The sequence below is a fragment of the Balearica regulorum genome, chromosome 2 (assembly GCF_011004875.1).
Source record: "Balearica regulorum gibbericeps isolate bBalReg1 chromosome 2, bBalReg1.pri, whole genome shotgun sequence".
Lineage (NCBI taxonomy): Eukaryota > Metazoa > Chordata > Aves > Gruiformes > Gruidae > Balearica > Balearica regulorum.
In genome coordinates, this window is record NC_046185.1 from 14,055,752 (window position 1) to 14,127,840 (window position 72,089).

The 72,089-nt window shown below is 41.8% G+C and overlaps 2 long non-coding RNA genes across 10 annotated transcripts; one reads left to right on the forward strand and one right to left on the reverse strand.

Annotated features, from left to right (window-relative positions):
• Positions 1–944: 944 nt before the first annotated feature.
• Positions 945–25,571, reverse strand: LOC142600312 (uncharacterized). 5 transcript variants are annotated; one of them, XR_012833727.1, is made up of 4 exons: positions 25,111–25,571; positions 19,443–21,424; positions 18,754–18,933; positions 945–1,148 (listed from the first exon to the last, which is right to left on the reverse strand). It is a non-coding gene; the product is annotated as an uncharacterized LOC142600312 (long non-coding RNA). The 5 variants fall into 5 exon arrangements; XR_012833726.1 differs by lacking the exon at positions 945–1,148 and adding an exon at positions 16,326–16,975; XR_012833725.1 differs by lacking the exon at positions 945–1,148 and having other exon boundaries at positions 17,655–18,933; positions 19,443–20,080; positions 21,350–21,424.
• LOC142600311 (uncharacterized) lies at positions 25,036–38,477 on the forward strand. Of its 5 annotated transcripts, none has more exons than XR_012833720.1 (6): positions 25,036–25,070; positions 25,616–25,760; positions 29,474–29,555; positions 31,266–31,501; positions 31,824–32,280; positions 34,420–38,477. It is a non-coding gene; the product is annotated as an uncharacterized LOC142600311 (long non-coding RNA). The 5 variants fall into 5 exon arrangements; XR_012833723.1 differs by lacking the exon at positions 25,036–25,070 and adding an exon at positions 29,847–30,184 and having other exon boundaries at positions 25,202–25,760; XR_012833722.1 differs by lacking the exon at positions 25,036–25,070 and having other exon boundaries at positions 25,212–25,760; positions 34,375–38,477.
• The last annotated feature ends 33,612 nt before the right edge of the window (positions 38,478–72,089 follow it).

The following is a 72,089-nucleotide window of genomic DNA, read 5'->3' on the forward strand; positions in this document are numbered from 1 at the left end:
CTAAAGCAGCATGAATCCTGCTCCCAAAATGTAGACATTTGCTCACTTTTATACTATTTGTGCAACTTAATAGTAATGAAAATGAAATATGGCTGGTCACTGAGGTCACACCTGAGTACTGTGAGAGTCAAACAATCTGTAAGAAATAATACTATGAAATACATTTGCATTAAGTGTTCATAGAATTAACCTGAATTCCAAATAAATTAGTAAAACTGTTATATCTCTGCCTATTTGCAAATTGATGAAAAGCAAAATTCACCAGCGTGCTTCTCAACAAAATGCAGGAGTGCATACTCAGTTCTGAGTTTTAATACAGGCATACACTACACAGCCATACATAAATTTACAGATAGTGTAAAATTGACATTAATATCAATGAAACTGGAAATAGGCCAAGATTGAAAAATCTAGTTTTGTGGGTTTTTTTGGTCTGAATACTTCATAAATTGCCTATTAACAGTAGCTCACTTCCTTCTCCTAAGTGGTTTTATAACATCAGACCATTTCTTTCTGGGTTTTTTTGCCTTAGTATTCTCAGTTATTCAAGACTGGTACAGCATAGATCCATGGGAGTCTATCATAGCAAAGTCTAAATGAAGTGTAAGTTGAAGGTGTCCTAATTTAGCTCTGTAGGAGACAAATCACATTCCTCCTTTTAAAACCACTGGAGACAGATCTCACATGTTGGCAATGCACTTTCCCAGTGAAGTCTGGCGTATCAACACCATTCTTTTGCTGTTTACAAGGAAATTGAGCAAAGGAAAATGATTTTCAACTTCAGCGCCAGCCAGCTGTACTGTCAGACAATGAAGCATGATGCTAAGTGCAGAGCAGCAGCTTGTCTGATAGACAGTAAGTAATTAAGTAGCTTTGGTCCAGAAAAGGTTTTATGTTGTCCTTGGGCTTTGGACAATAAGACTTCTTTTCCTACGCTGTCTTCCTGGGAGGAAAAGAAACCCCTCAACCCACAACATTCACCCTGGTTGTATTTATTGTGAAAAGATGAGGGTCTCCCAGCTCTATAGAGCAATGAGCCTCCAGGTGTAGATCAGATAATGGATGTTTCATTTCATTTCCTTCTCTTGTGCCTTCATGAAAGGAAACCCAGACATTGCCTTCAGCAATGCTGCTGCAGGATGTTGACCCTGAAAGCATATCCCAGATTAGACAAGTGTATTATTCCCATGTAATGCTTGAATACAAACAGGAAAGACAGACTTTAGTTTCCATTCCTTATAAATAAGATAGAAATATCACACCTCTACAGATTCACAGCAAAAAAACATTAAAGATATAAAGATATAACTGAAATAAATTCTTGAAGAGGTAAGATTTCCTTTTATTCTCTCTGGTTTATGTAATAATCAGAATAAAGCAAAGAATATATTTAGAAGTGAGCACAGCCTTTGCTGAAGACTAGACATAAAAGATCTTTCATCTACATGAAGCAAAGGACTAATAAAAACTCTTTGGGAAAGGGAACTTCCTCATACTAAAAGCTGAATAAATTGAATTGAAATTTCTTTGTGACCTTCTAATGCACAGTGATTTGAGATACTTACACAGCCCTATTCCCAGAGAATCTTTGTGTCTCACTGTTTTTATGCTCTGGATTTACTACCCCCTTCTAAATGGGACACTGCTCATTTCCTCATTATGCAGATCCAGAAATGAAGGTCCGATGTGACCTTTGCGGGTCACTGAAAATCTGCGACAGGGTAGAAAACAGAAGTCACATTTTGACTCAAGTAAAAAAAAATCAGTCTGTGTTAAGTCTTCCTTGCTGAAAAAAAATTATGAAGGAAAGGTTTATAAGTTATCACTTGTGAGATTGTACCAACATGGAAGCAAAGGAAAGCCTCGAGGCTAGAATACTGGTTGAGGGAATATGGAAAGTATTAGTGATGGAAAAAAAATTGATGGAATGCTAAATTACTGTGCTTTCATGTGGTATGGTTGTGCCTCTACACATTTGTGGATGAAAACAAAATTCAAGTTATGGTTACAGAAAAAAATTTCAAATGTTTATTCTATTGCAATTTGAGCAAGAGGTGTAATTAAAACAGCTGAATCATTGGATTCACTGCAACACAAATGTTGGAAAAACTCAGATTATAAATTGTCTTGGTTTATGTCTTCCATTGCTTTCATATAATGAACATCCTGTTTTCTGCCTAATCCTACAAATGATGTACAATAAACCCTCCCTTACCAGAAATGCCATTATTTGAATCAGGGTCGTGTTCAACTTTAAATGAGGTTTGTATAACAGAACCATCTGGCTTCCCCAAGGCCACACAACTCAGCAGGACTAAGGTGATTGAGACACACTGCTTCACTAGGAGTAATTTGTTCTTATTTTGTCCAGCTGAACTCTGTGGCCTTGCACAATCTCCAGGAATTTTAGTCCTGTTCAACTCAGTGGCTGTATCATATTTTCAGTATTTAATGGTTCAGAACCAATGTGCATTACACGTAGCTATTATTCTTTATATATGCTGACAAATATTTGTTTGCATGGCACCTTACATTCAAAATTATACCTTAAGTGTACATAGCATTTTGTGTAGACTACATTCTAATCTGAGTGATCCTACGATTCCCTGCTTTGGTCATATTGTCTTGAGCAACATCAAATCCCAAATAGTTTGTTAGTAGGTTGGGTAAAGGCAGAAGGAGCATAAAGATGCCATGTCAGACTTCTTTCCTTTTTTTTATTTCTAAGGAGGAAACTGACAAAGAAAGCAGAAGACCACTAGGAAACAGATACAGAAAACTTTTATCCGTAAATGGGGTAGACTGGATGGAAAAGCATAACTGAGGCCTCAGGAAAGAAGCAGCAGAACAGATTTACAAGTCTGCCAGCAGGGCGGTATGAAAAGATGTGGGTAACTAATGCTGGTAAAGAGAGAAGGTAGAACCGAAGACTCAGTGAAGAATAATCTACAGGATGAAGATCAGACAGTATGTGAACATTTTCATCTTCACAGTGATGATATTCTTAACCAGTTTTTTATTCAGACGTCACATATACTTAGCCGTGGGAGAGAGCTAAGATATCTTGGAGAAATCAAGGGGGGAGCTGAAGGAAACAAAATGTTGAAGGTGGATAATAAATTCATTAGAGGCAACAGTAATGAAGAAGTCAAGCTGGATAGAAACAACTGGTGGGGTACCTGCACAGTGAGAGGTGAGAAATGAAGAGAAAGCTCCATGAGAAACAGAAAAGAAAAAGCTGAGATAGAGCAAAATGGGCTCATTGCTGCCAAGGCCCACATTTAACATGGAGAAAAGGAAGTTAAAGAATGAGGAAATGATGAAGACAGTGAGTGGAGATGAATTACATTTTCCTTTCATCAGCACTCACTTACTCACTAGGGGAGTAAACCAGCTGAAGGAGAAAATGCACAATACTTAGTGCAAGTGCCTGATGTTCTTACTGTCCAAGCATTTAAATCCAGAGGACAGATACCATGAAAAAATAGAGATGAATCAAAAAATAAATGCAAGTGCTGTCAGAGAGATAGCCAAGATTAGAGAAGTAGTCACAGCTATGTGTGGGGTCAATAGATGAATCAGAGAAGAGCAAAGGGACCATGGTGTGGATCAGCAGGGGAGGAGCCAGAGGAAAACCCAGAGGGCTGGGTGGGAAGGGAAGGAGTGAGTGTGGACAGGGAAGGGAGAGGAGCACCGCTGAGGGCAGCGGGCAGCAGCCAAAGAGATGGGTCTTGGCTTCAGATCCATAAAGGAATACTGTTCTGGGAAGACAAGGTCAAGGGCAAGAGTGGGGATGTCATTGTACAGCGGATCGAAAAGGAGATTAATGGAAGTACGTGTGTAGGGAATTGGATTAATCAGTGATGTGGAATGAGTGTAGGAGGTGAGATGAGGAGAATAAAGCAGCCAGAAATAACCAACTTGCCACAATTGGTGCAGTGGAAAGGAAGAAGTGAAGCCAGAAGGGTGGTAGAAAGGAGACAAAAGGCAGATGGACACCTCTTCATGGTAAATGAAGGAAAAAAGATGATTCAGACCGGAGATCTGGGGAGCCAAATGGTTTACTGCTGAGTTTGACCTTGGACACATTTATGAGGACAGCAACACATACTAGTTGGATTTTGAAGACTGGAAGCTGTTACATACATGAATGAGCAGAAGCAAGTGAGAAGTTCATAATCAGAGTAAACTAAATTCTTCAGAGAATGATTAAAAAAGTGGTGGAGAGCCGCAGTTAAGAAAAAAAAGAATACATGAGCCAAAGCAAACCACAAGTCAGGAATAAAACCCATCCATCTGAGGACTGTAAGCGTAGTCAGAAGAAACACCACAGACTTTCATGTCTGCAAAACCATTCTTCCATTCTTTTGGTTATATCTGAATTGCCAATTATTAGATTTTTAGTCTCTGAGTGTCTGGAATGATCAAGATTGTTCTTTACTTATTGTTGCAGTGAATCTTGTGGAATGAAACTTGAATGTATAAAATGTTGAAACATTGCTTGCTTAGAATGACTCATTAATATCACAGAACAAATAAGCGGATAACATTGCTAATTTGATTCAAAGCCCTTGAATATACTTCATCCATAAACTCTGACTTCAGTGAATATAAACAACTCTCAGTGAGTGTCCTCACAGGACTGATATTAATTCACAACCAAAAACTATTATAACTCTTACACTTGGGATCTATGCATTTTTTTCTTCTTCATCCTGACTGTTCATGGGCTAAAATTCAAATGTAAATCCATGAATCATCCACACCTAAAATGAAAAATATTCTAAAGTATTCATTAAAATCTTCAGTGGCATTAACACTAACTTAAAATTTCTTTCTATTTGCCTCATAATGGCACCCTAGCTAACGGATTTACTGATAAGAAGCATCAGGAAATACAGTGAGTATTAGGTGAATAGCAAAAGTATTCACAAAAAGCAAATCCTGCAACTGGAATTTCAAACGTCAACCAGCATCATCCCATGTAGCCTCTAAATCCATCCCAAAAGACTTGGTACTTTGAAAGACATCCATAGTAGTAGACAGTAGTTTTAAAAACTTTGTTGAATCAGGGTCTTAAATCCTTCCTGAAGGTAAACTGCACTGGAACATCTCCAAGAAACTAGGTGACCAAAGCATGCCTTTAGAGTCCTGTTTTCTTTATCCTGTCAGTCACTTTTGTATTTGGGTGGAGAGTGCAGGCTGTGTACTGGGAGGGGAGGTGTGAAAGCAATAACATGATAGCAGGGAATTGCTTGGGAGGCATGGGAGTGAATAAAAGGTAAGGACTGAGAAGGGGATTTACATTTTTTTCACAACAAAGTGACAGCTGTTATGTCATGAGTCTATACTTGTCCTCATCACTTTGTGTGCTGTCTTTTTCCCCCACCCCACATCTGTCTTTGTCTGTGTATGCTGTGTGCTTTCTGGGCAAATCACTACCTTTCCCTGTGTCTGGAAAGAAACACAACATCTTTTTGGCACTGGAGCAAGCTCCATAATGAAGAATGTGATTATAAATGACGAAGGATATGGATTCATCTTTCAACTTTGCAAATTATTTACTATGATTCAGAATCATGAATTCCTTTGGGCCAAGGCTTTCTCTCTGAAGCTGCTGCAAGAGTTACCATATATTGTTGATATGACTAAAATTCAGGGTTGGGAGGAAACTGGGGCCAAGATTTTGAAGCGCTAAGCAACTGCCCTAAAGACAAGTCCTTTTTAAATGTCACATGTTGGACATTTAAACTGGGTATTTGTCAGTTTTTAACATTATTTAAGTTTTTGTAATGGTATCTAATATTTATATACTGTTTATCAACCTAAAGTTTTTTCCCAAATGGGTAATCAGAGTTACAGAGATTTATGAAGTTGTCAGATAAGGAGCTTTTTGAAAGCAGTTACAGTTTTTGTAACACTTCAGATCTTGGTTCTTATTTGTTTGAATGTTCAAGCAGCTACAGTTGTCTCTGCTGATGTTTGTTAGCCACAAATGCAGAAGGAACGTTGCTTCAATATTAAATTTAAAAAGCTACCCTAGGATTATGATGATAATAATCATACAGCTGGCAAGTACCTTGTCCTCAGCTTCCTTGAGTCCACCAAGTCCAAGAGCAAAGACAACAGTCATGTCTCAGTAACGTGCAGTATAAAGATGGCCATGAAGCAGTGGTATGTCTACTACCTGTCTCTTAATACTGTATGCTGCACTGCAAGTTTCCTGAATATATTACTGATCCCATGCACTTGATGTCTTTAACGTTTTTCATACACTTGAGAGAAGACAGGGGTTAATAATTCAGTGTAGTCTATTCAATTCCCCAGGGAAGTTTGTTCCACACCCAAAACAGTTCTTCAATCAGGAGTTCATTCTGTGTGTTCAAATCAGCATAGAAGTATTTGTAGGATGAGGTCTACTATGTAGGGTGAAAGAAAAATACCTGTATAACCTATATAACACACCTTATCTCAAGGTGTGCAGAACTGAAAATAACTTATGTCATTAAGTAAAAGAAGTAGACTATCAATGGACTGTATAGCAGAGAAAGTACTTATTTTCAGGATCTTTCTTGTAGTCTTTAAAGAAATATTGAAAGGTGACATTTACAATGTGTCTGACAACTGTCATCAGGAAATTTGTTTTCTCCCCATATCCTTAAGTTAGTGAAAAGACTTGACCCCCAATTTAAATTGGAAGATATTTTCCTTTATGCTGTAACATTTCCAGATGGCTGGAATCTGGAGTGATTTCTTTCTGCCTGAGTGTAACAGCCAAGGATTTACACAACACCAAGTAAACTGTTGTTCTGACTCCAAACTTGCCTATACAGTTTTGCAAGATCCAAAATAATGGGAGCAATGGATTTCTACTGGGATAACTTTTCCAGCATACAGAAAAGCCTTTCCTATGGTCTATATTCTGAGTCTCATTCACTGTTTTGCTGCCTCGTTCCAGCAGGCTCCCAATCAGTGCCTTTTTTACAGCTTTTCTATCAGGAGCCCTGAGAGCTATGATGACTTATACCCAAAGGGGTATCCAATGTTACCTGATTTTCTGTTCTGGATGGAAATTGAAGTTGTCAATATAAACTGTATACATCTATGCCAACTATGCTGGGGATTTTCACACAAACAGGACATGCATGCTAAGGTTTAGAGTAACTACCAGGTCCCTGAAGAATCAAAAGAAAAATATCAGAACATAAATTATTCACTGCTGTGTATCAACCAAAAGGGCTGATGAGTTACAGAGGAGCGGGGAGACAAAGTGTTGATTGATTTATCTGCTCTTCACCTTGCAAGCTGGATGATGTTAACACCAATGGAATGTATCATGTGCTACAGTGATGTCTGTGTATCATTTGCTTGTGTTATGACCATTTATTTCTCCTGGTGACTTAAACGGAATTTCAAACATTACATATTAATTTAATATTCCAGAATTTATCAGGTACAAGATTAAAACATTGACTTATTCCATACTAGTGAAATATTAGGAGCTTTAAAGAATAATAATAAGCCATTTGTTGGAAAACAAATTGGGACGTTGTCAATTTTATGGCAAGGGCAGACATCGATCCAAGGGAACAAAACCTCTTTGCAGTGGAGAGATAAGGGGTACAGAAACAGAGTTGTTCTTCCTTCTCTGACACCTTGTCATTGCCTATGTCCTAATTCCTGACTGTGTCCTAATTCCTGAGCATGTTTTGAAAGAAGATGGTCTCCACTGCCCAAACGTGGCAATGGGTGCTACCTGAAGGGCTGCAGAAAGGGTGCGACAGCCAGGACGGTTCTGCCTGGGGCCAGTGGCTGGGCAGGCCCTGGGAACCCAGATAACTGAGAGGTGCCTCGATGCCCACATCACTCTCTTCCCTGCTTTCTGCCACCCACTCCTGCCTGCTCAGGCCATTTGCATTCGCCCGTTGCTGCCTGGGACTTTCCTGCTGAGTTACTTTGCTCTGCAGATGGAGGTACTGGAGCTGGGATAGGGAGAGCTGGGAGAGGACATGCTGACCACGGCCAGGACAAAATCAGTGAACGGACCTGGCCATTTCCTTCACCCTAGGGTCTGAAGTGGTTCTCAGTCATCCAAATTGCTAATGATCATATGTCATGGAGCATCTTGGGGAACATAGAGCAGAAATTACCACTTTATAATTTCTAAGGAGGCTCAGACATTACAGAGTTATGGAGAGCTTTGTTGTCTCAAGAACGTTGTCTCATGCCTTCCATCATGTGTGTGGGTAATTTCTCCATAGACAGGCAGACCTTTATATACCTTTATATACCTGGACATCTGTGCTTCAGCTCCTCACTCTGATCTTGTGCACCAAGTCTAGCGAGAGGCCAGGCACAAGGTGCCAGGAGGGCTGTGTCAGCCTTGCAGAGGGAAGCACCAAACCAAGGATGAGGAAGATCCTTCCCACAGCACTTCCGTGGCCTGAATGGGACAGAGGGGGACACTGTCCAGGAAGGGGGGCCCATTTCTTCATTTGCACCATTCTGCAGATGACTGTCAGCACCAACAGCATTTGTGAAGCTACCCAAATAGTCAGGTAAATAAAGTACCAGAAACAGAACAAGGGACACTAGTAATTTCTTTTCTATGTAATGGCAGCAAGGTTGTTTTCTTCGAAGCCATGAGCCAGAGTGATTAAAAGTTCATTGGTGACTAAGTGTACCATGCAGTACAATGTGGAGGCTTTTCCATGGAGCCCCATAAATCTCGGAGCTGGAGTGGGCGCGCAGGGGTGGGGAGTGAGCTAACCTCGGTGGCGCACGTCAGCCCTGCAGGAGCTGGAGCGAGCTCCCACCCCCGGGCTCCACAGAGCTTTTATTGCTCACCAAGGCCAAACCTCACTTTTGTTACAGTCAGTGGGAGTTTTGCCATCGCCTTTCTTGAAGCAAGGCTTGACACGAGCGGAGCAAACAATGGGAAAACAGGAGCCAAGCCCCGGACTGCAGAACCCATGGCAAGTTTCCATGGCTTTAACTGGCACCCAGTGTTGGTCTCCTAAAAGAATAACTTCCACTGTACCTGTTCTTCATATGCAGAGCACAGCTTTTATACTTGCAAACATATATATAAAAAATGTAATATATACATACATATACATATTCTTTTTTGCTCTTTGTAGTGAAGATAAAAATCTGTGAACTAGCTCTACTAACAGTGCCTTCAGATTTTCTGAAATCTATTGCCTACCCCAAATGTCAAATCTTTATTATCATTGTCTGAGTGGAACACATAATTTCCCCACTGTTCTGCCTATTTCAAAGAGCCTGTGCTTGAAAATACAAAAGGAAAAAAAAAAAAGCAAGAAGAAACAGAAGAGAGAAAATAAGATAAAAGAGTGAAAAAGAATACAGAAATACTGGTTGTTGCCAAGTGTCCCCCAAATCTCAGAAGTCAGAAATTTTTAAGGTATAGAATAGCTATAACCCTCAAGACTTATGTAAAATGAACTGGACATATTCTGTAAAATAGGAAGAGCAGGAAAACTACTAGAAGTCATGTTACAACTGGTAATCTATTTTCTAAAATGTTTAATGTACTCAGTCCGCACATTGTGTATAGTATACATGTATATGTATTATTAAAAAGTAAAGCTAAATTGTAGTGTAATTAAGACTTCACATTTCAATTTTAGATCAACATGAGTAATGCAGTTACTGAGCACATCACATTTTTAATAAAGTGGAAGGTGATAATATGACTTCGTGGAGATGACAAAATTGCTGGAGAGTTTTTCTTTTATAATATTTTTCTTCTATTTTATTGGAAACTAATAGAGAAATCTACAGGAAAATAATTTACACTTGGGTTAGGAATTCAAATGGAGATTAGGGGAAAATGCACCTACATCTAACAGTTTGTACCCGACCCTGGCCTCCCAATACACAAGCAATATCAAGTCTTCAAGTGTAGCTCCAGTACAAGCCAATGTTACCCTTTGGAGTCCAAACAGCTCCATGTGCCTGGGCATGTGTGGAATCTCAACTCACTGTCAGGTGCCCCTGGGTGAGGGCCATCCAAGGAGCAGCACTGTGGACACACAACGGGATGCCCGAGCTTCCATCTGCCCGCTGCCGAGGTTGGGGTAATCCAGGCCACTCACAGAGGAGGGCAAGATTACTCACTGGCTTAGGCAAACCTGCCTCATAAACTCTTTGCACCTCAGCTGTTTCTGAAGGCATGGCTTTGCAGTTATGAATGTTATGGTGGCCTCTGTCCTACTCTTTATATTGTTCTGACAACATGTTGGCAGTACTTCATAGATTACCTTTTTTGCTTACAATTTTTTAGAAAGCTATAGCACCTCATTGTTTGCTAGAGCATTTATTATAGTCTGAAGTCAGGTCACAGAGCCTGCCAGACCTCTTTGCAGAAGGGCTGTACGCTTTGGACCCAGGGTCACGGAGCTATTTGCACTTCCAACAATTGGTTGCATCAAGCTGTGTTGCAACACTGTGAAACATGCCACATCAGGGTTTTTTGGGGTTTGTGGTTTGGTTGTTTTTTTTTTATTCTGCCCTCAATTTCTCTCTTCAGTCATTCCCTACCTCTCCCAGAGAGCAGCTAGTCATTTGGCAAGGTTTGAAATTAGTTTTCAATCTTTGGCTTTTGCAGTTTATGAAGAAATCCTTCTTCTGCCTAGAGTCATTCACAGGAAGGTTATATTTATGATGATCTTGGGATTTATTTTAGGACTCATCCGTTGACACTCAACCTTCATAGCTCTCCTGACCTTGCAAGTGCAACCTTACCTCAGGTAACAAAACACTTGACCCACTTTTCTTAGCAGCACAGTGGCAGATGTAACTTGTGTGCCTTTGGGTACCTTATTCCATCTCTAATTTAGCTCTAGTTATTGCCCCCTAGTCATTCAGTTATTCTAGCAATACAGGCTAATTAAAGGAAGAGACGATGATAGTGAAATCCCCCATGCCCAGAATACTAGCAGGAACAGTGAGTGCCTCTTTCCTCTTCTTCAGGGTTTCCAGCAGTAGTGTTTAAGACGACTACTTATGGGGCATGACATTTCAAACTATGGGAAAGAGAAAGCAAATTTCCTAGGGCTGAATCATCGTATCTGGAAACACAGCTAATGTCCAATTTACACGAACTGCATTCATAAATCTGAATTACACACTGTATAAAGAGACACTCATCCAGTATATGCTGGTAGAAACAGATAAATGAAGCAAGGAGGGGTTCCAAATGGAAAGCTGCAACCTAGAGGGAAAGAAATGGCACATTTGTTGCTTCTGACTAGTTTCATTTTTTTAACAGAAATGAACACAAGACCTTTATCTGAGATGACTTAGAGAGTACATTGCCAGAGGGGTCGGCTGATCACACAGACTTTGCCCACGCAAGGGTTCCCACTGAAGGGAAGTGTTGGATCAGACAAAAATCATGCCTCAGTTGCACAAGGCACTGTACCTGCCAGGTGATTTTAAATTCATATGTAACCATATGTTTTACTCTGTGTAGCACTGAATACAAACCGGGAGACATCAGCTGCTAGGAAAGGTAGATATCCTCTGCTGCTCCTTTCCTCTTACAGGAAAATGTAGTCACTAATCCTGCTCTCTTATAAGAAAATGTAATACTGAATCCAGCTTCTTTTTTCCTTCTCTTTTGCATAAAACCATAAATCCCACGTAGCCCATTTTTCTATATTGCAGAGTACGATATTGGATATCACTAAACTTCCATGGGATCCATTCTTCTGGTAACACCTCCCTTTCCAGGAAGCTGACAATTTACTACACAAAGAGCAAAGCCATCCTGAATGATCATCCATGCGTATCATCCAGGAAAAAAAAGGGTTTCCCACAGTCCCTGATAGTCTCAGTTTACCAAGGGCCTCTTCTTTATAACACCTCTAAAAAAATCTTCAATACTTTAATTATGCTCAGAGATTATGCCTTGCCTGCAAGCTCAAACCCCATCAGCACACACTGAACGTTTAATTCTGTTGAGGTTCATATCGTAACCACATATAACTAAGTATTCAGCTTTCTATTAAATCAATGAGATGTTAGAAGCCCAAACAGGAGTTGGAAACCTGAATGCCATTCTGGATCTGAGCCTTCCAGTGTTGCATGAAGTAACAGGACTAACATCTGTCCTCAGCAGAAGGCAACGGTGCATAGCACTTTTCTGAATGATGGCCTAAAACAGCAGTACCTGTCAGAGTTTTCTCTCCATCACACTTCCATTATACATTATACATAACCAGTATATTTTTAAGGCAAAAAGATATTATTTCTAGGAAAATGTATAGAAGAACTAGAATTATATAGAGAGCAGCAAAAATGGTTGGACTCGGTGATCTTGAAGGTCTTTTCCAATCTAAATGATTCTATGATTCTAAAAAGAAATATCAAAGATACCAAACAGTTTCGATATAGTATAAAGATTCCTTAATATTGGGGGAAAAAAATGACTAAATGATTGAAAAGGGACATGACAGAAGACTGTAAAACCTGTAGAATGGAAAAAGTGTATAGGAAATAGGGAATGACTCATCACTGTTACTCCCAAAAGAGGATTGAGAAGGAGGACATTAACTGATGATAATAGGTCATAAATTCAAAACAAACATGAGCAGGTACTATTTTTTTTGCACAGCTTGCTGTTAAACTGTGGAACCTCCTGCCACACATATACATAACATCAAAACACAGCTGGAGATATGCCTAGAAGAAACACCAAGACATGCTGGTGGCCCAGGCAGTCTTGCAATTGCCAGCCACTGGAAATGGGAGTACGTGCCAGGGGGGTATCACTGCGTCCCTGCTCTATTTGGACACTCTTCCAAAAATGACCACTATTGACAGTGTCAAAAACAGAATATTGAGATATACGGATATTTTTGATTTTTGATGTGGAAAGCTGTTCTTCTGTTCTCATATTACATATGTAAGAAAATCACCAGAAATGTCAGTGCAAACTTCCTAATCTCATCATAAGGTTAAATTTGGTGTATTTGTAGCCCTCTTTTCTCTTTCCCAACAAGTCTGCTCAAAGCTATCACCACCATTTATTTCTCCAACAGACTTTAGCAGTTTTTCAATGTTTTAATATCTCTTTGTGTAAAACTTTTGCCCTTTTCTTTATGAATAGGTCATTAATGTTTACAAAAAGTTGGAAAAGGCTTCTTTTCAAGGGCCAAATCTGCCTACTTTTTCATTTCTGAGGTGCAAAGCTATGAGTGGTGTATTGTGGAAAACTGCTTACAAAGGCTTTGCAAATGCAAATGAAATAAAGTAATTTTGTCCCTTATTTGTAGATAGGGATAGAGGAACAACATAAATTTACAATTTTAAAAATTAAAAGGGGTGTGTAAAATTTTTTATGGCCAGGGCAGCTTCCAGAGGGAAATTGGAGCCAAAGAGAAATTTTAAAACATAATATAACTAAATCAAGGAAACAAAAAAGTTCCTTTTCACTTACACAGAAGCCTTGTTGAAAGAGAAATACTTGTGGGACATGAGGAATGAAAAATGTCAGCATGCAACTGCCCAGGCTTGCCCGATTTGTAGCTCCCACCTCATGGCAATTGCTAAGAGTGTTGTAAAAGAGCTTCTTTGTCTCTGGAGAAAGTATTGCTTTCAAAGACAAGAAAAATCCACAAGCAACCTCTCACTTTGACACACAGGTCATGACATTAAAAGAATAATGTGAAGAATCACAAACCACTGGTTTCAGTTAGGAAAGCAAATGGCCTAGTAGGAGGGAGGGACTGCTGTTTAAGTTATGATCTGCTAACTCTCTGTTTACATATATCTAGTTCCTTCCTAAAAAAACCCAGGCACCTAGTAAAGTACTTCAGAATGACCCAAAAGAGACAAAATCCTTGAGCTGAGTCAACAATGTCAATAGTTTGCAAAGGGGGAGGCTAGAACAATATTACTTTTAAAAAGAGGTGGGGTTATTCTGCCATCTCCACGAAGATTAGTACAAGCAGCATTTCGTTGCAGAAGGGAGATGCCAGCATCACAAGTCAGTGCCGAAGCAATCCAGACACTGGAATGAGCACATTTCCTGGCGGGTGCTTTAGTGAGTTGGAGATCATGGAGCAAAGCTGCCAAAGGGGAGGGGGGAGAAGCAAGAGAGCACCGCGCCAGCAGAGCTGGCACAGAGTCCCACCTCTGACGTGGGAAGAGTTGACAGGTTTATGAATTTCATCATTTTTGCCAGAATCAACCTCAGCAACCGGTTTTGCTTGAAATGCTTAGAAAATTGTGGTTCTGGCAAGACAAAACAGTACGGTATTTCCTTGCCCAGAGCTAAGAGGTGGCAAACCTGTCTTGATGGGCACACGCTAACAAAGCGTTTTGAGCTGCAATCCCGTCCCTCTGCTGACGCTGGAGATGGCAGCAATAACACCAGGGTTGTTTCCTCTGTGCCCTGTTTGCTGCTCTGCAATTAGAAAAAAACTGCTGAGAAGTGATGGCGGCAGCTTCACTCTAAAAGAAACTGGAAGGAGAAGAAGAGGGGCCCTTAATTCAGCAAAGCCCTCTATGCAAACCAGAAATTAATTTTTAAGGAAAGGGGGAACTTGCTTTTTTAACAGTCCTTGAAAGTCTGAATTTTTCAGCTTAGCTTTTGAACTGGATCTGAGACTCGCACTCATGAGCAAATGCACAGGTGTGGGTCTACAGGTAGGGCTAAAGTACACCCCCAATTGCACTTCTTACTGGAACTCCCTTATCAGGTTTGCAGTGGGTTTGGAAACTCTGGCTGCTCCTCTGAGTGACTGTAACATAAAAAGGGCGTGAAGATACCTTTGGAGTGCTGAGAAACTCGGTAGTTCCAGAGCAGAAACCCCAGATACAACCACGCTACAAAGTTTTAGTAAACTCTCAAGTTCTGACAAGAAAAGCGGAAAGGATAACATTGTTTGAAGAGTTGCCAGAGGCAACAGTTGTAAAGCAGTCCTTCTGAGATATTTTTGGAAGAGCAGTAGCATATGACACTGACAAAACTCAAAAGTTTCATTTTTGTTATTGTTGTTGTTGTTACTATCATGATTTGTAAGAATGAAATTCACCTCCTGGCAGGTAGCCTGTAAAAGGCCATGAAACCACTTAGTCCTGAGCCCTTTGAGAGGCACAATCAGAGGACTCCATCCTGCAGACCAGACTCACTATATGCAGCCAGAGCTTCAGCCTATGGATCAGAACCACGTGAACAAGGGGAGGTGCCAATTTTCTTTGTATCAAATGTAAAATTAATTAAAAATGCTGTCAAGTGTGGTCACCTTTTCCAGGCAATAAGCACAAGATCTCTGGACACTTCAGATTTCATGTCAGAGGAGATTATTTGATTAATCACTGATTCACCAGCTACCTGATTTGTATGGTTGTTTTGACTGGAAATTAGACTATCTGTTTCAGAAAAGGATACAGTAAAAGGTTTGGTAAGTAGATATATTTGAGGGTTTGAGCTCATGGAATCCAGATTTGATGCCAAAATAGGTATCTGTGTGTTCCTGGAAGTACTGTAAGCAAGGAACTGAGGAGGAGTCAGGAAGCCATAGATTAGTTAATCTCATCTCTGTGGTAAGCAAGATCTTTCTGAAGTTAATAAGGAATGAGATCACAAAACATCTGGAGAATGTTTTTTTTTCTTTGTTTTTTTAAAAGAAGAAAAAGAAGAAGGAGGAAAGAAAAAGGAACTTTGTCACCATGGCTTCAGAAAGGGGAATGGCTGAAAAAATTGGTGTGAATTTTTGAGGAAGTGAGATGAAAGACCTCAAAATTGAAAACCCAAAAATTTCTACTTGGCATCCTAAAAATAATACAAACCTCACTGTACAGAAATCCGGGAATTTCAGTAGAAAGGGCAGAAGTATGTAGTAACCACAACACTATCCAAGTATGTAATAAAAAGCACCAACTTCCTGAGAGCAGAGGGGGTTTCCAGCTTTCAGTCAAGGAGACCAAACTTTGCTTCTCTGTGAAGTATCTTCTCAGCCAGCAGACAGGATCTCTCATGCACAGCTTAGATGTTGTGACAAGCAGGCAAAAGTAAAATATAAAATATTGCTATAAATTTCCATTAAATAAAAGAAGAAGCAGTCACAGCTTTCTTGCTAACCTTATAGTAAAGCCAATCTCCCTTTTATAGTGCCATATTTCTAAGGAAAGCCATATGGTAGCATGCAGCAGATTCTCACTCCTGATTCATAGTAAATTCTTAAATAGAAAGACAAAGATGATTTTAAAGAATTAAAGAGAGTTCCAGTTGGAAACAGACAACTGTCTTTAAATGCATCCAGCTAAAAGCTGATTTTTATTTATTTATTTATTTATTTATTTATTTATTTATTTTTATGAGTACAGCAGTATGGTCTGGCCAAAGCATCAAGACCTGACTTCTTTTCTCTGGAATGGCCCGTGGTCATCTTTATGTATTGCTAATTGCTGCCATCTCTCAGGATTTCTGGTTTTCCACATGTATTTCAGTGTTGGTTGCTTACTCCCTAAAGCAGTTCAAAAACTACAGGTGACAAGCAGCGTTCAACAGAGAGGGTAGTACAACTCTACTAGCATTTCTGACTGACTTTATTAGGCATCCTGAGTGAGGGGTGCATTTTTTAATCTCTGGCTTTTGTACCCTCCCTTTTCTTTGTAAACCCCTTGGTTTAAAACAGGCCATTAGACAAAGCAGGGTACTACATCTGGGCATGTGACCTGGCAGAAGAAGTGGCAGAAAGGCAGAAATTATTAATTTAAACACATAATATCAGACTGGTGGCTGTAAAAGCTTGATTTACTTCAGTCTCTGTTGAGAAGTTCCTAAGAGGTGCCCTACAAGAGCTCAGGTCTGCCAGAACAACATGCTCTTGCTCTGCAAAGAGCCCCAGTGTTTCAGACAAGGCTGCTGCGACCAGGATGCATTTTCAACTGGAGAGAAGCGACAGTAAAAACATCATCTTGGCTCCACACAACTTTCCTGAAAGACATACAGAATAGCAAGGTGTATAGGGTATATACACACTGCATATGTTTACAAGGCAATATAGGGTATTGGAAGACAAAAGTTAGTTTGAGGGTGAAAGAAGCTAGTTTCCTTTCCCCAACAGTGACTGGAGGTAGGGAGTCTTTTCATATTGGATCCAGTATCTTTCATCTGAGGTTTTCAAATTTGCTTAATAATTAATAATAATAATAATAATAATAATAATAATAGCCCAAAAGAGGAGCCAGGAAACTACAGGTCCATTAATCTTGCTTCAGTAAGCCTTCAGAAAGTAACGGAATGAGTCCTCCTAGAAACTGTTACAGGACAAATGAAGCAGGTGATTGGGAAGAGCCAACGTGGATTTACCAAAGGGAAATCATGCCGACTGACCTCATCACCTTCTACAACAAAGTCACGCTTTCTGTCCATATGGGGAGAGCAGTGGAGGTTGTTTACTTGGACTTTAGCAAAGCCTTCGACACTGTTTCTCACAGCCTCTTCCAAGACACATTGGCATAAGATACAGACAGGATGGGTGGTGTGTGAGATGGGTAGGACATTGGGTCATGGGCCACACTCAGAGGGTGGCAATCGATGGCTTTCACTCAGGCTGGCAGCCTGTCACAAGTGGGGTCCACCAAGGATCAACACTTCATAAGATGTTCAACATCATAAATGCTCTGGACAGCAGCACTGGAAGCAGCCTCACCAAGTCTGGTGGTGACACTAAACTAGGTGGTGAGGTGAACACACCAGAAGGGAGAGCCATCTGACAGAGAGACCTGGACAGGCTGGAAGAGTGGGCAAGCAAGGACTGTATGAAGTTTAGAAAGGACAATTGCAAGGTCCTGCACCTGGGACAACATAACCAGAGGGCTCAGTACAGTCTAGGATCTGTGTGGCTGGGGAGCAGCGTTGCTGAAAGGTTCCTGAGGGTCCTGGTGGACAACAAGCTGACAATGAGTCAGCACTGTGCTGCTGCAGCAACAAAGGCAAATTGGATGCTGGGCTGCATCTGCAGGGGCATTACTAGCAGAGATAGAGATGTGATCACCCCACTCTACTCAGCGCTTGTCAGGCCACACCTGGAGTACTGTATCCAGTTATGGCCCCCACAAGTCAAGAAAGATGTGGACGGACTGGAGATGGTCCAAAGGAGAGCCACGAAGGTGATCAGAGGGCTGGAGAACCTGCCCTGTGAGGGAAGACTGAAGGACTTAGGTCTTTTCTCCTTGGAGAAGAGAAGGCTCAGGGAGACCTCATCACAGTACTCTGGTACTTAAAGGGTGACTGCAAAGAGGATGGAGGCTCTTTTCACAAGGAGCCACATGGAAAGGACAAGGGGCAACGGGTAAAAGTTGCACAGGGAGAGGTTTCATCTCAATATAAAAAAGAAGTTTTTACAATGGGAACAATCAATCACTGGAACAACCTCCCCAGGGACATGGTGGCGTCCCCATCACTGTGACTTTTCAAGATGTGACTGGATACAGTGCTAGAGAATCTCATCTATACTGCCTTTCCCATGAAAGGTTGGACCAGATGATCTTTTGAGGTCCCTTCCAAACTGGGCTGTTGTATGATTCTGTGATAATGATTATTGGAAACTAAAATTAGTGTCTTGCAGAAAAGCCCTCAAAGGAGACTTTGATTTAATGTTTGTTCCTTCTGTTGTGTAAGGAAAGAATCCAGCTTTGTTATGTTACCTCTGGGAGCTCATGTACTTCAGCCACTTGTCTCCACTGTCACTGCATATTATTTATTGTTACCTGCTGGGAACGTGTCTCCATCTCAGCTGTAGTCAGGGCTGTAGGTGCTCTCAAAGCAAATCTCCCAATAGTTCCCATTTTCTGTGCTTTGGTTCACAGTGTGGTGTAGTCTCGATGACCTGAACTCCTTTTGAATGAAACTAAATCCGATTCATCCTGTAACTGGGATGCAACTGAATCCTATAAATCAGTGGAAAGGAAAGAAATCAAAGGGGAGGTTAACACACCAGGCTATGAAACGCAGCAGCTGAAGCACACAGTTTGCTGCTGCTCTAGGCAAAGGGGGTGGTAACATCTGGCAAAGTGATGGGGCAGTAACCCTGACTCATAACATCCAAAATCACTCCAGCGTAATTCCCACAGTTTTCTTGTCAGCACCCATAATTCTCTTGTTCCTGTAAATCAAAATGAATGATCAATATCAAACATAAACAGAATATTGGAATCTTTCAGCCAGCTGAAGAAATGGTGTTTGCTGGGGGGAGGGGGGCAGCATGATTTATTCTACTCTTAGTATGTTCTCTTTAAAGTTGCACCACCATATGAAATTCTATTTTCTGAAAACAGAAAACAATGAGAAGAGACTTGCAAGAACACCACCAGCTTCCATCTGTGAGCAATTTGATACTTGCTTTCGGCAAATTGCTAAGCATTACAGTTTTAAACAAACTTTGCACCAGTATTCTCACCAGCAATGCTGTAGTGTTGAAATATTCACAGAGCTGAGTACAAAATATCACAAACACACTTGGACTGAGAAGTGGGTTTTTTACATGTGAATGGTTATGCTCATGGTGCCTCTTTCACTGTTCACCTCCTTTTAAAATTGTTGGAACTATGACCCTGTAACAAACAAATCTGGAAAAAAAATTGAAAGATTTATTGTTTTGAGTTGGTCAGTAGTCAGAAAAACTTTTTTGACCCCAATCTAAGCTACAGAAGGACACATCATTTGTCCCCAGCTGCACTATGGCTGTCTCCAGTGGGCCTGAATTCGGTCTATCATGATAGAAATAACATTAAAAAGTACTGTCCTCATCTGATGTTTGCTTTCTAATATATACTTTAGCAATAGTTTTTTGCATGATGCAAATGTCTTTTTAATAGGTCAGTGAGGCTGATATGGGTCTTTGCTGATATCAAAGCTCTCGATATCTTTCCTTCCCACTGCAAAAGAACACATAAATCCTCTACTTCTTTCACAAAAGTTAAAGGTGAGTGGTCACTCTGAGCAGGAGCTGGAGGTTATAGAAATGTCTTAGAAAAAGCATACCCTCCGGACCTGTGTTTCAGTCTTCCTAGCTTGGAGGTATTGACTTCCCTCCGTCTTGTTTCGAGGAAGAAAAACAAGTTAAATTTATTCCAGCATCCAAATAATCAATTATTTTCAGTGCAAATAAGGATCTTATCCAACAGGAATGTATTTTAGAAGCAAGACTGCACCAGCTAATGATATTCAAACACCAAGGAAGCAGTAAGTCTGCCTCCAACTTGCTAACAAGGCTGTTCTGAGTTACACTCTGTGCCTGTTACAGCAACTGTCAGATAAATAATCTTGCTCCTTTGTAAGAAAATGAACAGGCTGGTTCGCTTTAATCCCCTGCCATCCAAATATATTTAAACAGTAACATGATTAGGATAAGGATATACTGCAATATGAGTTGGAAAAGTGCTAAGGCTCCGGAAGCATGGACCATAAATCAAGCATTTAATGATTTAAATCAAGAACTTTAAGCAGCTGCCCCTGGGAAACATTGGGAGAACAGACTGTGCAATGAAGCCTGATGAAAATTAATTTAGTAGGCAAACATTGTTATCTCATGGACTTTATGGGAATCATAAAAATAAGGTGCTGAACTTTATAATGTATTTTTATGTTCTTATGCTAAAACGCTTTCTACAAGCCCTACTTCTTTTATTTAGTAAGTAGAGTGCAAACCCTGTTACCTTAGGCAAAAGCTGATTTGGAATTTTTTTCTAACTTGGGTGATTAAGTTATGCCTTTCAACTGCTGTTTTGATATCTATGTAAAAGGTCCTGACATCTGGAGGTGCCATGGACCTATGCAACACTCAGGGTTGTTCTGTAGAAAATCAGGACTATTTTATGAAAAGAAGCCCTCTCCAGCTGAGGAACCGTCCTCTTAGAATTCCCCTCGGGCACCATGAAAGCACAGGTGGTGTGAAACCCCTGCAAGCTGGCACTGTGTCCAGGTGCTCACCCTGCCTTACTGCAGCTCCCTGTGCTGCTCCCTCCCTGTCCCAGCACAAAGGCTGGTTTAGCCACATGAGGAAGATCAGAGGAACGATCCCTGTTGCAAACTCATTCTTTATTTGCCAGTTTAATGTTAACCTGGGTCAGCTTCCTGTAGGGATGGTACTGGCGCAGGAATGAGCTGGTAGATGTTTTAGCAGTAAGGCTGAGTTATATTGACTTAAAATGCTCATGATACTACAGCCTTAGTCTTCAAAGTAGAGTGACTCGACAAAACATTTAAAATTGATTTTAAGTTCTATGCATCTACAGTGGTACCATGTGCACATTACAAAAAATCCAGCAAAACCAGCAAACAGTGAGTAAACATATATTTTCCCACCTAATTGTAGAAGGTTAGTGGTGGCTCTGCTTCTCTCATCTCTCCAGGGCATAATTAAGGATCGGCAAACTCATGCTGTATAAAAACACAGTTTTGTTAGAAAATACAAGAGGAATTCATTACAGACTTGAGTTCATACAGGGCAACGATCTGCATTAGATGAAATGGTAGCACAGGCTTCAGGCACCAGTTAAATCCTCCTTAAATCCCTCTTAAAACCTACCATACTGGAAAAAAGAAAGAAAGAAAAAAAAAATACACTAGAAAGTATTCTGTGTTTCTGTTTGCCACACATTGGACATTGTCAAAACCACAAAAGTTTTACCAGAAAAGAATTATCTGATAATCCACTTTATTTTACTTGGAGAATTAGGATTTAGAAGTGAGTTAATTTAATCCCTAGAAGATAAAACATGATGTTACTATTTCCAGTACTTTATGGTTTAGCAGAAAATAAGTTGCTTTCTAATGAATTTGCTTATAACAGTAGGTATTCTTCAGCTCACACTCATATTTGTGCTCAGAATAAATTTCATCTTAAGTGAAAAAAGAGGAGAGGAGGAGGAATAAATCAAATAGAATAATTGTCATATATCAAATAGAATACTTGTTGCAAAGTGCTTTTTTTATCCTGAAGTGATTATGTTCTCTACAGATGTAAATATATAAATAATTTCCTTATTATTAATATATTTTAAGAGTGTTCCAATCACAAATATATTTGTTGTGAATGCTAAAAACTTTGTAGTTTCACCTGGGTTAAATTTATATTACCATTAAAATAACAGTTCAGTAGTTCTCCATGTAGTAAGTTTTCTGATTGCACCTTTCTTCAATCAACAGTGCACGTGGTATTTTTTTCTCACTAACTCCATCATACACCTGATTGCAATGTTTGACATCACTGTTTTCTGTGCAAGGAAGAATCATCAAGAATGAGATGAAAGAGATAAAAGTTCCAAAGCCGATGGAAAACTAAACCTACAACTTAGAAAGCCTTGCTCCAACAGAGATTCTTTTTGCCTCTAAAGCTGTAGAGAAGCATAAAGCCAAAAAAAAATTAGAGGATAAATTAACAGCCAGTAAAGCTTCCTAAAATGTCTGTAATACCAATAGAAAATATTTTACTGAAGCATTAATCATAAAAGCATGTAGCCTACATTTGTATGATTCACAGTCATGCTATCAGAGATTCAAGGCCAAGCTACTAAAACAAAAGTGCATTTTTCTGTTTTCTTGTTTATCTGAACATTTCAAGAATAATTAAAGAAAAATCAGGACATGAAGGGAATTATTTAAGTGCAGAGACTAGTACCCATGCATTTTCCTGGATACACATGAACATGCACATGCCTCTATAAATCAGGCAGAAGTAATAGCAGTTTTGTTAACAAAGCCTTATAAGATTCTACTATATTGTCAAACTTCAGCCACTTGTTAATTTATATTTTCCATGACAGTGATCCAGTGAAGCCTGAATTGAGTAGCTTTGGGAAAAACTCAGCCAAAAAATTAAGTGTTTTTCCTGAGCTAGAGGCTGTGGACGCAGATACACACGATCCGCTGTCTGCAGACAAGTATCTGTGCGTCAGCTGCGCCTTCACGGCTGGATGAAGCCAAAGCATTTCACTTCTCCATTGGGTGGGTTAAGCGTGCCAACGTGCTTAAACACCACAGCTCAGCAAACACATGATAATACAGTAAGTCGTGGAAACTTGGTCAGACCCTCTTCCAGAAAAGAGAAGTTAGCAGTAACTGTGATATTTTGCAATATAGAAGATATCTGTGAAAAGTGAGGGATGCTTTTCTTTGTGCCTGCTGGGGACAGATAGAAAGTCACGGGTGAAAATCAAGCAACGAAAGCTTAGGTTAGATGCTGGAAATCTATTTTCAATAGTAGTGATGATAAGGCCTGGAGCAGGTTCTCCTGGGAAGTCCTGGAATCTCATTTACTGGAGGATTGTAGGAAGGGGTTACACAAACATTCCCCGTGAGTGATTCAGGACTGGATCTGCCTGGAGGAGGGTTATGAACTACGGGATCTCCCAGGGTCCCTTCCAGACCTACTTTTTAATTCCGAATTAATCCTGATAGAAGTTTCCGCTGAATTTGGTAAAGGTGCCTCTTTCTCTCTGCTGAGACTGAATTTGGCTTCATGGTAGAAGCTTATGCTTCTTGACACCATCGAAATAGATATTATGTACCTTTCTCCCCTGTTGATAATATTTCAATTATGCAGGTTTCTTAAACCTTGAACAGTGAACTCCTGACAGAACTTAAGAGGAAAAAAAAATAATTCACAATAATCTCATTAGGAAAGTCATATAAACCAAGGGTGTATTTAGCAATCAGCCAAGTCAGAAAAATGTTTCACCTGAAAGAATATAATGTTCCTCAAACACTTTATGGTTTTGATTTTTTCATTATGATACACTTTGCAGTGCTCCACTTGCCAGTGTGTCAGTTGTGACAACTTGGTTGCACATACCGGGTACATTAACGCTACCTATGGCGCTCTGCCTTACACAGTGGCGTCTCATCTCTGTTTTGCATGCCAATCCGAGGATATAATTTTAAAACAATTTTTCTGAAAAAAATCAGAACTGAGAGGATACTGAAGGATGTGCTCTGGCCTCTGAACTTGTTTTGTAAGCATTCATGATTCAAAGCAGGGAAAAAGAAGCACCATGTTCTCCCTAGATATTCTGCTACAAATGTTGAAATTATTGCTGCTAACAGGAGCAAATGAGGTTTCACAAGAGTGGCAGACACCAGCCAGCAAGCCTGAAAGAGGAACCCACTGCACTCAGAAAAAATCATTTCTACGTGGCAACTAATGCACCAGATCTTCGGGCCTAAGTATTGTTCACCTTATAGCTGGTTTACATCAAACCCTTTGCAAAAATTAGGACATTCTGAGAAATACAGAGACATTAAAGACAAATACTCACAATTTAGGACATTTATAGAATTACATAAATTTCCATGAAAGTCAAGGTATCATCTGATTCTTTAGTCTGTACTTGCCAATATTTGGTAAGATATTTGGCAAGATATTTGGCTTCCTTTCATCTCCCAGGATCTCCAAGAGCAGTCTTAGTTCCCCTCTAAGTATTAATAATCCCATTTTAATGACAGAAGGCTAAAGCACAGGAAGAGGAAGACATCATAGCCACAGTTCACACGGTAAATCTGTGGCACACCAAGGAACAGGTGTAGGTTAGTAGTGAAACAATGAGATTTTTCTAGGACAAATTCACTTTCTGAATTATTGTCTCTTTTTTTTTTCTTTAAACATTCACTTCTCTCTAAATGGCTATGCTTTTCATTTTCAGTTACAACTATTGAATATTACAACTTGATTGTTATTACTAACAGCATCATCATTAGAAGCATTCATTGCCTGAATTTTAGTTGCATCCAAAGATACAAAATCAGATAAGATCCTCATCATGTGAGATGAAGTATATACACATATAAGAAGAGATAATTCCTGTCATGAGAACTTTTCTGTCTAATTACACAGAAATGAGGGAAGATTAAACATGTTGAACAAGGTCCCACAGTTAATCTGTGGCAGAGTGAGGAATCCATTACAGACCTCCTGGATCCCTGCCCAGTGCTCTCCTCACTAGCCAATTCTCCCTCCGTGTTCACCCTGTGTTAAGCACAGCTAAGTAAGGAATCACACAGACTGCTAACAAATTTTTGGCTGCTTGAGGTGTTGTAAAGCAATTAAAGTATATTCTATTCAACGTTACCTGGGAGTACCTAGAGTCAGTCTTCATTTTTCAGCAATCTCCACAGGACACCAAATTCTCTTTGCAGTTAGGTGTAATCTGTGCAGGTAGAAAAAAGCCTGGCCCAGTTTGGACCCCAAAGAAGAACCTTTGCCATTAGAAAAGAGGACAATAATAGGTTTTACTGGACAGTTATTTATCTACATTTAGAAAGTAGGCTCAATCAGCTGTCTACAAAATCTGTCCAGCCACCTAAATATGCTGGCTTGCAGTGCTCAAAGGCAGATCTAAAAACATCACCTAAGCAGAGGGAATCGCACAGTGATGTACTGTCAACAAAAACTGGAGGAAAACATTGCATTTGCTACCCACTCTTAAAGCTCCGCTAAAAGTGGTGCAAGGTAGTGTGAGCAGTGAAGCTAAGCTGCTATGTGAAGACAAGCAAAGGAAATTTAACTGTAGCTGGAATGATGATGACTCATGGTACTACAAAAGTTGTGAGAGTCAGATTTTTCTTATCCTGCAGATTATCTGTAAGATTTGGTATGGAGACTGCTAAGGACTTCAGAGCTTCCAGCTCTTAACACCTGAAGCATAAGGCTTATCCTTTAAGATATCTGGAACAGAGGGAAATCTGTGAAACTGCCTTTCTAGATCGAACCAATGTTAAGGTAAGCTACATTTGTAAAATTTAGAGATTGGGGCTGTCTCTGTTCTTAGTGTTCCCATGAAATTTCATTGAATGGAGAAAGGAAAAAATACCTCGAGATTTAGTTCCAACGCTCTGGCCATCTCTACTTCAGTCCTTCTTTCCTTCCACTTCTTGGCCTGAATACGTTCACACATGTGTTATGATCTGAGCAGAAATGTCACACTTCTTGTGCAGGGCACTTTTCAATATTTTTATTTTTTAAAAATCAATGAACTTTTTAGTTCAAAATTATCCTTAATGCTCTACATAGAAAGAAAAAAAGAAATTTAGTTGTGTAAAACTGATAATACTGCCTTTTGCTCCATCGCTTTCAAGAATGCAGCGCTCAGAAATGAGACTCTGCCTCTCCCAGCCCACCTGGGCTCTGAGAGGGGTGTAAATCACCTCCGCTTGGTCTTTACTGGCAAAGTCAATGCCATGCTACTGCTGAGGGGGGGCAGGAGGAAGGGCTGAGCTTATCACCTCAGATAGTCCTTCCAGGAATGTAAGGGAAGATCTTATTCTCTCAACTTTCCTGTGCAACCATTAAAATAACACTGGGAGACATGTAGTCTTTATTGACCACGCACCATCCACACAGAAATGATTCGGGTTCTGACTCACACCAGCTCTCCATCAGTATTTTTGGCCTCACAAGAATTTCTTTCAGTGACAAAAATGGCTTAGTCAACCTTTCTGTTTCCCCCTGCCCTCCATCCCATCAACAATGCCTGGCTGCTCATCCTTTTTTCCCATTACTCCCTTAGCAGAGCCTGTCTAGCTGTTTATTTGGCCACTCAGTGAACCAGGTCAGGGAACTGATCAGGGTTAAAAAACAAAAAAACAAAACCCACTGGCTGATTTTTTACCCAGATCAATTCCCCAGTTAGTTCACAGTGTAGCGCACAAACTTACGAATACAAGAACATCTGTACTGGATCAGAGCACAGGTCCATTTGGTCTGGTGTCCTGCCCCCAGCAGCAGAGCAGACACAGCAGATGTTATCCAAGGAAGGATGTAAGAACAGGGCAAGCACGCAGGAATGCTTCCTAGGAATGCTTTCCCAGCCTCCTGTGCCTTCTGACTCAGGGATATCTTGAGTCAAAGTTAATGCTTTTATATTTAATAATCCCTGGTGGATTTTTCTTTCATTTATGCTCCTGAATTTTATTTATTTTTATTAATGGAAATATTTGCAACTCTACCGTGCTTTGGGCCATATCGTAATTATGTACTATGCAGTCAATAAAGTGCTTTTTGTTTGCTTTGGAAGTAGTACTCACTAGTTTAATTTCATGTCCTTTGGTTTTTATACGGGAAGAAGAAAAGAACAGCTATTCACCCTATTTATCTTTCTTGTATCACTACCTATCTTATAGATCATTGTTGTTTCTCTCTCATTCAGCTCTTTCCCAGCCTCAGTAGGTCCCTTATGGGAGCTGCTCCATCTCAAGGGGACAGCAGAGACAGTAATGCAATGCAGGTAGAGATGTGTATGGCCAGGGATCCTGGTTGCTTAAATTGGTCCTGCTAAGGAAACAAATGCTCATGAAATTAAGCTTTTAATTGATAAGAAACGTGAATCTGGATAGGCAGCCTTGCCTGCTGAACCTGACTTAGACCTTTTATTCTCCATTCTCCCTCCTGCTTCCTTTACTACTGCTTGCCAATGTCAACCAATGTCTTAAGCAGCTCTCCTGTAAGTAAATAAGTCAAAAGATTTAATACATCTCCTTTCCTTCTCCCATTGCTCAGTCCTCAACTGTCTTCTCTTTTTCCTTTTTACATCTGAATGTATTTTCTCTTCCCTCCTTGGTCAACATCAAATATTTTTTGAGGATTCTGTTACAGCTGGTTGAAATGTTCACTAAAATTCAATGTTCAGTATTTCTTTTTGCTACTCCAACTAGAAAATCTTTTTTACCTTCCTTTGGCTTGTTTTCAATAGATCGCCCAGTACTTCTTGTTTCCCATTTGTTTATATTTCTTAAAAGTCTCAAAGCTTCTCTTTACTATCTAACTAACTTGCCCTTTGTCACTCTTTCCCTCTGCTTACAATAGGATTTAGCTTGCAGGCTCTTGCCAAACATGCTTTTTAGAAATACTCTCCCAACTCAGGGAGTCTCAATCAAAATTAGCTACTCATTACATGCTGTCTTAAATACATCTCCTCTAATGTCGAGATACTTGTGCTTTCTCCAATCCTTCCCCAGTCAAACGCCAAAATCCTTGAGAAAGCCAACACTTTTTGTTCTCCTGCCTGCATCATGCTCACTTGTGCGTGGGCTGAGCTGCAGCCCCACGCGCCTTCAGCCACAGCTGTTGCACGGGAGGTAGAGCCCAGCCCTGCATGGAGGAGCAGGACAGGCTCTTCTGTTCAGCTTGGAGCATGTCTTTTTAGCAATGCTCTTCACAGAGCAACCTTGGAGGACGTGGTGTGCTTTCTTCTTAAGCTGAGTCATTTCCAAAGATCTGAAACACCCAAGACATAGGCAGAATTCAAGGGTTCAAAGACTGTCTCGTTTCAGAGCTCTCACTAAGATGGTGCTTACCTGAGCACCAGCCTAGGAGACACCAAACACTGGGTTATGTGTTCAGAACAAGCAAAGTCATGCAAGATCCTACAATTTCATTGCGCACTTGTGGGGCAGAGAAAGCACTGCTGTCACCCAGGGAAAATGGTTCCAGTGGGGCTTTTCTGGGTGCACAGCATCACCAAAAGAGTCAAGACTGACATGAATTGGTTTGAAATACATCTACTCTTCCCTGAGTAATGGAAGATGTTTCTTAAAATGATTTTTCATGCACTCTTTAAGGGATCCTTGCCTTAGTCTGCAAGTGGGAGAAAGGAGGATGAAAATCTCTCTAACCAATTGTCTGAACAAGGTGACTTGTATTCTGTGCCACTATGTCAGGTTTAAGTAGTACATGGACTACTCATGGATTTTGGCACAGAAATAATATTCAGCTTCATGCAGCCATCCCTGTTCTTAACAGAACAAACCAGAGGGTAGAGGAATACACAGAGAGAAATTTTTGATGGGGAAAATAAAGAAAAAAGCTTTTTCCATTAATATTTTTTGAAAAACATTCCCTTTTTGCAAGCTCCATTTTGTAATGGTTTGTAGAAATAATCACACGTTGTGCAAATTAACATTTTATCACTTTGCACTGGGACAGAGAGTGTACAGACTGAGCAGGCAGCTTTACTGCTCTCAGCTTTGAAGGGGTTGTGGCTATAGCTTGCCTGTGGGAAGTTTTCTTTTGCAAGAGTGCTCTTTTTATTTTCCTTGGAGTATGTATAGGGATCACGTCACACCTTCAGTTTAAGCTGTGGGACATTGTGACATAGGAGCCCTGCACCAGCTCTCACTGGAAGGGAAGTTTCAGTGGCATCTCGCCCCATCCTCTTGTCTGCCAGCTCCCATCTTCTTCATTTAATGTGAAAAGAGGGAACGGTGCTTTGCTTCTCATGGAAACAGAGGGATCTAGATATGTTTTTCCACATGTGCATGGCTACTTCAAGTAGTTGGGACTCTTATGTCAAATATGTCCTGTCTTGCTTCCTTTGAGGGTCTATGAAAACATCCCACAGCCACCTGAGCCACCTCCCAAACTCTTTGTTGCCCTTAACTTCCATTAAATGGTCTTTACTGTGGCAGCCAAAATATTTACACTATTTCTTTCCGCAGACTCAATTGCTGCCTTTCTGCCTGGTCTGTCCCCAGGACCCCACAGCCTTGCACGGCAGCGCTGCCTTCTGCCTCCCTTACCGTGAGCACAGCGAGCTGAACTTCAAAAGTTCAAAATTAGCAATCATACAAAATGGGCTCCATTTAGCTCCTTTAAAAGCTGTTTAGCTCTTGTCTCAGAGCTTTTCTTGCTTTTCTTTTGCACTGCCTTTAAAAGCAAGACTGACAGAAAAGATTAACTTACTTCTGGCTGCATCGGATAGAAGCAGATTAGCACAGCTGGATCCAACCCTGGGGAGCCCAGCCTGGAAATGTATGTTAGCACAACCCCGGCAGTGTATAAGCGTGAGTTGTTTGTGTTGATCTTTTTCAGGATGATGAGTGTGTGATTAACTCTTTTGTACGAAGGCTGGACTGTGTGGAAAGCTAATATGTGGCGGGATGCTGATAGAAAAGCTCCCGAGGCGTCAGCCCTCCCTCTCTCCACGCACAGTCCTGCAGCCACTCCAGCCTGCCTGCATTGGGGCTTTACCGGGGACTTTTCTTTCCGCTCTGTCTCCTTTGAGATGTTTTTGTTTCCACCTATAACACCACAAAAATAGTGGGCAGTGAAGCCCCTGGGGCCCCAGAGCGGGGAGCAGGGCGGCTGGGGAAGGAAGGAGAGCTTCATCTGAGCCAGGTTTAGTACGACCCGCTCAGCTGAGGCTAAGGGTAGGTAAAATCCAGCGTGGTGGACGCACAAATCCAAGTTGCATGCAATTAATTAAACTCCACAACAAATGCAAAAGAAATGTTACTGAGTCACTGGCAGGCTGTTTTCCTGCTTGATGATTTGTCTTTAGGGCTGGAGGTTTGTTTTTTGAGCACAGGCTTATTAATCTAAAATGACTGTGAGTAAATTATAAAAAATCAGATAAAAATGCATCTACTTTGTCAGGGAGCTATGAATTATAACCTGCAAGAGGAATCTAGGAGATCCCAGATCTTTAACAAGCAGATAGCAACTTTTTTATATTTTAATAATGAAAAATGTAGTAGATCTAGGTTTACGGTCGGACTCAATGATCCTAAAGGTCTTTTCCAACATAAATGATTCTGTGATTCTATGATCCTTCAATATGTACATTTTCCCCTCCGAGGGGCTGGCTGGAGGAGCTGCAGCAAAGGGCAGGAGGGGGCAGTGGTGGCATCAGATCCACGTGCGGGGCGTGTGGTCCCTGCTCATGTTCCTGCCCAGGCTTCCCACGGACGGGAGGACTGACCCTCCAACCTTTCTGTGCCCCGACTCTGCTGTTAGCTGACTTGAGATAACGTTGTTTGCCAACCTCAAAGATGTGTGGTGAGGATAAAAGCATGACCCCTCTCGAGGGGACTCAGCACAGCAAAGAGAAGTTTCCTTCCTGGTTAGAATGGAGGGGTCCAGAATAAGTCTTCACTAGTAAAGTATATTTGCTGGATGAACTGGAAGCAAAAGAGAAATAACATCAATATAGATATTCGGGGATTCACATCTGAATTCCAGCCAATATCTTATTAAGGTGTTTTTTTACTGTCGGGCTTCTTTTTTTCTTTTGACATGGCATTAATCCAGGACATTTTTACACATAACAGGTTTGAAATCTCACACACCCCTAGGCTGCATGACATATTTCTATGCAGCATAATTCTTTGGAGACAGTAAATCAGACCATCTGAGATGTGCACCTATAAATTTTAATGAATACACAATATCCCTGTCACTTCTGCCTCCCTTGTGTACTGACACTTTTTCTCTGTTTCCTTCTATATCAAGGTGAATGAATGAAACAAAACACTGCTGACTTAGCCGTAAATAAGTGAAAAGCAAAGATTCTACCCTGGACTGAGGAAAAACATCATTCATTTGCAGGCTTAGTGCCAAAAGCACTACCTTGCAGCTCCACTTATCTGATACTTTAGTGATTACGCTCAGATAAGCAAGGATAATTGAAGCAATTTTCAGCTTCTTCACCAGACAAGCCAGAGGCATGACCTTATTTTAGATAATAGGTAAATGAGATTCAAATGAGTTGTGGGGGTTTTCGGGTTTGGTTTTGGGTTTTGGGGGGTTTGTTTAGTTTTGTTTTGTTTTGAACAGTGAGCATGATTAGCTACTGGAGCAAATTAGCAGAGGAAGTGGTAGCTCTTCCAACACGTCAGGTCTTAAGATGATATCTGGTACCCGGTGGACATCTCTTAGCTAAACACAAATTTAGGGGCTTCATACAATTGCATGGGAGCTCTGTGCCTGGTATATCAGATGAGGTGATCCTAGAACATAGGTATAATTGTACAAGTATGATTTTTTTTTTTTTTTTTTTTTGAACTTTAGCTGGCTGGAATATGTTCTGCTTGGTATCGTCAATATGAGCTAAATCTTTATAAGCCTAACTTCATGAAACTGCCTTCCGGGGAATGAGAGAATCCATGGGATTCAACTGCCTGCGCCTGAGATGCCCCGGGGTGAACTGCTGACCCCATCCCCTGCTCCAGGATGGTCTGAATGCCCTGTAGCTGTTGCTGTATCTTCCAGCTCTGCACAACAGGGCATTTCATATGACTCCAGACATCTACAGTCTGGCAACCAAATCAAGTCTTTAAGGTCTAAAAGGTGGTCAGAAAAGCTTATGCCTTCCTGGCCCAACAGACAAGCAGAAACAAATCAGTGGCATTCCTCACTTGTAAGTGATACAGGCTTATTTCTGCTCTTCACAGGAGCTATAAAGAGGAGACTCCAGCACTGCTCAAGTCTTTAGCTGCTGCCATAATAATCATACTTAGGAAATAAGGTAGGCTATGACTTTTAAACCTTCTAGCTCTGGAAAACCAGCTACTTACATTGTTAGTTTTATTTTGTACTATTTTGGCCATTTGGCTATAGTCACACACAGAGCAGTTATTGTGTCTGGGCTTTTCCCCTTAAGTCCATAATGTCACAAAGAGAGCCATTAGGACATTAGGAAAGATCATGGGTTTTCCTGTGAGAATGACCCCTAGGTAAATGAGCAATCCACAAAGGGGAAACTATATTTGCATGACACATTCCCACACATGCAGAAAACAAGGCCTTTCAGTTCATTCCTCTTAGACTGGTGCATCAGCTTATTTTGAGTGTGAAGCAGGGTACAATAGTTCATAAAATACAGTAACGAATATAGATATATTCATTTAGAAGTATTTCAAGGAGTACATATAAAGAAGTTCAAAAGTTGGTTTGCAAGCTTTTGTCTTTGAGAGGTTAGTTTAGTTTTCTGGGGCTGGAGAAATAACTTATTAGTTGCTCACATCTCTTTTTTCTCATTTTAAATCCAACCTCCAGGATTTCACTGGCACCATTAGAAGACATTATTGTTTTGGTGGAAATGTCACATACCTAATGGTCCTATGGGGAGAAGCAATAGACTGCTTTAGTTGAAAAAAATAAATGCATGCAATAAAATTATGAAGGAATAAATGAGGACTTCCAGACCAAAGGAATGCAATGTGTGGCGTATAGTGTCAGATTTGCTTGTGTGGGTAGGATAGCTTGCCTGTTTATTTCCAGACAGTTCACAAATCTGTTCCCACGCACAGAGGCTGCAGAGCCAGCTCAGCACAGGAGAGGCAGTGGGTGTGCAGCCCAGGCTAGTGTAAATGGGAAAAGGGGCAAGGAAGGAGGATTTCCTCAACACGCAAGGAAACAAACTCAAATGAAGCCACAGTTATTCCTGGTGGCAGTCAGGAGATTTGTGCTGCTGTTTATAAATCCAAGAGGATGTGTTCCCACAGCTGCAATTCAATGATTCCTTTGCCAGGTCCTCATGGCTTCATCTTCCCTTTATACAGACTCAAGAAGTTCAACCCAGCGGGTGGGAGTGGGGTGACAGAGAGCTTGGAGGCATCCCTCCCTTGCCACATGGCTATAACCACCAAACACGAGACCTCCATGACCATCTGCCCCCACAGAAGGGGAGCTAAGGAATTACTTTGAGGAAAATGCTGAAATTAATAAATGTAAAACATTTTAGGTGATGTAGAGTGAAATCAGCAGAGCCTGAACACGTGCGGGCAGTACGTGTGAGCGGGGTGCTTCTAGTCCTTGCTGCAATGCCTGGGGCCTGATTTCCAGCTCTGATATATTGCATCATTACCCAGCGTGAGGCCTGTATAGCTTTCCTTTTAGATCCAGATTCACATCTGTCTCTTGGTGTAAACGAGGAGTAGTCTGGGAGTTACTCCCCATTCAGTTTGGTATGGCTGGCATGAGAATCTGGCCCTCAAAACTCCTCATCGCTGGGAGTTTGAAGTAAAAAAAGTGTGGCTCACAGCTTTTAAATGTCAGCCAGCTGTGGCAGACTTTTCATTTCTGTTCATTTCTGTTTATCAACACCTTTCCCACCTCTTCCCGCCGTACCGCGCTGGAGGAGCCAAAACTTGTCATCCTGGACTCATCCCAACTACAGACCTCATTTAAATTTTCTCAAGTCTAGCCACAGCTGAAATTGTTTCAGAAAAATAGCACAGGCCAATGCTTTTAGTCTGTAAGCCCCTCCAGATTTGCTTTCTCTGAAATCTCAAGAGGATTCCCTGATTTACCTAAATTAACCTACCCTATAGATTTCCCAAAATAGAACATCTCACATACTCTTTGGCACAGAGATCAATCTGTAAACCAGCAAGGACTGAGACAAAGATATTTTTCATGGCCAATATACAGTAGGACTCTCACAGAAAGCTAAATTTGCTCATTTCCGAGACCCTCTTTTATTAACTGCATTTATTTAGAAGCCTTTATTTACTGAGAGGCTTTGAGACCTTATTTAATTTATAGATCTTGCGTAGAACAATAGCGGCAGCTCAGGCTGTGAAATGCCACTTTGTTGCTTTTTCCCGCTGCTGCCCAGAGTGTGAATGCTCATGATGGTGTCTATTTAGCTTGAACATGTCAGATGCAGACCAGACAGGATGCTGAAGAAAGAAACTGGTGTCCTGCATTTCCAAGGCCTGGCTCATTACGCATTCGGTGATGAATTTGCTCTGTTTATAAATTCTGCAGCTACTGCTTACAGCCATACCTGACGTGAACTTGAGGAGCTGTGAGCAGAGCTCAAGCGATCATCCAGGCAGTTGATTTTTCAAAAAAAATATTGCATGGAAAGCTTAGAAACTCAGATTATGCATATGCAGCAAATGGCACAACTACAAACAGGAACCTGCTTGTTAAGCTCTTTTACACACTGGAGCCAGTCGGACCCGCTAAAATATCGGTCAAAGACTGCCATGAAGAAAGATCAGGGTCAGACGTGAGTATTGACCTCTGCCTGAGGTAGCACATTACCCCAGTGCGGGACTGTGCAGCCACTACAATGCGTAACGGTGCACAAATACTGCACTGCGTACGGCATGGACACATGCACTTACTGCTGCACCAGCAGCTTGTGTAAAAGCCTCGTCTGCAGTCGATGGGAGGTAGAGCTGTGGTACAAGGAGAAGCTCAGATATTCAGAGGTAAAGCTGGAAACATTTTTGGCAGCAATGAGGCATTCATCACTTGCATTTCTGGAAGAATCTCTGTTGGGAATGGGTCACTGACTCACCTGCCCTCCTAACTGACCACTTGGAGCCTATTGAAGCAAGATCACCTTGACCTTGGAGAGGCAGCACATTTCCTGGGACTCAAGCTAATGCTGTGTCAGAAAGCCAGGTAGGACCAAACCACACTGCAGGGTGCTGACTCTGGTCACCACTGTGATGGCTGGCCTACCACAGAGAGCAACAGAGCTCTTCAGAGCTAACAGCAATAAGGCACAACTCGCTGATATTCACAACACATGGATTAAGAATAGAGTGAGACCTAAAATACATATCAGAGAATTACCCTGGTGAAAGCCAAGGGAAGCCGGGCTGCTCATTAGCAAGGTTTGCTACAGCGTGAGAAAACATTTACGTGCAGTTAGGCCAGCTTCACCCTCCTGGGTTTTGCCAAATGCCAGAAGCCGCAGCCTGTGTGCCGGCCCCCCGCTGTCCTGCGGTGCCGCATCTGGAACTGCTCAGGGCTTCCAGGCAACCACCGTCCTCGGGTTCAGCTCCAGTGCAGCATGAGAGCCACCTCCTTTGGGAAGGTGCTTGGGCAGAGGGGACTCCCTGCCTGACGTCTCCCCCCGACCCATCACAGCCACAGGAAGCGTGTGTGCTTTGAAAACCCTGAGGGAACATAACAAGAATTGCTTAGGAAATGTTGGCCACTGCTCTTTCATTCCTCATACCTTCATCAACTGGCACACTATGATTAAACCCTGGGGTCTGGACAAGCTGTACCCCTCACCTTTGAACTCCTGTGATCTTAAGGTTGTGGGCCCAGATTCACCCCCCGCACTGTGAAGTAAAATGGCCTTATTTCCCTTACCTCATAGCCATGCTTCGGGTATAGGATTGCAAGGAGAAAAAAGCTCCGTCTGCATCTTCCCTGTCCCTGGTCTATACTTGCTACTGGGGAGAGGTAGGAAGACTTTGAACCATTGGTGTGTCTCCTCCAGCCTAAAACTGCCTCCCACAGAGCAGTTCCTGGCTCTTGTATGAGATCAGGTTCTGTAGAATGCAAAGGCTGGATGTCTTGAATGAACAATCCCGTTCTCCATTTCTGCTGCCTTTCTGCACTTACACCCCTCACAGCTATTATGCAGAGCTTGGCTAGTCTAACCCTCAAAAGAATCACTACTGCTGCTAAGGAAAGAGCATTTCAGGGAGTCCCACAACCAGAAAACACAGGAGGGCATGGTCAAAGCTTAACCACAGCCAGACCTTGCCTGGGGATTTCCTCAGTACCCAGGTGGAGCCCCAAAGCAGATATAGATTCCACATACATGCAGACAGCAGCAGCTCTTCCTCAGGTTGTCTTTGGTTTCCCACACTGTGGAGCTCAGCTGAGTTCAGTTGTACTTTTCTCCCTCAGAGATGTACTGCCTGTTTTAAACACAACCCTGTATAAATTTTATTTCCTTCCCTTGAACCTCATGAATGAAGTGTTTTGCTTTCAATTGGCGGGGAGAAAATTCTGCTGTGTGAAGCCATCTGGGATGCTTGGGTCCACTCTTGACATGGTGGCCAAATGCATTTTACGTTGTCATATACCACTTTTAAAAGGGTTTTCCAAATAGATGCTTTCAGTAAAGTAATTAAAGCAGGTTTGATTTTGGGAACAAAAGATTTGCTCCAGTTTTGCTACGATATAGCTGAAATTTGAGACAGCATTCATTATTTCTGCAGAGATTTAATACAGTATGTATTCAATTTGGCTTTAACTGTTTAGCATGAAAAGGGTATTTTTGTGTTGCTAGCTATCATCCTGTAAAATTAGTTTTTTCTCAGTGTTCTTGGCTTGCTGTCTGAATTGGTCTACTCTCATACACTGAAGTTACAATTTGAGTCTACACCTTCATTTTTCCATAGAATAGTCTGTTCCTTTCCTGAGGATGTGTATCTCTCTTAGTTTGCCTCCCTTCCAGCCTGGAATACCATATAGGTAATGCCATTTCTGCTGCCATTAGTGGTTCATCTTTCTGGTCCTCTTGGCCTTCAAAGTGATCCAACTTTTTGAAGTTAGGATACCTATTCTCATGTGCTACACCTAAAGATGTCATAACAGAACAGAAAAGAACTCATGTCCCTGTAGGTAGCAGACCTTGGGACTAGAGTTCTTTGATCTACAATCCTCTCAAAGCTGCTGCTGGCATAATGGACAGCTGAATAGGAAGATGTCACGGCCCATGCCTTTTCCTTTCTGCTACCATAGCAGCCTTGCTGGAGCATATTTCACTATCTCTGCTGAAAAACAGGCAATCAGGGGAACGTGCTCTCAGTTTGCTGGGAGGTAGTGTTGGTCCATGGGCTGAATATGCTCTACGGACTACAGCAGACAATGTTTAAGTAATAGTATGGGAGCTCAAGGCATTGCTGCATTGCAGGAATCAGCTCTTACATAGTCATTTCTCTTTCTAAAATTCAAAATGATAGGACAGATCACCACAACTTCCAGCCTTAACTTACAGGTGGTAAAATCAAGGTACAGAGAGCTTTTATGTCAGCCCAAAGTAATTCAGGCCCTGAGTTTGCTTTCTCAACTCTATAATGGGTCATAGGAAGTTCATCCCAGAATAGATGACTTCTTGCAAAAAGGAACAGACTCCACTGCAGACAGCCAACATCATCATCAAGGGCTGGGTCCTTGCCTATGCCTGCCAGACCCAGCAGAAACACTGAATACCATTTGAAAATAAATCACAAGAAAGGTTAAGCATGTAGAGGGCACATGCAACCTTTTACACCCACTGTATCTGACCTTGGCTGTTGTTTGCTCACACGAAGAACCACTGGAGGCTCACTGGAGGCTGCATGGGAGCCTGAGACCATGTTTTCTGTGCTTATGGTCTGTGGTCCAACAGAAGACTTCAGTAACACCAGATTTTCCTGCAACTTTTGCAGTTAGGTTTTCCAGATGAAGAAGCCTCACAGATCATAGTTTGGAGGTAAGGAAGGATGAGTGGGAGGCGGAGCTGCCATCACAGGAAATACTGCTAAATGAGCTTGAAGAACTCGTCTAGACCACCTTTCCGTGCCAATTTAACTTCAAATATGTATGTACCTCCTCACATATACTCCTCCTCTCTGATAACAATCTCATATCTTTTTTTTCTAAGCAGTCTGTTCCAGTTCCTAATTATCCTCACTGTTGGGAAATCACTGCTGCTGTCAAGTCTGCAGGTTAGGCTCATTGCTTCCTGCAACCTCAAATGTTTTTGGAGAAAAGATAATTTCTTTAGTTAATTTCTTTAGTAGGTACATTGGTATTATGTCCGTACCGGGCACATCACTCAACATGCTTATTCACATTTCACATAAATAGCGCAAGTTGCTGCATATTATTGTTTAGCAAATAAACTAATATAGGTTATATAGGCTGCCTATGCCATTTTTTATTGTTGTGATAATAATTTTTTTTTTTTTTTCAGTTCAGGCTATTTCTGTGATTATTATTTTGGATTCAATTGTGGTTTCTTAATTAAATCATTACCTGTACCAACTCCACTAGTTCTTCAACTGGAGACTTAATAGATCAATGGAAAAAGACGTTTCAGGGACTATCTGGAAGAACCACGACTGGGGGGAGCGTTCCTTTCATTCTACCTTCATTTCTCATAAGTTTTGAAAAGTCATAACAGGAAATAAATGTAAAGGCATCTCAGGAAGTCATTTAATCCAGCCTCCTGCTCCAGGGCTGAATTTGAACTGAGAATTTATAAGAAATAATGGAAGGCAGCCTAGTGAATTACCTTCTTCCTGAGTCACCTAAATTTCCTTTCTCTAAAGGATTCCAAAGCTTTGGTAAACACAAGCTTACCCTTACAAAAGCCATTTTTGTTTCTAGAAATCTTAAAATTATACTTTTCCTTCTATTGAAGTGATTCTTTGATACCGCAAACCTCAATGTACAACTAGTACTCTGTCAAGACTGTGAAAATGTGCAGCTCTTACATAGCGACATCTTAAACTGTGAGTGACACCACCGTGTCCTTAAGAGGGCAGAGATCTTTGTGTATCAGAAAATTTAGTGTGAGGGAACTCCAGCTCATGTTGCTAAATCACCATGCCAAATACTTCTCTCTATATTACTGATAGGAATTGTTTCACACCTTACCTGCATCGGTGTGTTGACCTAAAGAAATGAAGAGGGCATCTAGACAGAAATATGAGTATCTTCTGATGTAAGATATAATAAAAGATACTGACACCCACTATCAAGGAGTAATCTGGATTGAATCAGTGAGAATAAATCTTATTCACTGATTAAAATGCATAGAGGTTACTTTGTTTTAAAGGACTGGAAATGTGGAAAACAATATTCTGATATCTTTACAAATGGTCAAACAAACAGAATAGCCAGCAGCCTTTCTGGAGCAGAGGCTAGAGGCTGGGAAAGCCTCCAGTACTGACATTGTGGCAGGTTGTCTGCTTGTGGTCAACCACACTGAGCCCTCAGTGACTGAGTGATAAAATACCGAAATAAAGTCAATGCAGCCAAAAGATCAAGTAACCAATGTGGGATAAAACAATCCTAACTTTGCATGTAAAATGAGATGACATTACTGAGCAGTGGGATTCTGGGTTATGATGGGTTATTCTGCAGAAGTACTCAGGTTTACCACAATAGAAGTCAAAAACCAGATTAAAAGTTAGAAATTACCAGAAGGAATAGAAATCAAAGCAGAGAACATCATTATGCTACCTTGTGAATCCATTATTAGTCCATACCATGAAAATTGCACTTAGAGAAGGTTCGCTTATCTCAGAAAAAGGATATAGTGCAATGGAAAAGATACAGAGAGGGCAAGATGGATGATGAAAGACCTGAAATGATGCCCATATGAGGAAAGATGATGTACAGTGGGAAGCTTGAACCTGTGAAAGAGATTACTTAGGGCATCAGTATTGTCCTACAATCTTCATAGTCACAGCAAGGCATCTTTAGGATGTGACAAGTAATGCTCTACATCTCTTGATTATACTGACTTGAACTTTCTTGGCTATGCTGTGGTTGAGGTGGCCAGTGAGGTACAGATGTTTGAACTGTAGTCACAGGAAACTGAGTCATATTCAAACACAGGTTTGTAGCTATAAACTTCTAAGGATTAGATGGTCGATGGCAGTTAAGTCATTTGCTGTCTCATTCTCCAGCTTCCCTAATATGTATCCAACCAGTTGTGGGCCATGAAACCCTGCTTCTCTTTCCAAATGGCCAGCACACATGGCAGGAGCTACCACACACAGCCTTCTAGCACTCTGTTTCAATCACATAGTACACTTGCAATAAAGAAATAAGCAAAAATTGCTTTTGCTAATTAACACAGAAAATGAACCTAGGAGTCAATATCTTCTAAACTAGGGTCAGAGAGACATGAATGAGGTTCTGGCATGAGAACTGGCCATGGCAGAGTAGAGGAAAAAACTGTTGAATCCTTCATGCCAGGATCAAAGCCCTCCATTCTTGGGGACTGGAGCCATGAGAAGAAGAGTACCAGACTGTCATCAATGGGAAATCCTTCATTCAGAAGAACCAACCAACCAGAACCACCTTAGGTTTCGTTTCTATGAAATGTTCATGTGAAATAGTGAGAATAACAAACTGCCCTATGAGAAAACCAATCCTATGCCAACAATAGATTTGGCAACCTGGGAGGGACTGGCTGATGGCCAGGAGGCTCAAAATGCTCATCATAGAGACAGAAAAAAAAGTTCATTCTGCTCCCAGAGCCTGAGCACAGCTTGTCCATGGCTGAGCTGCCTTAGCCCCCTCTGCTGCTCATGGGTTCCCTGTCCCAGCCCCCTTCCACCAAACCTCTCATCAGTAGGGCAGAGAAAACATGTCCACTTTGGGATGAACATAAGGTCCTGCAAGGACTTCAGTCTTTTTGCCTGAGCATTTTGTGTCCTCATTTGGGATTTTAGAGGCAACATAGAAAAGGAAAAGGGATGCTTCCAGTGGAAAAGGGATGAAAGACACAAGGATGTGAGCCAAAAAACTTCTCTATTGTTTTCAGGTGTACCAGTTAGTCATGTAAAAGATTGCTTCTCTCTTGTCTCTTACCACAAACAATTGAAGTAACATTATTACTCCAACTGTAGTTTATAACACACTTTAAGATTTTTTTTAATCCATCTGTTACTGTAGGCAAATAAACTGATTATTACCTTGCCAACACTCATCATCAGGTGGCTGTGACTGTTTAGATTGCTGCCCAAAGCCAGCAAGAAGTACATTAACTGAGAACAAAAGGTATTGTTTAAAAAAACCCCAACAGTTACCATTAAGCCCTCACGATACAGATAGCTAAATCCAGTAATACTATAGGGATCAGGACCTCTGGGTCCCCCACCAGGCCCATTACAATTTTATCTTATCTCACTGTATGTTCAAATAAATCCGTGTGTGTCACAAAAACACTTCAGTTAGCATTGCTTTCCCAAAGGATGCTTTACAGCTTTTGTTGCTTTAACTTCACATTCCCTAATTGTTTTAGATTGATTTAGTTGGATGTCCAGGAGCAGCAATTAGATTTTAAAGACTTCTGGGATGATGTGGGTTCCTGCATATCAATTTTTCCAGCTGTGTTAACAAACAGGAGGCAAAACAGATGGGTGGCAGATACAGACAGGGCTCAAAGCACTGCAGTGCTTGGGCAATCAATTAACACCTCCAAAACTTATGAATGCCTTAATAAAGTGAACCTTCACATCTCCCAAAGAGCAGCAGGAGTTCATGACTATTGTGAAACTCACACCAAGCTGTAGGAGGGGAAAAATCTGTTCGGCAGGGCACAAACTTGTGTGTCCAACCTCTCTGTTTTTTGCAGTATATTCTACAATCCTCATGGCTGTGAGGCCCAAAATCAAGTATTCATCATTGATTTGTCAGACACTGTTCCTTGTTGTTTACAGAAAGCAGATCTGACTCTTGATGGCATCCACTGAAAAGGCGGGTAGAGACACATAGTGGAAATTTTCTAACTGGAGCTAAGCAAAGTTAAGGTCAGACAGATTGTGGAGTCTGTTGGGAAGGCAGAATGAAAATTTGTTTATGTCCTCTCCTAGCATTTCAAGGAATTTAGAGGTGGTGCTTATCTTGTTTTCTGTGTTAGTGGAAAATTTCGACGATGAAGTATTACAGAGTACATTGGTGATTATATGATCTTGCTGTAGGGAGTACAAAGTAGGCACTACAATATCATATTTAGGCACTAGGCCATCAGAGTCTAAACCCTGAAGAAACCCGGGGAGAGATAAGGAACAGATAATAATAGGTTAACAAATCCAGCTGTTACAGTTTAAGAATGAGTCCTTCACTCTACCCCATTGCTGGAATTAACAACCCACTCCTTTGACAGAAGGGCATGTTCAAATAAAGTGGACCATTTAACATAAACTAAACAATTTTCACTGAAATGGTGGAGGTCTGAGCAGATACTGTTTTTCCAGCTTGCTTTGCTCATTAAGCATTGGCAGAGAGGAGGAGGAGTAGTGGTAGAGAATGGTAACATCCTAAATCACCTCCCTCAAATACATCGTCAGTGCCCTTCAGGACAGAGGCACTTCAGCAGAGTGAGGTTCAACCAGCACCTATAGGTAACGAGTATGAAACACCATGCAAAAAACATGACTGTATCCTCACCCCTTGTAAGAAAGCAAGACTGACACCTGAACCAGGTCAGGTCATTCTCCCACTCAGTCTGGAGAAGGATCACGATAAGGAAATTTTCAACCTTAGCGTTACAGTCATCTTTTATATTACAGCTATGTCAATAGACCACTGACCCATTAAGTAGTTTAGGTTGAAGGGATTCAAATCCATGGCTTTGTCTACAAGAAAGTACTTAAATCATCTGGCTAGGTAAGGGCCCCTTCACTTTTCAGTGGGATCTGTGCACACATGCATACAGGACCTTGAAGCCCACAAAGAGAGGAAGTTCTTTCCCACAGTGTTTGGTATGAAATGTTTCACATTAAAGCTGAATAGTCCTCTGTGGGTTTTAAGTATTGCCATGCAAAAGTGATCACCGAAAGGTGCATTCTTGGACTTGGCTTGTTAAGAACTTTCTCAGATCTGATCCTTAGTCTTCTGGCTTTGATGCTTTCCCAAAATTATCAGGAGTTTTTACTGCAATTAAAATAACCACAAATGTTTATTTTAGTTGCTTAAATCAAGTTCCTGGTATCTACAGTGTGGGCAGAACAGCAGTAAGAAGGAGCTCAGACTAAATAAGTATGAAAGAGCCTGAATGTCAGGCTTATTAAGAGAAGCAGATGGTTAGGAATTGAATTGGCTTGAATGACTTATCTATAAAAACTGAGATAGAAATCTCTAGATGACTGGAACTTTTAGGTGGTTTGACATCCCATGTTCCCAGTCAGGCAGCTGTCAGTCCAATGGGTGCTGTTCTCAGAGCATTTTGGGTAGTCTATTTCCATCAGACCAGGAAAGCCAGAAGAACTTGCAGAGCCTGCAGAGAGGACGTTGATGCCTTGAGAGATCCTTTGGCTGCATCATTTCAAGGTTCCAGAGGAATTCGGTTGAATCACCTTATATGAGCAGATGGTTAGCTGACTTTTATTTTATCAGTGCATTTAGCCCATCAGTAATCGTGTAACGCATCCACCCATTGCTCACTCCCACCACTAAAAGCAGAAAACCACTACGTCTTGCGTCTGATGACCCACAGTCTGAATACTCCTACATCAGCCACTTTTCGTTATCAACCTCTTTCTGGGCTTGATGAAAGATCTAGCTTACCTCTGCATGTTACCGTGCCCAGTGCTATATCGTCTTTGCTGTTTTCTTGCATGCAACCGAATAAAAGACCTGATGTCTGGATAAATGAGGGAAAATTCCTGCTGTGACCAGGGGAAAAGGGAGGGAAACAATGGGAGGATGTATTGGAACTGGACCCACAGAGGAGCTGCAATCCCAGACTCAGAATAGTCAATCTATTTTTGCTTCCTTTTTAGCATGTTTTTCATTGAGTTCCCGATGAATTCAGGGTCCAGATACATTCATTTAGTGAACAGATGATGTAGCTCAAGATATTACTCCACTCTCCCCCACAGTTCGTTCAACTCTGAGAGCTCAATTTGAGTTTCTGCAAGAGGTGGTTGGAGCTAAGCCCATCAGATCCTCTGCTGAAGTAGCTGAGGACCTCTTGCATGTTCTGCTCTTCCAACTCTGTCCTCAAGGCAGCAGTCTCCGAAAGGAGAGCAGAACTGAGCAGCAATAGCCTGACCCACCACCACAGCTAATGGTAAATTTGTCTCTAAGTATTTTCTCCTACAATTCTTTTTTTTTGGTTGCTTTGAATGTGGCGAAGCCCTTAGTATTAGTGAAAAGTGCCCATGGAAATACACCCAGCCCTACTTCAATGCATTTGCATATGTCAAGGGATACTGCAGAACCCAGTGTGGATACGCAATAGTTTAAATGGCCAATCTCTCATCGAGTTTAAATTTAGATATTTACTTACACAACATCCCAGAATCCAACCAAATGCAGTTCACCTAAGTGGAAGCAGTCTGAAGGCAGGGCAGAGCTCAGAGAGTATTCCCAGACACTGCTGCATCAGCAGGAGTCTGAGGCTGGGTACTCAGTTCTAACAGAACAACACAAAGAGAAGCATTTACAGCTATTATTCTTGTATTTAACAGCTGGAAGCAAAGAGCTCCCAAGTAACCTACCAGTATTGCTGAGTTTGAGAATTCCCCCTCCTCAGATGATGGATACCTTAAACCTTTGAGCCCTAAGAACAGAACTGCTGTGGCTGGAGGTAGTCCTCCCGTGCAGTGTGGAAGGGGCTCACCCTGCTGTTTGCAGAGGCCAGGCACACGTCCTTCCTCTTGCACACACACGAGCACAAGGCAGGTTTGATTCCTTCACCCGGGCGCAGGGACCAGCAGTCAGCAGGCTTCCAAGTGCTGCAAAGCCAGCAAAGGACTGTTCACAGCCAGGTGATGCAATGTCAGATTTTAAAGTCCATTTAAAGTCCAGCTCCTTTTTTACCCATCAAAACATGCATTGCCAGATACTGCATTGCATATCTGAGTCACCAAGCACACTCTTACAAAAATGCATATGTATGATTTACAGTGCTATGTTTCATTACAGTCTTGTAAATGAATTCATGCTCATGATTAGCTTTCCAACAGACGTCTAAAGACCAGCTACTAGTAAGAGGCAAATGCAAGACCAGCATCACCTAGACCAGTTTCCCTCATACAGCCAGCATGTCTTATCTCTGCGCAGGAGGTGCCAGCTTACCACTGGCCCCTCTGCGGGGGATGCCGACAAAGAGGCTAATTAGTCCAAAATCTAGTAGCTTCCTGACGCGGACACATGACACTGGATTCAGACCACCAGGGCTCTTCTCAGAAGCCACTGAATGTGCATCGGGGGGGAATGGTGTTTTGTTCGTAAGACAGAGGTGAAAGGCCCTATATCCTATTACAGATCCCCTGGGCCAGCTAGTCTCCTTGTTTACATTTTTGTCAGAAAAAATCAAGGATGTTTTTACATTTGTGAATGGAAAGGCACTAACAGGAGTGTATATGAAGTGGTATTTCTTAGTCCCCCATCCCACTAAGTGTTGGATAGCGGCCAAGGAAGGTAATTGCCAGCTCTCCAGCTGTGAAGGTGAGGCCACACTAAACCAAGGATTTCTCTGGCACACAATGGATGCGATGGGGAATCTTTGTGTTCCTGAAGTCACCTTCAGAGCTGATTGATTGCTGCATCCTGGTCACTGCGCAGGTCTAAGCTAATGCCACACACCGAACCAAGAGTACATGTGTCCTGGTGACTCCAATAAAGAGCATCACTGTGGCAAACTCTCCAGCTTGGGTCCTATGAAGTGGTCCAAGCTCTGGAGAACTTGAGTCATCAGGTTCCCTCTATGTCTTTTGGAAATGTACTTCTTTCTCACACTCTGGTTTGGGATCATTATGTCCTGAAATAATAAAAATAAAAAAAAAAAAGCTGTTTCTGAACTAATTGCCCAGGCTCCCATTATTACTGAAGCTACAAGTACTTAAAATAACCTGTGAATGATCCTTCTCATGTGCCAAAGTAAATCAATAAGAATATTTCATAGAAAAACAGCATTAATGTTTCCTATAATGGGGAGTTAAATAGCACCAGGCAGTGTTCCCAGGCTGCTTGGTGCTATTTAACCAAGGCTTGGTGCTATTTAACCAGGCTTAGTGATTCAACCATCTGTGCTGTCCAGCCAGTAGACTAGTTCCTGGCAAGGTTTTGACCTGGCTAGCTAGCTTTTTCCAAGGTAAGAAATAATCAGAGGAGTTAGCACAGGCCTGGGAGCACTGCTGACCCCATCTGGGTGCAGATCTTTCTTTGCTTTGGGAGACAGGACAATCTCTTTGGCTCTCTTTCGTAAGCTCATATGTAGGTTTTGGAAGATAGAAAAGTATGTGTGCAAGCCATTGCACACCAGCTGGCCTCAATGCCCAAGGACAATCCCAAGCCCATGTCACTCAGTGTGACAGTTATAGCCTAAATGTATGGTTTCAAAGACCAGTGCCATGCTGTGGTACTTGTTGCTGCTGCAGAAAGCCTCACAGTAGCTTGCAGAGAGGCACCTCTTCTCTCACGTGATCAGAGATGCACCTATTTCACATCCACCATGCAGCTGCTCTTTGTCTTACAACAGTTGTGTCACAGACATGTGGGCCCCCAATTCCACTCTTCTCTCACTTCTTTATATGAGAAGATGACATTTCGGTCACAGGACGTGGTGGACCATTTGCCATAGGCTGTGGGGTCCTCAAGAGAGAGGCCCACAGGCACTGTGCTACAGATTGTCCTATTCTGTTCATCTGCCTGGCGGCCCAACCCCAGTCCGGCTGTGAGGGTTATGAAGGAAAAGGTTCCCTGGGAGCAGGCCAGAGGTGTGATGAACTGTGCTGACAGGGCTGATTTGGACCTAAATACAGTGTAAGGTCTTTGATGCCTGTTTTCTTTCTGAAGGCGTTTAACCCTTTCAGCTTACCCATCACACTGCAGTCATTCTCTCCCTTTAAGGAACTGCTTTAAAACACACTTTCTTCTTTGGTCTGAAAAGGAGCACCCCTTATTTCAGCTCCTCTCTCAATTATTCACATCCCTGCCTCCTTTTACTGCTCTTCTGCTGCCTCTGCTCCATGCTTCTCCTGAGTTCTTCTGCCTCCTCATTCTCACCGCTGCCACTTCTCCACCACCTCCAGAAATCTTCTCCAGCTCCTTCCTCCCCATCTGTCACTAGCCAAACCATTTTTCCTGTTTTGTTGTTATAATTGCCTGTGGGCAGGATCCCAGCCTGAAGACTTGACTCTGTTGAAGCATGCGGGAATCTTGCCATTGACTTCAGCCGAGCCAGATTTCCCATGAAAGATTTTAATGATTTCCCATTAGCTCTTCTGCAAGCAAAGGAAGACATGCGTGTGAACCAGCTCTTCCATGGGATTCATCAAAGGCCAGCAGTAGCTGATGAGTGAAATGTAATTAAGATGTGATTATAGAATCCAACTTACAGTTTAGTCCATTTCCTCTAAATAAGCCTATCTTTCTGAGCTTTCAAGTTGACTTTGTTCACGTGTAAATAGTTTGATATTATGGAACCCAGACCATCTCAGCTGTTCGGGTTAGTTTAAAGTTACAGGCAAAGCTACTAGAAATGATGGCTACAATCTGCTACTTTGGCCCAAATATCATCTGTACTAGATTGCTTGAGTTTCGGAACTTTACAGCATCATAAATTTGTGCAATTATAAATGTAGAGGCAAGAAGTATGTAGGCTCAATGAAAACATCTAAATTAACATCATGTAATGATAAATAGATTCCCATAAAAACTGCTGCAGAAATCTCCAGAGAGTAGCTCTTAAACAATGACCAGAAAAAAACCCCGACCCGTATAGCTAAAAGCATTATATACTGTATCAGGATGTTTTTGCCTTTTAAATGGTGTACATTGTGCTACGACTATGAGATCTTAGGAAAATTCTGAGTGGAACCGTTTAATGCACAGTGTTCAGAGTGCCCTGAGGCTCCTTAAAAGGAGTCCTATAGGGTCTCTTTCACTATATTGGAACTGGAAGACAAAGTTAATCAGCTACAAAAAAAGCTACGCCATTAACATACCCTTTGGCTTATAGAAAACATTCAGCTCTGGCTTTTTAGCCCAGCTAGGTAAAGAACTTCATCTGCTCCAGTTTAAGTCAATGGCTACGTCCTGATTGACTTAAACGGGGAAATGGCTGGGCCACAAATGCAGGACGGGAGGGAGCTGATTGAAAATGGCTTCATATTTCTGTCAGAGCAAAGGAAAATATCTGTAAACAATTTCCTTCTAAGGCCTTTTAGAACCAAAGTGATTAATGGAAAGCAACTGGAAGAAAAGCAACAACCAACCCACTGAACGGAGCAAAATAAGCAGAACATTTACACAACCGTCAGGGCAGATAATGTCTTTCTCACACCTATATTTACTTTTTAATGCTATCTGAAAGTGAATACAGTGAACAAGTAAATTTTTGCTTATTTTTATAGCATCATCTTTTCTATCGTCTTTTCCAGCGTCACTAGGGCTGCACAACATATATTAAAGTTTAGTAAGCTTCAGCTGCTTCGATAATCATTTAATGTTATATCCTTCTGTTGTATCTGTTAAAAAATTGAGGCGTGTGTGTGTGTAAGCAGAAATATTAATTGCGAACACATTCTGTTTATCCTGCAATGTGTAAATGAAGAAAAGATAGTGCTTAAAAGGAAAGCAGTCTTTTCTTCTGTAAAAAAAAACGGAGACCTCTAATGTTCTTATCATTCCTGTTCTTATCTGGTATAGAGCACCTTCAATCCATCAAGACAGTACTCTTCTTGTCTAATCTAACTTCTGAGAGATAAGAGGTTTTAGGGTTTCCTGACCATTGTTTGAACCTTTTTCTTTCTAGCTCAAAGAGGAAAGTCTTGAAAGTCACTAAAGCTCCAACTGTAACTAATTAGGGAATCTGAGGAATATTCAGTTCAATGCAGAGGTTAACGAATAGGAAAACTTCAAACCACTACAGAGATGACCTTAATGGGAGATTCAGATTTGAATTAAAGCTATAGTAAGCTAGCCACTGGAGATTCAAGCTTCTTTTCTTCTTACTTGGAAAAGCTCAAAAGCCCACTGTTAAGCATGCAAAGAAAAAAAACTCCTAACCTTAAAAGGGTTGCCCACTTGTATCTATTTTTATCTGAGTATTGAGCCATTTTAATGGAGATGAGCAAATGACTGGGCAATTAGCTGAGTAAGTTAGTTGTGCAGACTTATAGCTTGGACCAAAATGGGCAAAGACTCTGAGTGCAAAGGAAAAAATAATGGACTTTTTTAAACAACTGTAACTGGCTCTTAGAATTTAAAATTAAATACCTCTTACAGCATAAGATGACATTCCAGAAAGAGAACATCACATTTGCTGATTTTATTCCTCTCTGTTACAATATTATTTGGTTATGTGAGAACAAATTTTAACCAAACACAAAAGCCATGTAAAAGCAAACATGCTTGGCAAAGACCAGGAGACAGTGAACAACAGATTCCATATAGTTGCCTGGTTTTGTTTTATCCCAACTGACTTTCAGTTCCTTTGACTACAATAGACTAACATCTAATTATAGAACCTTTTAAAATTATCATGTCTTCCTCGATTTAATGGCAAATTAAAGAGGGAACACTTCTCAGAATTTAGCTTCCTGGTTTTAAAATTAAAATTTTTCTAGTTCTGTAGAATTTAAAAATGTCATCAGGTTTTTACTGTCTGCAGTTTGTTATGAATCACATAAAACTCATTAAACATGACATTTTTCATCATGTCATGTGTACATTAGCAAAATCATTACAAATGCATTTCAATAAATCACCAGATCAACTGCCATGAAAGAGCCAACAGGAGACTTAAAAATAACTATTCTTTCATGGTTTCCCACAGTAATTGGACTGTCTCTAACTCTAGGCAATTTATTTATAGTTCTTTTTTAATAGTAGCTGCTTAGTTGAATTTCCGCCTTCATATTTGGGTTGTTTCATCTAGACATTAGTATCAGTCCCAGCTTGATTGTCTGGATTCAACCCTAATTTCTCCCAGATTGTCCATGGAGCGTGTACATTACAGAACTGCGTGGGTAAAAAAAAAAAAAAAAAAAAAAAAAGCACCAAAAAATCTAACCCAATAACCTTCACTGAGGCAGGATAAAGCAGACTAAACCCTCCTCAGTAGAGGGTCATCTGCCTGTTCTTGAAAACACTCAAGTCAAAGGCTTTTCACACATAACTTGCTAGCCAGTGCTTCAGAGCCCTTATATATTTAAAGTTTTCTTCTTTTCCAATATAAAACTTTTGGATATAAACAGACATTCTCTCCCCTACTGAACACAGAAAACAGTGGTTCCCTGTTTTCCATATAGCAACATTAAGAGAGAAGCAGCTTGCCACGTTCTCCTCAATCTTCTTTTTTTAGGTATTAAACAAACCCAGTCTGTTCCTTCAGTTACTTCAGACTGTCTGTATATGTGCTCTGTATCTTTTGTCACCCAGGCACCAGGCTTGGCTTCACCAGCTTAGTACACTATCTAAACCTTGCTGTAACACTCACACTATTGGAACACCTCTCCTATGAAGAAAGTCTGAGACGGTTGGGGTTGGTCAGCCTGAAGAAGCGAAGACTCCAGGGAGACCTTATTGCAGCCTTTCAACATATAAAGGGGGCCTTCAAGAAAGAGAAAGAGAGACTTTTGATCCAGGCCTGTAGTGACAGGACAAGGGGCAATGGTTTTAAACCGAAAGGAGGTAGGTTTAGATTTGACATAAGGAAGAAATTTTTTATGATGAGGCAGTGAAACAGGTTGCCCAGAGAAGCTGTGGATGGCCCATCACTGGAAGTGTTCAAGGCCGGGTTGGTCAGGTTTTTGAGCAACTTGATCTAGTGAAAAATGCCCCTGCCCATAGCAGGGTGGAGGGGGACTATATGATCTTTGAAGGTCTCTTCCAACCCAAACCATTCTATGATTCTAGTGAAACCTAGGTAACAAACAGGGAGAAATAGAACAGGAAAAGTGTTGATTCACAAGCAAATGACATTTAATAATCTTATTTAATTTTAGCTCTATCATAATCTCCAAACTCACTTTGCCGTACTGCTTTCGTTGCCAATTACTCCAGCTCTGCATTTGTGGGTTTGATCCTCACCTGTACGTGTCCGTATCACACTTGTTCTTGCAGAATTTCCACCTATCTGTTTTGAGCCATCTAGCAAATTTGATAGACTTTAATTCCCACACAGTCCCTGGGCTGTCACTGCCAAAACTCACAGGGTTCCATTTGTGCTGACAAGCCATGGTGCATCCCACAGGGACTGTAGAAGTTCAACTTATCACAAGGATGGTCCCTTATTTATGTGTTGTTCCCTTTTACCTCAACCAGAAGCAGCATGCAGGAGCTGCTTCTTTCTACAGCAGGAGAAACACTCCAAATCCTCAATTTTGCTGATGCAGTATAAAACATACAAGATAATGCTGACCATTTTAAGGATCAGAAAAGCTGGAGCTTATTCCATTAAGTATACAAAGCATCTAGAGACTTTTAGAAAATGTTTAGAGAACGATTTTGGCTACAGGAAGTTGAACACAGGCACTAAAGAAATTTTTCTTTAATTGAAAAAAAAAGATTGAGACATAAAAAGAATGAGACTTGCTTTTTCTAAATGCATTTAAGCTGTCCTTTTAATAACAAAAAACAGTTGTCTTCAAGATGGGATAACATTTAAATATAAAAAAATAACACACCACAGGGAGCTGAAAGGAAAAACAAATTTAATTATGTATTCAAGGCCATCCAAACCACCCACCCACATATTAAGTGTTTGCTGGCTACACAGACATTACAGTTGCCATGGCTCAACCAATGATCTTCATTTGAAAAGTAAACACCTTTGTTAAAAAATAAAAATATTACATGAAGCAAATAATCAAATGGTTAGGGCAACATCCTGCTCCCTCTCAAATCAGCAGGCTGCTTTCAGCAGGATGGGTGTTAAATTTTCAGCTGTCTGATTAACAAAAGCCGGGGTAGCTGCAGTGAGGATAACAGGAGCTGTGCTGGACCGACAGCCGGGTGCGTTGATGAAAAGCAGCCATGTCTGATGAAGGGTCTGAGGGAGGGAGAGTAAAGGTTAAAGCAGGGGTGGCAGGACTACCAGGGGTGGCCTTTCAGAGCCACTGTGTCCATCCTAGTGAGTTAAATGTGTAATTTAGTGGTATAGACAGTCAAGCTCCAGTGCCTGGGAGTTTTCACTGGCTTTGCTTTATTTTCTTACAAAGATGTAGCTCTTAAGAGACAGCTGTCATTTTATCAACGGGCTTGAAAGGACTGAAGCAAACTGCCTCTAGCGTAGTGGGGCAGACACCCATGGCAAAGCAGTCGTAGATAATCTCAGCCTGAACGAAACGCTGATTAATATTCAGTCTGTGTGTCATCATATGTGGCTGAGCCTGCTAGTACTTCAAAATTGCAGACACTGAGAGGCTGAAAATTTCAATCCGTGGAAGAATGAACCTAACAGAGTCGTGCACAAAAAGCATTTCCAAGAAAAGGTGATGGGTGATAGTAGTAGGTGACTCTCTTTTGAGAGGTACAGAGGCACCCATTTGCCAGCCTGACATGCTCCCTAGAGAGGTGTGCTGCTTACCGGGGACTCAGATCAGGGATGCCACCAGGAGACTGCCAAGCCTCGTACAGTCCACTGTTATTCATGTGGTCTCTGGTGACACAGCCAGGAGCAATCTGAGGAGCATCAAGAAGAATTACAGAGCCCTGGGAGCTGTGGTAAGGGACTCTGGAGCACAGGTAGTTTTTCATCAGACCTCCTCGTCAAAGAGAAGGGATTTGAAAGGGCATCAAGATTTAACTCCAGGCAGTAACTGAGCACCACACAGCCGCTCACTCCCCCTTCCAAGGGGATGGGGAGGAGAATGGAAAACAACAACAACAACAACAATAATAATGTGATGCACAAATGCAATTGCTCACCACATGTGAAAGGAAAAGAAAATAATCCAATGCCCAGTCTGTTTCCGAGCAGCTATCCCGTCTCCCAGCTAGCTTTCCCAGTTCTATCTGGAGCATGACATTCTATGGCAGGGAACATCCCTTTGGCCAGTCGGGGTCAGCTGTCCTGGCTGTGCTCTCCCAGCTTCTTGTGCACCTGGCAGGGCAGCATGAGAAGCTGAAAAGTCCTTGGCTTAGTGTAGGCACTACAACTACCTAGCAACAACTAAAACCATCACTGTGTTATCAACATTATTTTCATACTAAATCCAAACCACAGCACTGTACCAGCTACTATAAAGAAAACTAACTCTATATCTCAACTGAAACCAGGACAAAGAGCCAGATGAATCTGGTGAATCAACAAATGGTTACAGGACTGGTGCCACAGCCAGGGGTTTGGCTACTCGGACCATGGGACTTGCTTTGAGAAACCTGGTCTCCTGAGGGCTGATGGGGTCAGAGAAGGGGAAGAGTATCTTCAGTCATAGGCTTGCCAAGCCGGTGAAGAGGGCTTTAAACTAAAGTTGCTGGGGGAGGGGAACTTAAATCCCACTCCTACCACTTTGATGCTAGTGCCAGCAATAGATACCCAGAGCCAGAAGAAGGACCACAGGTCAGCAAAAGAGCACGTGAAGTGAAGCACAAAGGAATTCCAGCCACTGCAGCCAGTAAGTCAGTTTCATTGGGGGGCCCAACTTAAATGCCTCTGCGCAAACACATCTTACTGGCATCATGGAGATGTGGTGGGATGGCTCCTATGACTGAAGAGTTGGAATGGAAGGATGCAGGCTCTTTAGGAAGGACAGGCAGGGAAGACAAGGGGGAGGTGTTGCCCCCTATATCAATGACCAGCTGGAGTGCATGGAGCTCCACCTGGGGATGGATGAGGAGCTGACAGAGAGCTTATGGGTCAGGATTAAAGGGAAGGCAGGGACAGGTGACATCATAACAGGGGTCTGCTATAGGCCACTTAATCAGGAAGACTGAGCAGATGAAGTCCTCTATAGACAGCTAGGAGCAGCCTCACGTTCACAAGCCCTGGTCCTCGTGGACTTCAACCACCCTGATACCTCCTGGAGGGACAACACAGCAGGGCATAAGTAATCCAGGAGGTTCCTGGAATGCGTTGATGACAACTTCCTTCTCCAAGTGATAGAGGAGCCAAGGAGGAGAGGTGCCATACTGGACCTTGTTCTCACCAATAAGTAGGAGCAGGTGGAGAATGTGAAGCTCAAGGGCAGCTTTGGCTGCAGTGACCATGAAATGATGGAGTTCAAGATTCTTGGAGCACTGACAAAGGCACACTAAATTCACCGCCCTGGACTTCAGGAGAGCAGACTTTGGCCTCTTCAGGGATCTGCTAGGTAGAGTGTCATGGGACAAAGCCTTGGAGGGAAGATGGGCCCAAGAAAACTGGTTAGTATTCAAGGATCACCTCCTCCAAGCTCAGGAGAGATGCATTCCGGCAAAGAGGAAATCAGGCCTGCAGGAGCTCCTGGGCAAAGTCAAACACAAAAAGGAAGCCTACAGAGAGTGGAAGCAAGGTAGCCTAGGAGGAATACAGACAAACTGTCTGAGTAGCCAGGGATCAGGTTAGGAAAACTAAAGCCCTGATAGAATTAAATCTGGCCAGGGACATCAAGGACAACAATAAAAGCTTCTATAGGTATGTCAGTGATAAAAGGAAGACTAGGGAAAATGTGGGCCTATCTGGAATGATATGGGAGACCTGGTTACCCAGGATATGGAGAAGGATGAGGTACTCAATGACTTTTTTGCCTCAGTCTTCACTGGCAAGCACTCTAGCCACACCAACCAAGTTGCAGAAGGCAAAGGCAGGGACTGGGAGAATGAAAAAAATGCCCACAGCAGGATAAGATTAGGTTTGAGACCAAGGAACCTGAAGGTGCACAAATCCGTAGGACCTGATGAGATGTGTTCATATGACCTGATGAGATTCATCCACGAGTCTTGAGGGAACTGGCAGATGAAGTTACTAAGCCACTCTCCATCATATTTGAGAAGCTGTGGCAATCCAGTGAAGTTCCCACTGAATCGAAAAGGGGAAACATAACGCCCATTTTTAAAAAGGGAAAAAAGGAAGACCTGGGGAACTACAGGCCAGTTAGTCTCACCTCTGTGCCTGGCAAGATCATGGAGCAGATCCTCCTGGAAACTATGCTAAGGCACATGGAAAATAAGATGACTGGTGACAGCCAACATGCCTTCACTAAGAGTAAATCATGCCAAACAAATTTGGTGGCCTTCTGTGATGGGGTTACAGCATTGGTGGGTAAGGGAAGAGCAACTGATGTCATCTATGTGGACTTGTGCAAAGCATTTGACACTGTCCTGCATGACATCCTTGTCTGTAAATTGGAGAGACATGGATTTGATGGATGGACCACTCAGTGGATAAGGAATTGGCTGGATGGTCACACTCAAAGAGTTGCAGTCAATCGCTCAATGTCCAAGTGGAGATCAGTGACAAGTGCCATTCCTCAGGGGTCAGTATTGGGACCAGCACTATTTAACATCTTTGTCGGTGACATGGACAGTGGGATTGAGTACACCCTCAGAAAGTTTGCTGATGACATCAAGCTGTGTGGTGTGGTTGACATGCTGGAGGGAAGGGATACCATCCAGAAGGCTTGAAAGGTGGGCCCATGAGAACCTCATGCAATTCAACAAGGCAAAGTGCAAGATCCTACACATGGCTTGGGGCAATCCCAAGCACAACTACAGGCTGGGCAGAGAAGGGATTGGAAGCATCCCTGAGGAGAAGAACTTGGGGGTGTTGGTGGCCGAGAAGCTCAATATGACCCAGCAATGTGCACTTGCAGCCCAGAAAGCCAACTGTGTCCTGGGCTGCATCACAAGAAGCGTGGCCAGCAGGTCGAGGGAGGTGATTCTCCCTCTCTACTCTGCCCTTGTGAGACACCACCTGGAGTACTGCGTCCAGTTCTGGGGTCTGGAGCTGTTGGAACAAGTCCAGAGGAAGGCCATGAAGATGATCAGAGGGCTGGAGCACCTCTCCTATGAAGACAGGCTGAGAGACTTGGGGTTGTTCAGCCTGGAGAAGAGAAGGCTCCGGGGACACCTTATAGCAGCCTTCCAGTACCTGAAGGGGCCTACAAGAAATCTAGAGAGGGACTGTTTATCAGGGAGTGTAGTGACAGGACAAGGGGTAATGGGTTTAAGCTGAAGGAGGGTCGATTTAGATTAGATACAAGGAAGAAATTCTTCCCTGTGAGGGTGGTGAGGCACTGGAACAGGTTGCCCAGAGAAGTTGTGGATGCCCCATCCCTGGCAGTGTTGAAGGCCAGGTTGGATGGGGCTTTGGGCAACGTGGTCTGGTGGAGGGTGTCCCTGCCCATGGCAGGGGGGTTGGAACTAGAAGATCTTTGAGGACCCTTCCAACACAAACCATTCTGTGATTCTATGAAATAACCCTGAAATGAGGTGTCTTTCTTACCCTTCTGCAGCCAGCAAAGTTTGCAGGTGTTCTGGAGGAGCTTTGCTACATGGGAAAAGACAAGTCACTGGAGCAAGAGAGATGAAATATTTATCTATAGATATATACATATCTTTGTATATGTATACATATATATCTATGGTAGCAGGTTTTTAGTAACCAAAAACTAGAGCTGATGGCAACGGATATCACTTTGGCTCTTGAAGAGAGATGCTTTGTTATGGTACACACAAACACATTTTGGAGCAGGCAAATAAAAGGACCAATGCAAAACCATATTTTCCCGTTATCTATGACAAATTCTGGGAGGACACTGATTTGAATTTGTCATAGAAGTTTGCTGGTATTATCCTCCAGTCAAAAGTGACAAAAGCAATCTGTGAAATTGTCATTTACAAAGCTGCAATTTGCAAAATCAGGAAACAGGAGAGGGCTGATTGCTGGGATTTTAGGAGCACGAGATTTCAGAGGTTGGCGAGGATGCTGCACCAGATGAAAGGCAGAAGCAGCGATGACAACAACAAAAACCCCTTGCAATGGCAGGCTTTAAAAAGCCCCCATGCTGAGAGAAAGAGACATCAAGTCCATCTGAAAACTAGCAAAGGTAGATGGATGCCAGCAAAAATAATTACTTTGTAGAGACAGAGCCAAACTTTTGGAAACAAACTGACAGACTACTGGAGAAAACATCCGTTTTTATTTGCCGTGGCAGAGGAGTCCAAAATACCTGTCAACGTAGCAAAAATGAATAAATTAAAAATAAGAAGCTCTTTACTAATCTAATTTCTTGGGAAGAGCCAGGGAAGGGGAAAGCACACACCAGCAGCAACAGCTTTCCTGTGAAGACACAGAGACCAAACTCCAGATAGACATGGCACTGTCGTGCTGAAAATGCATGGCAATTCATTAGGATGTAGTCATTTTGGTGAGAAAAAAATACCTAGAAATATGGAACGGAGTAGAGCAAAAGTGAACTGGTAGATCTATATGCCTGTCTTGAGTAATCATTCAAATGGTCACTTCAGAAGATATTAGAAGAATTAAGGGTGTTGAAAAGGAAATAAATTAAAACCAATAGGCACTACTAGCGCAACTGTGCAAATGAGACAGCGTGATGCTGATATGCCAATGACTGTACTAAAAGAAAAACTGTGGAGTGTGTCCATGATAGTCAATTGTCTCCCAAATGCCTCTAAACCCAGTTAAACCGAAGGGTATGCCTTTCTCCTCCTTATTTATCAAATCTAATCCTGCTGTCTTAGAAGTGAGCAGAGAGTGAAGGGGCAGCTGGTATGACCCCCTAGAGATAGGGGGGTCTGATAAAGTCCATTCAGATAAGCGTGTTCTGCTTCCACCAGTTTGAGGTTTCCGTGATGCCAGAGCTTTTGATAAAAATAAGGAGCTGTAGGGTGAGGAGCACTGCTAGGGAAGACTTTTTTCCACTTGCCTGAATGAGTTTTCAGAGTTCTTGGGAGCACTGCACAGAGTCTCAGCTGCAGGAGGTCCCTGTTCTACTGACCTCCAGAGAGCTCAGTTTACGTTAGCAAGGATTTTGCTCAATTCCGTTCCTTATTTGAAAGATTTAGGTTACTTGCCAAAATCTTTCTGAGGTATACACAGTTTCTTTTCCCAGGAAACCAGGGTTTAATCTACAGACATATATTTTTATGCTCTAAAAGCAAAGATTTGTTTGAGAGAGAGAGAAAGAGAGAGGGGCATCTCGTGTAAGAGATCTAAATAAATACCTAAAGAGCCTGCAGTCATTGCACACTCACAAATAGATGACGATTCCCTGAGGGGTAAGGGAACATCAGTCTGCCCCTGCTAAATTCAACTCTCATTCACTCAGTTAAGATGTGAGGATCTTGGTCAAAAGTGGATTAAAGTGCTTCGAAACAGCTGGGCTCATCTGTTTTTTAACCAGGCATTGAACCTCGCATATAACTGGGAGAGCAATGCTAAATGATTTTAAAAAAAAAAAAAAAAAAAATTCATAGAAAATACCACAATATGATTTTCTGGAAAAACAAACCTAACAGAAAAAAACCCCCCATACAATAGACTAAAAGAAAGATTCCTGATTCTATATTAAGGCATTATAATCAACTGATCAACTGCTGTTCTTACTAATATTTAATTGCAAACATGGCTCCTGGATGATCTCCTAAAATCCTCACGATCCTGGAGAGAAGTTACTATCCCTTCATAGCAAAATATCCTTCAATATTTTTTCTTATAAGTTGTAAGTGAGTCTGGGAGAGAGGAAATGCTGTCTCACGACACAGCTTTGGAGAACTGGTGGGGTCTTTCTACAGTAACGTTCCATATGATTTTTCCTACTGGGAATGTCTGGGAATAACTGCATAAACGAAGAAGGCATTTGGCCAAACTGTTATGTATTATGATAAGTAATAGTCAAAATGTGCACTCACATTCACATAAATACAGTGTAAGAGGGATGTTAGTGCATAGCGCCAGATTTGCCTAGTGTGTATCTAAAATGTGCCCTAGCAAATTAATGCAGAACTATAAAGTTTTGAAGACAAAAAGACTGATTAAACCATCTAGTTCCTGTCCATGCCAATACAAGATTGGTCCTCAATATACAATCACATGTGGGTTGGTGGGGTTTTTTCTCCCCACTTTTGTCTTACTTCAGATGTATTTAAAATATTTAACAAGCAGCAAGAATGCCTGTGAAACAGAGCACTGCAATACCGGAAAGCATCAGAAGTGACTCTGGCTTTCCTGATGGTGCCAAAAGGAGCCCAGCTGGTCAGTCCCTCCTGTCCTATTCCTCCCCCTTCCCAAATCCAAATTCAGCCTTCACGTGCCAAGATTTTTGTCTGTGAGCTTTAAAAACTACACACACCGAGGTTTACAAGTAAAGCAGTGCAAAAGAGAGACTGCTGTAATTAGTACAATTAACAGAAATCCAGCAGCACCCTGACTCCCAGCCAGACTCAAAGCCGATCCCTCCTTTCAGGAAAGGTCACCCCTGGCTCCAGATGCAGCTGAGCAGTTCACGTGGTCCTGGGGTTTGCCCTGTCACCGACAGCATGGCTTGCATTTCTAGATGCTGTGTGTGTTGTGAGCAGGCTTACCCTGGGAAATTGCACAGAGCAATCAATATCTTCCACCCGTCGGACCAGGGCTCTTCTAGCAACTCTGGTGACAATTCTAGGAATGATCCTCTGTGTGAATGGGGAGTTTGCTCTTGCTGGGAAGCAGAAACCATCAAGGGATTTACAAGGAGGGGCAGCATATCTCAATAGAAAAGTCATCCTGGAAGTCTCGTTTCCAAGAACCAGCTGGTAAACAGTTTAAAGCACCCCGTTCACATCTGTAACAATCAACGATTAATGCGATGCTGCTCGTGTACCTATAAAATAATCAATTTGGTCGTGTTTGTTTATATCACTGAGTGCTTTGTCACTGGCTTTGAAAAGGGTAAACTAGGCTGAGCCACATCTTCAAAATTAGGGAATGCTGGCACTGAAAGGTGACCTAGCTCTCCTAACAAGAAATGGCCATGGTCTTAATTTAACGTCAAAAGTATTTGGAGCATCCATTAGTGGATAATTAATAGCCTGAAACACATTAATCTATGAGACCACTCAGGCTTATACTGTAACGCTACCTTAAGAGCTGCCAAAATATTTGTCAGACACCTTGACCATCAGCAAGCAATACACAGCCTCAGAAACCTTCCCCACCAGTTTTCCTGAGCCACATGCACAGGAGCGACCGCAGCTCCCACCAAAGCATAAGGCTGCACCGGGAAATCCTATTCAGACTCTAAAATGAAGTTTGCTTTTTCACGCCTGACCCAGAGAGTCTCTGTGCAGCAGAGACAGGCAGTCTTCGGTGTTGTCCACGTTAGAAGAATACAGCTGCTCTTTTTTAACAGGGGGGAAAAAGGAGGCTTTTATGGCTATCCCTGAAGAGAGGCCTCTTACAATGCATCACAGTGTCTAAACAGACCTACGTGCTCTGATCCCACTTGGCAATAATGAGGGACTTGTATTCCTCAGGCTTCGGAGACCGGCTCGCCGCGTCAGGCTGCAGATGCAGGCTCCGGTTACAGTGGCGGCGCATTAAAAAACGTGTGACATTTAAGCGGGGATGAAAATTAAAATTGTCTTTTGCTATTGTCCCTGTATTTACCCTTTGCTTTGGTCTGTTTCCATAGCAATTAAAAAAAAAAAAAAAAAAAAGGGATCACATGCGTCCCCCTCGGAGGGGGCGGGCGTGGGGAGCGCCGAGCCGCCGTTCTGCGTGCAACCGCGCCGCGCTGTGGCTCCGCGGCCGGAGCGGCTCCGCTCCCCCCCCCCGCCGCACCGCATGGCGCTGCACTTCGCGTGGGAGCGGGCACTACGTTGCACCGGGTGGTGAGGAGGCACTTTGAGGAAATGAGTGGAAGGAACTCGCTCAGAGCGCTGCCGGACAGGGTTGTTGTGTTGCACCACCAAATGCTTTGGGAAACTCCTGTTTAGCTACACCAATGTATTTATTGGAATATTTATTTTCTCATGGTAAAGGTCTGTGAAAGGCAAGCTTGCAAAAGGAACAAACCTCTCTAAGAAGGTGGATACCTGTTCAAAATGCAGCTCCCAGAACAGAAGGAAATCTGAAGACGAAAGGCTCAGGATAATGCCTACCACTTCCCTCACCCTGCATCACCTTCCACTGACACAGACGTGGCAGCGCAGAGATAAACGCTGCAGTGTGATGCTGGGTCTGTTCCAGGCCCCTGTGTGGGCTACAAACCCCATTGACTTCAGTGGGTCAGATAGATATAAAAAAAAGCTGCTGTCTCACTGTTAGTTCTGCTATCAGCCTTTGCCATGGATATTTGATGAGCTCTGGGGAATTTCTACATGTCAGAGCACAAACGCAGCAGTCGGCCAAAGCCAACAGAGCATGGCAGCTGGTCCCCCATTACCTGTCTACGTCCTGTCAGAAATTGTATTATAGGATCATAAAGGATAATATGTGGTACCTAAGGCTTAGAAATTAAATTTAATAGAGAAGTTTGGAGAGGGACTGAGGTGAGGAAAGTAAAGAAAAAGTCTCCCCTCAAAATAGGATTTACAATATTCAGAACTTTTTAGCATTAGTGAGTTTCAAACTACTAATTCATTTCATTCTACAACTTTATTATTATAAGTTCTTAGCAAAATTTAGTTGGAAGGGCCCTCTGGAGATTGTGTAGTCCAGTACCCTCCCCAAAGCAGAGCTGATTTCCAAGGTCTGTCATGTTGCCCAGGGCCTGATGTCCAGGGCACCATTGCAAACCCCAAGGATGGGATTCTCTGGGCGCCTGCTCCAGTGCTGAATCGGGCTCACAGTGAAAAATCTTTGCCTTGTGCTCAGTTTGAATTTCCTTCTTGCAACTCGTGACTGTTGCCTTCCATCCTTTTGCTCACCCCTCTGACCAAGATACTAGCTCCATCTTCTTTGCAAATCCCTTTTATACAGGGAAAAGAATCTCCTGGCATGCAAGAACAAAACAGCACAAACTGTCATGGGCATCTCTTCTCACTCTCCCTGTCCATGCTTTTAGAGCACATCTTAGATGAACATAGCAAAGGAGGCTGACCAGTTGCAAGTGTACCTCAGATCTGTCTTTTCAAAATGTTTAGCATGGAAAATAATCAAGCAATAATAGTTCCTAATAAAGAAAAATGTTCCTTACGTTGCTGATCATTGCAAAGGAGCTCAACGGATTTATAGGAGAGAATGGAGGCACAGTTTTCCTCAAGATAAGAAAGTGATTTACTGAAAGAATAAGAAAGCAAACATTCCTAACCCAGAAGGATCTTTTGTCTTAAAGATATAGATGTTCACACGGTGGACAGCAATATAGAGTTGCCTCTACTTGCTTTTAATAGTTTGTTTACATACCACAAATCATACACAACATATCTTTTCTCTTTGAATAATTTGTCTTGTTTCTTGGGAAACCAATTCAGCCTGCAACGAGTATCCCAGCTGGCTTCTTCAAGGCTAATATGGGCATCTTTATAGTTCATAACTTATAATATCTAATTTATGAAACATTCAATAAATCAAGCATATTGGTGGGAAGAAGTAAATGATGTATATAATAGAAAAAAATTATAGAGGCAGAAATTATAACTAATCCATTTTTTGGGATGGATAGAGAATAATCTTTTAGGTTTGGAGCATGTTTAAGTGATTTTTTGGTTTTAGAAGAGACCTTCTATTACAAACATAAAAGTACTTCTCAAGACCATTGTTCTCCGATTTCAGATGCATCTCAAACAAACAACTTGTCAGCACTTTTTTTAGCAAAGGGATGTGGCTTACCAAAAAGAGGAACAGGGTATTTTCCTTGTTATTTTCTAAGAGAGGAACTAATAAGGGTACTTTTGATAGTTGTGAACATATCCATAGCCTTTTATTAGCCAGAAGTCTTACACAACTTAGAAGTGCAAGCAGCCATACATTTTGTCTGTATTTAAACAATAAGAAGAGATTCAAACTGCATGAAAAGCCTTTGACCTTCTTTTGAAGAAATCAGTGCTTTTTCCTTCAAACAGCAAGAAATTTTGCTGCAGGACATGATAAATAAGAGAATAAAGTTTACTGAAACTAAAAAATATGTTTTATTAGTTGATGCAGTGTCCTTTTCCAAGGATTGAGAATAATGGCACATGGCATTCATAGTTCTGTGATTTATATGGCCACATGTGAATGTAAACATCCTGGAGACCACTCAGTGAGGATCTATTTAAGCCACAAGCCAAGTCCACCTTTTCGCTTCTGCAGTCCTGTCTGATGCCCATGCTGGCAGCTCACATCAAGCTTAATGACTTGTCTTGAGTGTCCTACTAGCAAAATAGCCCTTTCTGGTGAGGACATTACCTGTATGTTCAGGTCTTCCAGTCAGGGATTAGGGAAAATTCTTAAGTTTTGTAGAACATTAACTCCAGCTCCAGAGCTTGAAGAGAGATTGATGGAAAAAGCAATTATACAATTTCAGACAAAACCCAATGCGGGACTAAGGAAGTGATCATTCCCCTGTACTTGGCACTGGTGAGGCTGCACCTTGAGTACCATGTTCAGTTTTGGGCCCCTCACTACAAGAAAGACATGGAGGTGCTGGAGCGTGTCCAGAGAAAGGCAACAAAGCTGGTGAAGGGTCTAGAGCACAGGTCTTATGAGGAGTGTCTGAGGGAACCAGGGTTGTTTAGCCTGGAGAAAAGGAGGCTGAGGGGAGACCTGATCGCTCTCTACAACTACCTGAAAGGAGGCTGTAGCCAGGTGGCTGTTGGTCTCTTCTCCTGAGTAACAAGCAATAGGACAAGAGGAAATGGCCTCAAGTTGTGCCAGCGGAAGTTGAGGTTGTATATTAGAAAAAAATTCTTCACCAAAAGTGTTGTCAAATATTGGAAGAGGCTGCCCAGGGCAGTGGTTGAGTCACCATCCCTGGAGGTATTTAAAAGACATGTAGATGTGGTGCTTAGGGACACGGTTTAGTGGTGGACTTGGCAGTGTTAGGTTAATGGTTGGATTTGATGATCTTAAAGGTCTTTTCCAACCTAAATGATTCTATGATTCTGTGATTCTGTATTTTGAAGATGGTCTGTAGGTCTTAGGCTTGGGATAGGAATCTATATTTTCTGCAAAAGAAAAATAAAAATTAAAAAAAAAATGTCATGGCTACTGTGTGAAGGCTTATATTTGGAGTAAAATAACAGAAAAATGACAGATCTATTTAAACACACTAAGGTAGCCCATAATGTCTTTTGGCTTTTGTATTCATGAGAAGGGAGAAGAACCTCAGCATTTTCAGCCAATTTGTCAGTCAGAAAATATCTTTCTAGTGGCTGCAGTAACATCCCCGTTCAGATAACAACATCTAGCAGAGGTATTTCTGACCCGTGCAAGCCTGTCTGCACTGCCCGTGACCACTCCAGGCTAAACCTACCCCTGTTTGGACACCGCCAGCAATCACAGCCTCCAGCACTGAGAGAACAGGCTGCCAGGAGTATTTAAGGGTGGGAGAACTGCACAGAGCGATGGGGTTTCCTCAGCAAAAGAAGTAGAAAAGGACCAAGACAAAGAAGACATTTTTGCAAGCGTGGAGCACAGACAGCACACCCAGCATCATGGCCCATATAAACACCCTGCCAGACATACAACCGGACACAGTTTGATATCCAGGGCTGTCTGGGTACCCTTGGGCCAGCGCGCCCATTTCTGAAAGAGGGCTTCAGGCTTTTTTTTTTTTTTTTTTTTTTAAATGTTTCTCCTCTGCAGGCCTCCCTCCGCTTGCCTGAAGCTGAAAGACTCGTCTGCCTCGTCTGTATACGTGATGGAAACAGATGAGTCCCGAGGGAGAGCAGAGTGACCTTTGCACTTCGGCAGCTTGGCAGAAGTGCAGCAGAGCCCTTCAGATCCTCCTCCAGAGCCTGGATGAGCCCTGGGAGGTTGACGAGGTTCAGAGGGGTTTTCTTTCTGGTTCTACTTTCCACAAAGAGAAAGTGCTGGTGACCAAATTAGAAAAAATTATGACACTCCCTGTTTGCTGGCAACACACAATAGACAGATTAATAACTTGCTGGCACATTTTTCCTTCTTTATTTTTTTCTTTTTGCTTATTCCTCGAACTTCAACACAATAGTAGAGAAGAAGGGAGATGGAAAAAATATCTGACTGTTTTTCTTTGCAAATGACTTGCTAAAAAGCAAGATGTTTCTTGAAAAATCCCAAAGATGATATAAAAGTCCACAGCTGGTTAGGAAATTAGAGTGAAATTGCAATAAATTCACTATACTTATATTCCACGTGGGATTCTTTTCTCCTTGGGTACCAAAAATATATATAGACTTCTGTAAAACTCTTTTTTCTTTAACCTTGTGGTCATTCCTGCAAGTTCACAGCCATGTTTTTGAAACCCAAGACCTAAATTTCTGGAATTTATCAGTAGAGTTAACAAACGTTACTCCAAAAGCTCAGTGTTCACACCTTACTTGTTCTGTCATGAAGCACAATAAATTGAACCTGCTAAGGATGATGTACTCACTAACACATGGATTAATTTTGGACAAAGTCATGAGAGACTTGATTCAATGGAAAAGTCATAATTTCTGTGGAGAGTTTATCACATCAGTCAACTCCCCTCCTTCCCTCCATCCCTTCTTCAAATGTTCAGTGAAAAGACTAAAACAGAAGGTTTAGGAGAGTCCTGGGCTATCAGGAGGTGGTCTGTGTGGCAGAAAGAGTTGAAGAAAAGATAGAACAGAGCTCAGATTCTTCCTTAATTGTAAGAAGTCATGACTGAACCCAAGGTGCTCATGTCTAGATCCTCAAAGATTTGTGGAAACTCTGATGGGAGTCAGTCATACAAATAGGAGAAAATGTTTAATCATCACCTTTGAAGTTCTTGGAGTAAAGGTCTCCTAAAACTGATCTTCTCCCTCCAATTCTGATCATCACATTAGAGACCCCCATGTCAAGTAGACCTAAAATAACACATAAAGCTACACTTTATGGCCAGACTCCTAAATTTAAGATTAGAAGTATGAGGTTCTCAACACAAGTAGCCTAATCATAACCTTGTAGATTTTAATGGGAAATTTGAATGGCATCCAGATAATTTGTTCTCAGAGCTTAAATATGTATTTAAATGCTTAAACTTTGTCACTAATATCTGATAATTTTCGCTAACTGAATCAGGAAAGCAGCAGAAATTATGTCTGAAACATTGTAAACTATCTTAAGGAGCTGGAGTTTTTGTGGGGTTTTTTGTATAGCACACTAGTAGTGAGACCACAAACCAAAGTGAAAATTTCCAGTAGAAAACTTGAGCCAATATGAAGTCATATGAAAGGAAGGTGTGCACAGAGAAATAAAACACCACCACTGGGTGAAACTGCTGGACTACAAGGATAAATGATGCTTTACATCTGTGCATTTGCACAGTCTATTAACACAGCTGTTAGCTGAAACTAGGACATCTCTGTACTGCTCTAACATAGCAATCATAGTATCTGAAAGGCACAAATAATAGCCCCAAAACAGCACAGGCTGTTTTTGTGATCACTCTCTGCTCAGGTACATCCAGCAGCAGTAAGATATTCCTGTATACAAGAACACAGGCATGAAGGTCACCCTGTGGGTCACGTCTAGTCTCCTGCTATCACAAGAAGCCATGCTAGACAGTCTCTTTCATAAACAAATTAAGGTTCTTCTTAAAAAGAAACACAGTCCAGAGTTAATGATCTGGACAACAGCTGGCACACTCCCACCCAAGAGGACAGTGGTCGGTGTTCCCCAGTGAAGACTTCTCCCCAGGATCTGGCAACAGACTGACTCCTGGAGATGGGCAGGGGAGAAACCCAAGTCCCTGAGACAGCCAAATTCAGCTTGAGAAGTGACGTCTACGTATTGCTTGAATGGATTCATTGTGTACAAAACTCCAGATCTGTCAGTTTCCCCAATTTCTTTTTTGAGATAGGAAAGTGTGCAGATAAGGAATAATACATATTTATTTTAATAAAAAGAATGGTTACATTCTCACAAAACTCAAGCTACCTGTATACCTGACAGCACAGCTCTCTTGTAGCTGCCAGTCAAGGTATTTAAGGTGTGTATCAGCTGCAGAAAGCAGAAGAACAACCTTCATTGAGGTTGAAATATGGATCATATTCTATTATTTCTAGCATTAAACATCCAGATGCTGAAAATTAAAATTAGAATTACTTCCCCATATTTCAAATACAGTACTTAGGCCTTAGTCCTCTTACAGAACATGTTACCACCATCCATGATGCCAATGATACAGCATTTCAGTCTCCATGGGGATGTTGTTATGGTTCATACAGCCCAAATCTGTAGCTTTCCAGTTCACTCCAGGGTTGGGATCCCCCAGTCGTCTGTGCTGTATGACTGATGTGTGTCCCAAGCTCAATTTAGGAACAAACCAATTAATTTTCCAGTTCATCTACATTGTTATTTTAGTTTAGAACAGAAGTGCACTTTTGAAGCAAGTTGTTCACATTTACTGTGCTTTGGTTCACATTGTTGAGCAGTGTCCCATTGCACAAATATTATTCTTTTGGGTGAAACGGGACTGGAAGCTCCAAATAGGTGTTCAGTCCAGAACTAATCTCAAGGACCGCCCCCCCCCCCCCCCAAAGGTGTACAGGGTGGAGATCAGGTCTGCAGGACCAACTGCTTCACTGTACAGATCCATTTTATCGATGGGCACTGCCTGCTAATGAAGATGTGGACTCAGACGAAAAACCGTAGATGTGTTTCTGGATTATATTTCATGTAAGGAGTCATATACGTGCACAGAAGACAGTGTAGATGAGTTTGCATCAAGTTCATCTTCCCTGTCTCCATGCAGTAGTAGATAGCAGTTTCAGTACTGTCTGAAAATTTGGCACCCTAATTACGCTATATGCTCCTCTTGTTGCACTTCAGGCCTTGCAACACTTCAGGTTTGTGCCATCACTCTCCAGGGCATGTGCATTTGTAAAGAAGACTTAACTAAGGGGATCCACAACTCCATTTAAAATCCACAAAAAAAAAGATCTATTAGTGAGAGTAATTTTATGCTGGGTAAAAAGAATTCTACAATCTAAAAATATCTTTACTACTATGATTTTTAACTTGACATAATTACAGCCATGAATCAGACAAGATCTAGCTACCTATAAATAAAAGCAAATATATGTCCAAACAAGGCTGCTCATTCACTCTCAGAGCTCAGCAGACAGACACCAGGTACTCCAACACGATTAATGTTTGAGAGGGTTATGCACAACAGACCTTCTCTGAACTCTGCAAGTGGTGATTATTTCTTCCTCCTTCAGTCCACCCTATTTATGTTAGCAACTCACAGACAAAGACTTAAATTTTGAACAGATATGCTCAGCAGCTTTAATCTTCCTTGTATTTATCCCATTTGGTTCACAACCTGGGACTGTGTCCAGGGGATGATTAAATGAACAGACTTCTAGGTCCACATGTCTATCTCATTCCCCATTGATTTATATCAGAAAAAATAATATATGACAAAATACATCAAAAAGAGTCTTCTGGGGCTGAGGACATAAACCAAGGTGAGGAGGAACAGGTTTCGTATCTCTTTTACTCCCTCTCAGCCCCCATTCCAGTTACACAAATTTTCTGTTTATCATCCAGTTCAGCAAACATTTGTCTTTCCAGGACACAAAAGTGCTAAAGGCTCTGAAGTACTTTATTCTTTTTTATTGTTGATCTTTTAGGGATTTTGGTTGGGATTTTGATTGTTTGTTTGTTTGTTTTCTCTTTTTCTTCTGAGCCTTTATGCTTTCTACCTGAGAAATCTTGGGTTTAGTAGACTCTTGTAGTTATATGTCCAGATAAGCTTAGGATGAGCCTATACACCAGGCTTTCTAGATGCTGCCTTCGTGCCCTCTAGATGCTGCCTTGCAAGTTATTTAGCATCTCTAGCATTTTTCACCGCAATGTACAGCATTAACCCTTTTCAATAAATATTTTTACTTGTAACCAAGGACCATATTTTACAGACACATAGCAAGAAACATTCTTCCCCCCCCAGACAAAGCGGGAGAAAAGGAGGCACAATAAGGCTGTATGAGAAGACAATAAGCAGCTTAGCTGTAGCACACTATTCTTCTCATAGTCCACCTACATTTTCTCATTTGAACACTAGTAGCCTTCCAAGTCATGTCTTCAACGATGCCAGCTGGCGTGAAGGGTGCTCCGTGCCTTGCAGAATGAGGCCCTAAGGAGCTGAGTGGCATCTGAGTGCAGTTTCACTAGAGCTGGCGAAGCTGATGAAGTTTTTGGCCTCACACGCAAATCTTTTGCAAACACCCACACTGTGGCTCACTGTTCTCTCAACTATGCAGGTACAACAGTGTGCAGTGCTGGCACAGTCAGTTACCTCTCTCACACAATCCTAAAACTGTCTTCTGTCTCTGAAGGGGAAAGAGAGGGAAGACAATGTCCTGGTGTTTGTCACCACCTTCCGTGTGTGCAAGGTACAGCCCGTCGGCACCACGCCGATGCTTCAGGCTCAGTAATTCTGCTCAGACTCTTCATGGCACCCGTGTGCGTTTGCAGCAGGGGCACGGTCTGCAGCCCACGCAGTGTCTCTGCCTCTCAGCTTCCCCCCGTGAAGCCAGAGCATTCACTCTCCATTGCAAAGCGCAGCAGATGAAGAACAATCTGCTCACGAATTAGTATTATTTCTGATCTAGGCTCCTATTTACCCAGGAGCCAACTTCAATATCAAACCTGACTACTGAGTATCTTGCCTCACAGCTGTCTCTTACCTAAATTACGGTGCTTTCAAATAGCTTCAGGTTAACCACTGCAGCTCTATACTCCAAAATGAAGAACCAAAGGAAAAGGTGACCTTCTCATTTTTGGCCCATATATGAGCTAACATGCTAGAAGATACCTCAGTAAAATATATATTAAAATATTTTTGTTTGGAAAGCAAATATACAGTGCTCCATCTCTGCCCTCAATGCAGCGTCAGTACCAGCAGCTCATGGATATATTAAACACACTAATGGTTCCTCCTTGTCTATGGAGGCATTTCACTGGTCTGTAAGGATTCATGCTGGTGCTTCAGTGGTTTGAACACTGTTATTTCTAGGCTCCACTGGAAAGCAAAAGTCTCCTTGCTGTGGCAAGTAGATATGAATGGGTCATTTTTGTGTTCTTTGAATATAATGATTTGTCCCTCTTCCTCACTGCACCACATGGCCACTTTCTGCCTCCACTTTTAATAGGCTTCGCATCCTGTTTTTACATTAGTCAATTCCTCAGTTTTACATAAATCATAGCTTTATATCAAGAAAATTTCCAGGGTACTCCGTAGATAGAAATAACTGCTCTGCAAGGGTTTATTCTTCATAATTTCTAAATGTGTTTTGGAAGGCCATTGGGCCCATGTGAACTTAATAGCGGTTATTCCTGAGCAAGGACTACAAAATTCATCCCTTTAGTTGCAGAACTAATATGAGAGCAACTAGCACATGTTCAGAGGTGCCTGAAGTAGTAACAAGCTAGAAGTTCAGAACTTGTGCTTTTGACTTGTTTTCTTAGCATTGGGCATGATTCTATGATGTTGTGGTTTAACCCAGCAGGCAGCTAAAACAACCACAGAGCTGTTTGTTCACTTCCTCCCGCAGTGGGATGGGGGAGAGAACTGAAAATGAAAAGAAAAAAAAAACCAACAAGCAAACTTGTGGGTTGAGATAAAGACAATTTAATAGGACAGAAAAGGATGATGATGATGATGATAGAATATAAAAAACAAGTGATGAACAGCACAATTTCTTACCACCTAAAGTCGATGTTCTGCAAGACCCTGAGCTGCCCAGCCTCTCGGCCCACTCTGCAGTTATATATGGAACATGATGTCATATGGTATGGAATATCCCTTTGGCCAGTTTGGGTCAGCTGTCCTGGCTGTTCCCACTCCCACCTTCTTGCGCATCCCCCAGCCTTCTCGTTGGCAGGGCGTTATGAGAAGCTGAAAAGTCCTTGACTGCTTGGCCACAACTAAAAACACCAGTGTGTTTTCAACATTATTCTCATCCTAAATTCAAAACACAGCGCTATACCAGCTGCTAGGAAGAAAATTTAACTCTATCCGTGCTGAAACCAGGACATATGGCTTTCAAAACGTTTTAGGACTGCTATAGGGAAAAAAAAAAAGTATCTCCTTTCCTACCAGTCTATTTCACCTTCCATGCTACCTATTGACAAATTGCAAGCCCTTCTTCATTCTCGATCACAATGGCTACATTTAAGAATTTCCATGGCAGTTTATACATGTAATTTTGCATCTCAGAAAAATAGTAGCATTTAAGACCTCAGGACTGAATACCAGGTCTTAGGACTTGGTGTTTGAGTACACCGCACTAGTAAGTAGCTGTTATTCTGTAAGATCTCTGGATTTGTTAGTGGCAGCAGACTAATTTCTGACAGCAGAACAATGCTGTTAGATGTTGTGAAAATATGGAAGCATTAGAGCTTCCTCAAGTGTGGTGGAGTATTTTCATCACAGATCAAAATCATCTAAGAATTACCAGCAAGAATTATGAATGACGAGGGAGAGAGTGTTCACATTGGTGGTAATGTAAGCCAGGAATATCTCCAGTGTTTGTAGCTTCTCTCTAACTCTTGTGTGAACCAACAAACATATTTATGCAGTACGCTGAAATGTGACTATTGTATCATGCAGTAGATAAACAATTATCTACATGCTTCAGTTTTGCTCCTGTTAATCTTGTGCACTGGAGGAGTAGGGGAAGGAGACAGGCTCTGAGTGTGCATGGACAAAATCTGTGGTAGGTAAGCATCCAAGAGCACGGGAGCAGATGACACAGGAGTAGATGCTGCAATAAAGGATTATACCATGGACTAATTACCTTTTGAACCCTCCAAGTATACTGACTTCAGCT